General features: G+C 39.2%; 3 protein-coding genes across 5 annotated transcripts; all 3 read right to left on the bottom strand.

The window, feature by feature from the left end:
- Positions 1-618: 618 nt before the first annotated feature.
- On the bottom strand, positions 619-14,918 carry p2rx4a (purinergic receptor P2X, ligand-gated ion channel, 4a). 2 transcript variants are annotated; one of them, XM_058416038.1, is made up of 12 exons: positions 14,383-14,914; positions 12,021-12,168; positions 10,008-10,079; positions 6,913-6,985; positions 3,915-4,011; positions 3,139-3,219; positions 2,890-3,031; positions 2,497-2,630; positions 2,294-2,387; positions 2,149-2,214; positions 911-1,006; positions 619-755 (listed from the first exon to the last, which is right to left on the bottom strand). In XM_058416038.1, the coding sequence occupies exons 1-12, from the start codon at positions 14,508-14,510 to the stop codon at positions 738-740; spliced, it is 1,149 nt and encodes a 382-aa protein (XP_058272021.1). In that variant the 5' UTR covers positions 14,511-14,914; the 3' UTR covers positions 619-737. The 2 variants fall into 2 exon arrangements, with proteins under 2 accessions (XP_058272021.1, XP_058272022.1); XM_058416039.1 differs by lacking the exon at positions 10,008-10,079 and having other exon boundaries at positions 14,383-14,918.
- A 2,739-nt stretch (positions 14,919-17,657) lies between these two features.
- On the bottom strand, positions 17,658-24,528 carry gstt1b (glutathione S-transferase theta 1b). Its single transcript, XM_058416272.1, has 5 exons — positions 24,335-24,528; positions 21,845-21,932; positions 20,120-20,270; positions 19,822-19,998; positions 17,658-18,127 (listed from the first exon to the last, which is right to left on the bottom strand). Exons 1-5 carry the CDS (start codon positions 24,444-24,446, stop codon positions 17,930-17,932), a joined length of 726 nt encoding a protein of 241 aa, XP_058272255.1. The 5' UTR covers positions 24,447-24,528; the 3' UTR covers positions 17,658-17,929.
- Positions 24,529-26,919: 2,391 nt separating this feature from the next.
- Positions 26,920-33,714, bottom strand: ddt (D-dopachrome tautomerase). Of its 2 annotated transcripts, none has more exons than XM_058416193.1 (3): positions 33,510-33,714; positions 30,477-30,652; positions 26,920-28,373 (listed from the first exon to the last, which is right to left on the bottom strand). In XM_058416193.1, the coding sequence occupies exons 1-3, from the start codon at positions 33,615-33,617 to the stop codon at positions 28,301-28,303; spliced, it is 357 nt and encodes a 118-aa protein (XP_058272176.1). In that variant the 5' UTR covers positions 33,618-33,714; the 3' UTR covers positions 26,920-28,300. The 2 variants fall into 2 exon arrangements, with proteins under 2 accessions (XP_058272176.1, XP_058272177.1); XM_058416194.1 differs by lacking the exon at positions 26,920-28,373 and adding an exon at positions 28,431-29,411.
- Positions 33,715-56,807: the final 23,093 nt, after the last annotated feature.

Raw genomic sequence — 56,807 nt, 5'->3', positions numbered from 1 at the left:
ACGTTCTCATGTCTGAGCATCTCCGCTACATAAGCAATAGATTCAACACAACTTTCAGCAACAAGCAATCCATATGCTAGTTTATCTATCTGAATACGAAAGCATCATTTCATTGTTTTTGTTTCAGAGTATGTTTAAATGCACACTCGCCTATATTCTCCCCATTTTACGAGGACAAAAAATGGACAATTGAGTCATGGGGAAGTGCTGGAAATGTAATGAAAGTCCATGTACATGCTGTGGAGTGGCATATGTGCTCTTAAAATTGCAGTAACCAATTATAGATTTGTTGCTAGGTTAAATTGTGTAACTTTTAGAGCACTCTTGCCAAGGCAAACTGGAAATTTTAGTGAGCTTTTTCCATCCCCACAACTGACTGCCTACTCTATTAAAACAGCATGCTGTATACGGAATAAGAACACAGCAGTTTGGCTAATTTCAGGGTCAGAAAAATGTAAAGAGGAAATCAATTAAACAGTGATATTTTCGCAAGAGGACATTACAGGTTTGGAAACACAAAGATAACAAAACATGTAAACTGCGCTGAAATAGACAGTACACAAGATTTACACAATTTATCAATATTAATTATAAAAAAAGACAGTTATCTGAGTGAGCTGGTTTTCATTTAGTTTAATTGATGCATAAAAATAACAAATGTTCAGCACAGAAAAACAGCAATATTAACATTGGTCAAAAAGCGTCCAGCAGATCTTCATGTCACGGCAGTGTTACTTCTATGGATCATTGATTAACTAATAGACAAAGAAAGAAACACACTAAATGAGCATTTATACAGAGTAGGTTGATGGTTAAGTCCTCAGTGTAATGTAGATTTAACAATGTATTAATGTATTAATTATGACAGACGTGTGGGGATAAAAAAAATTAGGAATGAAAAAGTACTCACAATTTCAAAGTCATCGACATAAGTATATTTCTGTTCTCTGTAATAGTGTCTTTTATCCATACAAGTCAGAGAAATGCAGTCACACACCACATTCACCTGGAAAACAACAACTATCCAACTTACAGGATGAATTTCATAAATAGATGATTAAATATTGAGCTGCTATAAAAGGCAACAGTACATTACATTTACAGCATTTGGCAGAAGTTTTATATCCTTAACGACATACATTCATCACATTTTATACAACAGAGCAATCAAGGGTTAAGGGCCTTGCTCAAGGGCCCAACATTGGCAGTTTGGTGGACCTGGGATTCAAACTCACAGTTTACTGATCAATAGTTCAACGCCTTAACCACGGAGCTACAACATCCCCCTTTCTCTACATTGTTTATCCTACTGGATCATGGGGAACCTGGAGTCTTTCTTAGGATATTCTGTGCACAAGGCAGGGTACACCTTGGACAGGATGCCAGTCTATCACAGGGCACAATCATACACACGCTTATTCACACTACGGACAACTTAGAGATGCATGTCTTTGTAATGGGAGAGGAAACCAATGTAACTGGGGGAAACCTCTGAGCCACAGGGAGAACATGCAGACTCCCCACACATGACAGAGGGAGGAATCGAACCCCTAACCCTGGAGGTGTGCGGCAAACATGCTACCACAAAGTCTCTGCCCCACGACCCCACCACCAAAGTACATAATGTACACACAGAATCATACAGAAATGGCTTGGACTTCCATTCACTATTGGTTAGTAACCAAGAGGCCAAAGTAACTCTGAGGGAACTGTAGAGATTATTAGCTTAGGAGAAGAGGTTTACAGAGAAGGTGGTGAGCCTTATGAATTCCCAGAAGGCATGCTAGAAACTCTGTTAGAGAGCAAACATGAACAAAAAATATGTTCACTTGTAACGCAATACTGTGTTTGGCAGAAACCCAATCCTGCTCATCACCCTGATAACACCATCAACCCGCCTGGTGGTGGTAGCAACAGAGAGCCTGGACCCCTTGGTTAAGTCAGTGTCTAATTTCCTTCCTTTCTGATCACAAACTTTTTGGACTTTTGAAATGTTTATGCAAACCACTGTATTACTATGAAATTGTCCTACTCCCACTTTCACTGATGTTCCAAGATGAGTCAAAATTGTGACTTTCCCTATTTTTTTTTTTACTTCCTCTTCTAAGATTAGTTTTGTAATTTCCAAATCCATACATCAGCACTTACCAGACCAAGGAGTGCCAAGCCAGCCCCGATGTTCAGCAGTGTCGGGATGATGTTGAATTTCCCCGCCTGTATAAGCAAAACACATTAATCATTTTGAAATCATTAAAACGGTGTTCGTTTTAGTAGACCTGAGAGAAACACTCACAGTTCCAAAGACCATAACATCGAAGCGGATGCCGTAACCTTTGATTAACGTCCTGATCTCCTGGTCATTTGCATTTCTGAAATATTTTGCAAACCTGTCATTTTGGACAGGGATATTTAAAAGAGAAACAGAGCAGAAAATACAGTTAATGTGCAGTAAATTCCAGAGATACATTTCTGTAACTTTATGATTATATAGCAAACCTGAAGTTGTATCCGGGAGCAACGTTGTCTGGATCTTTATTATCTAATCTTCGGAATGCATATTGAGGGATACACGACTTTTCGGACAAGTCCAGATCACAGTCCCAGCGGATCTGCACTCCCATGACTCCCCCCTGTGGATGGAGTTTAATTCATACATTCATTCTTTATATTTTTTTCAATTTTAATAATGATTTATGGAAATGAATATATAAAGTTTTGACATGAATATGTCAAGTTTTACTTTTTAATATCTGAAAAGTTACCACAAGCAATTAATTAAAAATCATTGTGAAGTATGAAGAGGTTTTTTTTTTTAAGAATGCAGTTCACATTTTTATTTTCTTATATAATATTTACTATAACATAATTAGCCTGAATTAGCTCTTCTACCTGAACTGCCATGGTTTGGAAATCCTCATTAGCCTCAGCCACGATGTCCCCGAGTCTAAAGATTGGGCAGTCTGGATCTGTAATACGGTTAAACACACACTTTGACAAGTAGGTGCTGTTTACATGGGGTAGTATGTTTCGTCTGTAAAGAAAAAAAAAGAAGCCAGAATATTTGCTGAGAGCCTGAATTCAAATGACAGAATAATGTTAATGTTGAAATATTGAACTGCACATAAAGTATCAACTTACTTGTTGAAATTGAATTTGGGGTATCGAATGTTGTTTTTTATTAGGACAGTGAAGTTTTCTGCTTCTGCCAGCATTGCAGGTCTAAGAGACAAAAAAGGGGAGTGTGTGATGAAAATCTGTTAGTCACAAACATTCACTTCTATTGGTCATTAATCGAAAATCTTTGATAATACGAACCCAACAGTTGTGAACTCGCTCTAATCAGGCAATTGTTTGGGCTGTACTACCTGCTGTACCACCATCCTGCCCAATTTGATTTACATTTGTATCTAAATAAATAATTGAGATTACTGAGATTAAAAGATTCATTAAAGTGATCAACAGATTTTGGCACAAAGACCACTAAATGATTGGTCAGGATCATTCCAGAGATCTACATCTCCATTTTCTTTATGATAGGATTAGACCAGAGGTGTCCAGTCTTATCTGGAAAGGGCTGGTGTGGGTGCAGGTTTCCATTTCAACTAAGTGTGAGCCAAACCTGCTTCTATTAAATGTCTACTGATTAAACAGGTGAAATCAGATGTAGCTCCTGACTGATAGGAAAGACAAACCTTGCACCCACACCAACCCTTGGTGGAAAAGATAATGGATAATGGACAATAAAAATAGAAATTCATGCTCTGTTTGGCAAGATCATGTGAAATCGTGGCTTTTTGGATGAGGAAGAAATATGTGAAGAGAAAGCAATTACAGAACTGACATACAGAACTGAAAAATGAACTCTACAATGTATCAAGAAGAGAAAGAAGAAGAAGAATTGAATAAGAATTTACTTTGGAGGATTATTGTTTTTCTCCAGAGGACACCAAGCATACACCTCACACGTCTTCTCTGACTCTGAGAACTTCACACACCTGCCAGTCTGCACACCTACAATAACAAAATAAATAATTGTATAAACTGCAACAATACACATTTAGCTAAAAATAATAGTTAACTGAAAATAATATCATTCTACAATCATGCAGCAACACAACTTGTCTTACTGTAATAAAAAGTAATACAGATAAAACAGAAGGTTAGATCTGTAACCATTGCTCTGTGAGTGAAGGAGGTCAGGGTGGATTCCCAGGGTAGCACTAAAGTATTCTTGTTTGTTTGCTTTCTTGCAGAGAACTGATAGAATAGATCGTTATTAACACACCATATGGCCCTATATTCAGTTGCAGAACCCTGGTTGCATACTTATCTTTAAGTATGGTGAAGATCACTATGTCTCACATATACATTACAGCACAGTGAAATTCTTTCTTCGCATATACCATCCTTAGGGGTTGGTGTCAGAGTGCAGGGTCAGCCATGATGCAGCACCCCTGGAGCAGGATAGGTTAAGGGCATTGCTTAAGGACCCCATGGTGGCAGCTTGGCGGTGTTGGGGCTTGAACCCCGATCTTCCGGTCAAGGACCCAGAGCCTTAACCAATTGAGCTACCAACCGGCTTATGTTGCACTATGTTGCCAGTTTTCCTAGTGTGTCCAGGAGGTAGCCATAAATTGTGTCAAATAATATATATTGGATGAAGGCATTCACACTTTATTTACGAAAAGGGCTAGCTTGGCTTTAGGTTTGACTTGACTGGAGGCCGTTTATGGTGCTCCCCATAACTCACAGATCTGGTTAGTGATGTGCCAGCATACGGTCACTTCCACATGACACTTAAGAGCCTTCACTGGAAACATGTCTGGCTTGGGCACATTACAGTATGGGTTTAGCCAAAACAGTGCCTACTTTGTGTGCTGACCGATAATGCTTGTAATTCAAGGAGTCATCTGGCTGTAGTGATGGCCTTGAAAATCTGTATTTTTTCATGCTTCAACTGTTTACCACAAAATTTTCCAAATCCCACTGCTGGACCATTGTTTGGCAAAGAGGTCAGAGATTTACGACATCTAGTATATTTTTGCTCCCAGCAGCAGATTGTCAGCTAGTCCCTGGTGTGCAGACAATGCTGCCACATACACATTCATGGACACCAAGGAAAGAAATACACATTTAGGTGACTGTTAAGAAAACACTGTTCACAGTGGAAGAAAAGGTCCAGTGTTTCACACCACCGTGACCAGTTAGATGCAAATTGGACAACTGTGTATCTATACATTTCTGTTTGCCCTGTTCCAGCAACACTCTTATGCAGGTGATCTTTATTAGCCAAAACTACCTACCATTAAAGTTTCCAATTCCTGGGTACATGAGTGCTGCAAGACTGCATAGGGAACTAAGATAGAGGAAATGGATCTTACATGACTCATCTTTAGCAGATACCAGCCAGGCACTTCTCCTCCATCCATATATCATTTCAATTGGCTCCTTCTGTTGTACAGACTGTACTACAGTCAGTATAGCCAGTTGGCATGACTCTGGCACCTTTATGGGGGAGGCTTTCATGTTCGGTGGTGGTTGACAAGGAACTATGTAATTTTCAGAAAGCCCTCTGTACCTTCAGCACTGTGTCCTGTATAACTCCCATCCATTTGCTGCTGGAATGGCGCCTTTGTGTCTATCACTCACTTAGCTGAAAGAATCAGTATTGGCAACTGGCAAGCACTGAGTTCTCTGGCGTACTATGTGTGTTTGTTGCTAGAGAGCTAGAGATTTCCAGATATCTACTACATGCAATGTTGGGATATCCCTGGTGGACCAGCAGCAGGATTCTTCACCCGCACCGCTGCAGCCAGGTTCAATTCCTGGGCAGGGAACCAACCCAACCATTGAGGGACTAACTCTTGGTGCCAGTCCCAAGCCTGATAAAAATGGGAGGGTTGCATCAGGAAATGCATCCAGCATAAACCTGTGCCAAATCACAACCTGCAGATCGGATCCGCTATGGCGACTCTGAACAGGGAGCAACGAATCAGGCTATGCATTTGTAAACAGTGCAATCATTTAATTAAATGGACATAAGTGTTACTAAACTTAATTGTTTCAACTCTAATGATGGTGTACCTAAATATAACCTAAATGTCCTGTCATATTTTAAATAGAAGGAGATGATCTATAGTAGCATTGCCGGTATAGCTGTATTACTGTCAGATGATCAGAAAGCTCCAGACTGAGTGGGCTCATTATTCATGTTTAGGGAATGAGGAACTGCCACAGAGTCTGTCTCTGTATGTGAGGTGATTGTAGACTGTTAAGCTCCTCTGAATCCTGCACTTCATTTTAATGCACCTAACAGCTTTTGCATTTGTCTCATGCCCAAAGCCAACTCTTCATTCCAGCATAATAATGAAAAGGCACACTTTCTTGCCAACCAGCAGCCGAGCAACCAAGCCTTCTTTCCATTTCAGTTCCTGCTCCAACATGGTGATAAAGGAGCTTACTTTTTCTTTCTAATGGCTAAGGGCTACTCACCCAACAATGACCTGGCTGTCAGCAGTGAATATTGAGCTTTATGCATCTTCAAAGTCCATACTTAAGACTAGGCTCTCTAAATGCTCGTCACAGGTGCTGTAGTTGTTAAAAGTTAGTGCTTAGATCATTGTCCATCATCCAAGCAAGGCTTGGCAGAACAGCTTGCATTTCTGACTCAAAGTTAGGATCTTCAGCAATTATTTTGCTACAGTATGAAACAACAAACAAAAAAATCTGCAACAAAATCATGAAATAATTAAATAAACAAATGTATACAGCTTTGACACTGCAGATTTACAGGGATGTTTTTGTGATGTTAGCAGGGATGTTTTACAGGTTACCCCAAATGATCACAGTCATGAAAGGACATGAAGAAAAAGATGGAAAGAAAAATCTTTTAAGTGTCTCCCAGGACATTACCATTTCGGCGACTGTCATGAAGTCCTCTCTTACAGTCTTGATCAGAGACACATGATGTTTCAGGTCCAGGATTCTGTAAGACAATTTGTAGAATAATTTCATTTATTAAAATTACTTTTGCATCTGAGTTTCTTCTTGAACTTTCAGGGCTGCAGTTACAATGCTGAGTGCATTTAGTGTCACCCACGAAACTCCATAAAACATCAAGCGCACAGAGACATAAAGACACAAAATGGCTTCTGAATGGTGAAATAAAATGCCAGAAAGGCAAAAATGGTAACAACAATGGTAACAACACTTGAAATCAATTGTCTTGTCTATGCGCTGGAAGTACTACACAGCATTAACAGTAGATGTACTTTCAAATGGAATCAACTTTTAATTTGGCTCTAATTCTCTGATAAAATTCATATCATTGTCCTCATAAGCCTGACTTAAATCTTCGTATACTGAGGTATTTGTTTAAGTGCAGCACGTCCTCCAATTAATTGGTTGCCTTCTTTTGTTAGAATTGAATGACTAGTTTTATTTGTCTTAATTTAAGGGTCTCTGTTGGCTCACTTTCTTTACTTTTTATACATTATTTCAGTAATGCCAATAATATTAAATGTCCAGGTTTTACTAATTTTTTAGTGGTACTCTTGGTCCCTGACTAACTGTTTCTGATAGACCACACATCAAAAACCTACTTTAACATATCACTCTGGATAAGTGGATCTGCCAAACACTGTAAACCTGGGTGTCCAGTGGTTCTCAAGATCTTCTGACCACTGAGATACCACTGCCCATAAAGGTTTGTTTTTTCCAAAACTAAGGCACATTCATAAATACCAAATGTAATATTATATATATATATATATATATATATATATATATATATATATATATATATATATATATACACACACACACACACACACACACACACACACACACATACACACACACAGCTGTGCTCATAAGTTTACATACCCTGGCAGAATTTATGATTTCTTGGCCATTTTTCAGAGAATATGAATGATAACATAAAAACTTTTCTTTCACTCATGGTTAGTGGTTGGCTGAAGCCATTTATTGTCAGACAACTGTGTTTACTCTTTTTAAATCATAATGACCACAGAAACTACCCAAATGACCCTGATCAAAAGTTTACATACCCTGGTGATTTTGGCCTGATAACATGCACACAAGTTGACACAAACGGGTTTGAATGGCTATTAAAGGTAACCATCCTCATCTGTGATCTGTTTGCTTGTAATTAGTGTGTGTGTATAAAAGGTCAATGAGTTTCTGGACTCCTGACAGACCCTTGCATCTTTCATCCAGTGCTGCACTGACGTTTCTGGATTCTGAGTCACGGGGAAAGCAAAAGAATTGTCAAAGGATCAGCGGGAAAAGGTAGTTGAACTGTGTAAAACAGGAATGGGATATAAAAGATATCCAAGGAATTGAGAATGCCAATCAGCAGTGTTCAAACTCTAATAAAGAAGAGGAAAATGAGGGGTTCTGTTGAAACCAAACCACGGTCAGGTAGACCAACAAAAATTTCAGCCACAACTGCCAGGAAAATTGTTCAGGATGCAAAGAAAAACCCACAAATAACTTCAGGTGAAATACAGGACTCTCTGAAAACATGTGGTGTGGCTGTTTCAAGATGCACAATAACGAGGCACTTGAAGAAAGATGGGCTGCATGGTCGAGTTGCCAGAAGAAAGCCATTACTACGCAAATGCCACAAAGTATCCCGCTTACAATACGCCAAACAGCACAGAGACGAGCCTCAAACCTTCTGGCACAAAGTCATTTGGAGTGATGAGACCAAATTGAACTTTTTGGCCACAACCATAAACGCTACATTTGGAGAGGAGTCAACAAGGCCTATGATGAAAGGTACACCATTCCTACTGTGAAACACGGAGGTGGATCGCTGATGTTTTGGGGATGTGTGAGCTACAAAGGCACAGGAAATTTGGTCAAAATTGATGGCAAGATGAATGCAGTATGTTATCAAAAAATAATGGAGGAAAACTCATCAGCCCGCAAGCTGCGCATGGGACGTACTTGGACATTCCAACATGACAATGATCCAAAACACAAGGCCAAGTCGACCTGTCATTGGCTACAGCAGAATAAAGTGAAGGCCATCTCAGACTCCTGACCTCAATATCATTGAGCCACTCTGGGGAGATCTCAAACGTGCAGTTCATGCAAGACAGCCCAAGAATTTACAGGAACTGGAGGCTTTTTGCCAAGAAGAATGGGCAGCTTTACCATCTGAGAAGATAAAGAGCCTCATCCACAACTACCACAAAAGACTTCAAGCTGTCATTGATGTTAAAGGGGGCAATACACGGTATTAAGAACTGGGGTATGTAAACTTTTTATCAGGGTCATTTGGGTAGTTTCTGTTGTCATTGTGATTTAAAAAGAGTAAACACAGTTGATTGATAATAAATGGCTTCAGCCAACCACTAATCAAGAGTGAAAGAAAAGTTTTTGTGTTATCATTTATATTCTCTGAAAAATGGCCAAGAAATCATAAATTTTGCCAGGGTATGTAAACTTATGTATATATATGCACACTGGAGGCAGCAAGATGGACAAAAACAGATTTGTTACAGTTTTTGTACAGTAGGAGGAAACCAGAGGACCCCAGAGAGAAACTCCACACAAACATAAAACCAAATTCAGACTCAAACTGGGAACCATGGAGCTGTGAAGCAGCAACAACCACTGTGTCGCTACTTCACAGCATTCATATCCATAGATTTTCCCAAAGAACAGAGTTTACAGATAATCAAAGCTATTTAGAACTGTGTAAAATCAGTATGAGAGACTAGCATGCAAGCGGTCTCTGTACGCAATATCTCACTTCCTGTTTCACAAGAAATGAGGAGATAAGCCAAGTCAAACAGCATGCACAGCGTAGACTGTGTTTTACTCACCCTTTGCTACATCCTGCTAAATGACAAGAAGCAAACAGCATGTAGATATGCACAATCACAGAGTTAACTGGAGATTGTGGTATTATGTTAGATATTATTAGTACTGCATTATCACATGGTGTACTTCGATGATCAGGAGTAAAAACTCACCTCAGCACATTGTGACTGTGTCTGGTTTGGTGTGATGTTCAGGTTTGTCAACACAAAGAAGGAGTTCTCCTCCTGACACAGAAAACACACACACACAATTTACTCACACAGGCCACATCTAAATGAAAACTGGCTTTAATCTGCCTCTTTAAAGGAACAGAAATTGTCACTTTTTTGCAATCTCTGCATCATGGTCATGCTACACTGAACTGCAATCTCTGTCTCTGTGTATTCTGACACCTTTCTATCAGAACCAGCATTAACTTCTTGGATTGCACCACACGGGCCAGCCTTTGCTTCCCTCGTGCACCAATAAGCCTTGGCCGCCCATGACCCTTTCTTGGACAACTTTTGATAGATGCAGACCGGGAAAACCCCACGAGAGCTGCAGTTTTGGAGATGCTCTGATCCAGTCGTCTAACCATCACAATTTGGCCCTCGTCAAACTCGCTTAAATCCTTATGCTTGCCTCTCTGTTTCTCACACATCAACTTTGAGGTCAAAATGTGTTTTGCTCTGGCACAGAATCTCCTCCATACAAAGAAAGCTAAAGTTACCTAAACGTTAAAAAAAAAACATGAAGTTAAATATAACATAACATAGAAATGAAGTAAAACTAAGCTTGTGCACAACCACAACACTGCACCAACCAGTGGAGCCCATACTAAAAGTTCAGCAGTTCATGCAGATCTATTAGTTTTATGTCTATTAGTGCATGTGCTACCACACCCCTTTCTACAAAGGATGGGAAAAAGAATAGTTTCTTAGATGCGTCACAATTTTTCTCTTTCACTGATGCACAAAATTCCAGAATTCAACTTTACATTAATGACTTTCATTATTATTATTAACAACACTAAAAGTATATAAAAATACACTATGCCTAGTTCTTTTCATGATAGATAAAAATGATTAATATTACATATCAGAAGCCTAATAATAATAATAATAATAATAATAATAATAATAATAATTTGGAGTCACTGAAGAAATACTTAAAGAAATCAGGGACTCGTTTAACCACCGAGAATAATTTTGAAGCACCCTGAATCAAATTCATTCCCACTCCTTTATCCTGCATTCCAGTGCTGTTTTACACACCTTCTCCTCTTCAACTAGCCAGTGACAATCCTTTCACTGTCACTGTCATAAAGAGCTTACTGTCTGTGATGAAAAATATGTTTTATCACATTGTTAAATGATTGAAGGACAATAGAGCAGCAAGCTGTCAACAACAACATTTATCCAATGATCCAGTGACATATGCTTTCATATACTCTGACCAGGCATAACATTATGACCACCTGCCTAATATCAATATCAATGAGCCTTGGTTGCCCATGACGCTGTCGCCGGTCCACTGCTGTTCCTTCTTTGGACCACTTTTGATAGATACTGACCACTGAACACCCCACAAGAGCTGCAGTTTTGGAGATGTTCTGATCCAGTCTTCTAACCGTCACAATTTGGCCCTTGTCAAACTCACACAAATCCTTATGCTTGCTCATTTTTCCTGCTTCTAACACATCAACTTTGAGGACAAAATGTTCACTTGCTGCCTAATATATCCCACCCACTAAAAGGTGCCATGATGAGGAGATCATCAGTGTTATTCACTTCACCTCTCACTGCTCATAATGTTATGCCTGATTGGTATGCAGGATTTAAGATTAGCTTTCTCTGTAGAACAAAAGAATGATATAATTTAACTGAGTTTATTTAAATGTTGTTGTTGTTTTCTGTAATATCGGTTATTCTCTCTGCTTGGTGGTTCGCACATTAACTGCTTACCAAGCTGAAGAGGAAACTGAATATGTAAAACTACCAAGCTATCACTCTTCACTCTCACCTTATATTAAACTGCTTCCAACTACGTACTTCTCTTCTAAACTGGTTAGGGGAAGTTGACAGTGGAAGCTGAAAACAGTACTGGAACATAGGGCTTGTCTGACCACAATCCAGGTTTTGCTAGGTTATCTACAGTACCTTTTCTTTCTTAGAACAATGGACTACCTGAGGGGGCACAATGTAGTCAGCCTCATCCCAGATGCGCAGGCCCAGGTCCGTTGTGTTGGTCAGTGCTAGACCTTTGACCTTGGTAGTGACTGAGCTGATGACGGTGTCAGTGTCCTGGTAGCCTTTCTTCAGAACACACACATATCTGTGCAGATTCATTTTCGGAGACAGACATTAGAAATGAAATTACTACTAAGCGCATACACACACACACAGCTTTACATCACATTGCATTTTGTATAGACAGACAGAGAGACAGAGAGAAGCAAGCAAATACAAATGACATTACGGTTATGTTTAATTTTTGGGCCAATTTTGTCCTTTGGAATATTTTCCCCCCAATACAGAATGTGAAACCTCCACCTCCACCTGAGAATAGCTGTTTTCCCTGCATCACTTGTTTACCTGCATGCCAAACATCAAGCTGTAACAAATCTAATGGATAGAAAGCAGGAGTTTGGCTTCTGAATAAAAGAAAACCCTGCCCTCTATCATGTCCAATGCAAGGTTTCTGACCATAAAAAGGGATGAATATACAAACCGTAGTCTCACACCAACTTGAAAATAATAGGGGCCACTGTTAGGATTATGATATCTGATTTCTTCAGTGCTTTTAACACCTTCCTGCCTTTCTTACCCTGACCAGATTAATGTCTCCAGGATCAAAGACTGACCACCAGACCACAGTTTGTAAGACTCCAGAACTTTGTGTCTTCCTTACCGAAGTCTTCCTTTCTCTTCACTCACTATTTACTGGACATCTGGGAAGAAAAACTACTGCATAAATGATTACTCGTCCATTGTAGGGTGCATTGAATCAGAGTACAAGAGGATGGGGGAGAACATTTGTCTTGTGATGCTGGGAAAAGCACCTCCAGCTCAACAAGCATTACAGATTTCCATTATGATACCAGTCGCAATCCAGGGGAAGGATGTGGAGACAGTGCTTTCTGACCAGTATGTCAGGATCTACCCAAAAAAGGACTAGACTGAAATGACAATAGGATGCAGAAGAAATGCCAGAGCCAGAGATTTGCTTTTAGGAGTTTCAGGTCTTTCAGTCTATGGCCTGTAGAGTGTGTTCTCTTCTACTGTGGTCTGCTTTGGTGGCAGCATCACTGCAGGGGTCACCACGCTCCGCAGTAAAAAAAAAAAAGGATCATCACAGATTGGTTGTTCCCATCAACCAGTCACTGATCACCATTGTTCCCATCAGCCAAACATTTATTAAATGCTTGAAAATGTTTTGAAAAGTTTTGAGTTTCCTTCTTTAAGAAATAAATTATAATATATGCAATGTTTTCCATTCTAATAATACTGTATTCTATTTTATTCACACATACACCGATCAGGCATAACATTATGATCAGTGAGAGGTGAAGTAAATAACACTGATTATCTCCTCATCATGGCACCTGTTAGTCAATGGGATATATTAGGCAGCAAGTGAACATTTTGTCCTCAAAATAGATGTGTTAGAAGCAGGAAAAATGGGCAAGAGTTAAGAATTTGAGCGAGTTTGACGAAGGGCCAAATTGTGATGGCTAGACGACTGGATCAGAGCATCTCCAAAACTGCAGCTCTTGTGGGATGTTCCTGGTCTGCAGTGGTCAGTATCAATCAAAAGTGGTCCGAGGAAGGAACAGTGGTGAACTGGTGACAGGGTCATGGGCGGCCAAGTCTCACAAGGCTGGCCCGTGTGATCCGCTCCAACAGACGAGCTACTGTTGCTCAAATTGCTGAAGAAGTTAATGCTGGTTCTGATAGAAAGGTGTCAGAATACACAGTGTATGATGAGTCAGGGCTGTTTTGGCAGCAAATGGGAGACCAACATAATATTAGAGCAGTGGTCATAATGTTATGCCTGAGGGGATGACCCCTTCCTGTTCCAACATGACTGCACACCAGTGCACAAAGCAAGGTCCATATATACGTCGATAAACGAGTTTAGTGTGGAGGAACTTGACTGGCCTTCACAGAGTCCTGATAGACCTGAACCCTGATAGAACACCTCTGGGATGAATTAGAGCGGAGTTATTCTGATAGAAAGGTGTCACAATACATAGTGTATGATGAGCCAGGGCTGTAAAAGGGGGACCAACACAATATCAGAGCGGTGGTCATAATGATATGCCTGGTCGGTGTATATCCTTATTATATATGCGAATCATGATAAGCGAATAATTTCAATGAATCAATGAATATGCAAATTAGCCCGCGTGATGCCTGAGGAAATTCTTCCACTGCTTATGGCTGAATTCAGAGTTGGTGTATAAAACAAAATCATGCGAGATTAAGCGTCTTGTCTATTTGAAATACATGTAAATAATCAAAAATACTCGGAGAATAATACACTTACCCAACGATGTATGCTATTACCAGAGCCTGGGCCAGGCGGTTAACAGCTCCCACTTTCTTACTCCGGATCACTAAGATTTTGGGAGTGGAATAGTCGAAGAAACACTGAGTGACTGAAGAACACACCATGCTGTTTCTCTGAGAAACTTTCCCAGTTTTAATTAGCTGAATTATCGCCTTGTGACAAATACACAGTTTCGTCTCCTCGCCTTAGTGAAAAAGTCACATGTTTAGTGACTAACACAGAGAGCGCTAACTGGTCCCGCTGAGCTCTGAACTGCCAGACTGGGATAAACTTCCTTTAGCGTTAACTTTCGGTTTCGATGATGAGTCAAAAAAACGGATTTAAGGAGAACCTGTGATTCATACGAAATAAGACCTATTCGACTGTTATTGTTAGCACCTAAATTCCTCAGCACTTTCTAATCCCTAACAGTTAAAAGTTAGGTTCTTCAGCGAAGCCTGAGAAATGAATGGAGGCGCCATTTTGAAGAACTTTATCTCCAAAATATATTCACACCGTCCAGCATTTCGCTCTTTCTCTTGTTCGAATTTTCAGTTCACATTAAAACACTCCTGAAGTGTAGGCAAAATGTCGTCGGCAGATGGCGATATTTAGTGACTGGTACAAGCACTTCTCTATATAATCATACTCTATATTTTGCCAAAAGTTTTGGGACACCCCTCCAAATCATTGAATTCAGGTGTTGTTTTTCAGGGGTTGGGCTTGGCCCCTTAGTTCCAGTGAAAGGAACTCTTAATGCTTCAGCTTCATACCAAGACATTTTGGACAATTTCATGCTCCCAATTCTGTGGGAACAGTTTGGGGATGATCCCTTACTATTCCCACATGACCACACACCAGTGCACAAAGCAAGGTCCATAAAGACATGGATGAATGAGTTTGATGTGGAGGAATTTGGTGTGGAGGACTGACCTCAACGTGATAGAACACTTTTGGGATGAATTAGAGCGGAGACTGCGAGCCAGACCTTCTCGTCCAACATCAGTGCCTGACCTCACAAATGAGCTTCTAGAGGAATGGGCAAAAATTCCCATAAACACACTCCTAAACCTTGTGGAAAGCATTCTCAGAAGAGCTGAAGTTGTTATAGCCGCAAAGGGCGGGTCAACTCCATATTACATTCATGTGGATGTAAAGGCAGACGTGCCAGTTTTGGAATAGCTCAGAGTCTTCTATCGTGTTGAGGTCAGTACTCTGTGTAGGCCAGTCAAGTTCTCCACACCAAACTCACTCATCCGTGTCTTTATGGACTTTGCTTTGGGTACTGGTGTGCAGTCATGTTGGAACAGGAAGGGGTCATCCCCAAACTGTTCCCACAAAGTTGGGAGCATGAAATTGTCCAAAATATCTTGGTATGCTGAAGCATTAAGAGTTCCTTTCACTGGAAGTAAGGGGCCAAGCTCAACCCCTGAAAAACAACACCTGAATTCAATGATTTGGAGGGGTGTCCCAAAACCTTTGGCAATATAGTGCATCTGTTCCTATACTTTTGCTCACCTAATATTTCGGTGATCTCATTCAAAATGTTCTGTGTTTCGTGTTAACACATCTGTATTTATATATATTTTAGGAAAACAAAAATCCTAAATTTTCATCCTTTTGATCTCTGACTTGAACTGACTTGGCAATGTTGTTTCAATAGTTTTGGAGGAGATTGTATATTATATAGGACTGTCTCTTTCTCAATAAACCTGAGACAGATATTTGACACAGACCATTGTTGCGTAATTGTGAAGTACAAGAAAAAATTCCAGGAAACGCTGTGTACTCTAGCTTTGCACCACCAAGTATGCAATGGGTCATAGTCTTCTAAATATTTGCATTTGTTTCATATCCCAGTATTTAATTGTTAATGTGCATGCTAATGAAATATGGCATTAGTTTGTCATTTAAACCAATATGTGAGTCATAATTTATAAGTAACTTATGCACCTTTGACCTACCTTTTCGTTTCTTGTTTGCTAGACATTACACAGAATGATTCTCAAGTGAACAGTAGTTGTATATTTACAGGTGTTCCTGTTTATGTGCCCAGTTTGCCTTGAATGACAAAAATATGAATGTATAATTAAAGAACCTTGAACTACTAGCCATATTTTCGTCTTCTAACTCTAAGTATAATACTATAACTGATTATTCAAGTGATACTGAATAAAAGTTAATTTGCAGATCTCATGCATTTCAGTTATAGTGATAGTACTACTACTAGTTCTGATTTGTATTCAATGATAAACAACTGACTCCAAATCTAATCTTTCCATCTTTCTCTTGAGGTGACAGTCGTCGTTTGATTATCAGTGCATCATTCGCAGAAAGCTATAGTAAGGATATGCTTTAACCATAGATTGACAGTCAGTGTGAATAGTAAAGATCATCACATGACAAAATTCAGTGTTCAACAGAATCACTGCAGCAACGACATACTTTCGGAGGTTAATTGTATCTGTTTATCTATGCTTGCTGTTGTAATTGATGAATCTATCTCTATAAAAAGGCCAATGTTAGTGTTTACACCTGTCCTCAGTATTTGTAATTAGTGTGGGAAATTTGCAGAGTTCACATGAAGGTCTATCAGCCAATCATTATATAACAGTAACATGACCATTCATGTGGAAACTCCGGATGCAAAGATCAGTATCAAATTTGAACTTGACTTTACCCTAAACTATATCTGATGATAATGGTCACTCAGCCTCAATGCTTTGAGAAGAATTTACACTCCGTTATGTCTTTTCAAATGTTTCTGTAGTTTTTCATCCTCATACTAAAGACAAGCCAAGTCCCAAATGGTGCAGGAGTTCAAATGTTTTTTTAATGAAAGCCTGAACATTCAATATCGGAGTGCTGAGACTCTCTGGAAACTCTGGAAGTTTCTAGAAACTGACAAAGCATGCAATGCATCCAGATTGTGTTTTTTCTAACGTTTTTCGTAATGAGTACTTGCATAAAACGTTCCGTTGCTGTACAACCAAACTTTGGCATTTTAGGATGAATTATTAATACAAGAGGAAAGCCACAGCTGTTGTTTTTCCTTCTCCTGTACAGAAAACTGCATACAAGGCTGATTTAACACCAGCTTTCAGCTGCAGGAAACATGTTAAAATCACACTCACATTCCTCACCGCCCAGCTCTTTCCTCAAGAGTAATAAAGAATTTGCTGGAACAATACTCTAAAGACTCAGTTTGCTTCACGGTCAATAAGAGTATAAGAATTTGAAATTGGAGGAAATGAAATGGAGAAACTCTGGGGTACTGCAGATTTACAGGGTTTAATTAACAGTGTAATGCTAATACAAAAGCAAATGCATACAATCTATGCAAATGCATACATTGGAAAACAAATGGTTCAGGTTAATGGTCTAAAATTGTCTGCTCTGAACTCTCGAAATTTTTACAGACTTTTTTAAAGATCCTATCACTATTGATAACATCATTGCTTCTGAAATACAAAAATTTCACACCAATGGTGATGATGAGTTTGAAATGAGACAATGGTTGTCTATTGATTAAAATGTTATGTTCTTATAGGAATATTTTGAGGATCTTGGCTTTGAAATGCTGCAGTTTGCTGCCATCCATGTTATTTGCCATTTCCTGGGCTGCAAGGATTTCCCGATGAGCTTCGTCAAACAGTTCAGCGCCGATCGCAGCCCGAACTCTGTCCTTCCATGCGCTCAGTTTGGGACGCCCTTCAAAGACATCTAAACCAGCACCTACAGGCTGAGAGCCATAACAGAAAATGGTGGGTTACATGCTGAGAGGTTGAAATCCAGGGCAGTTTCCTTGCTGACTATCAACAACAGTATCATCAGTTTGTGATCATGACCTCATTTGTATGACCACACAATGACAGACAGCACTCAACTAATGCAAATTCCCCACTTTATTCAGACCGAGAATCACTCAGAGTGTTAGTCCTGTTCTTTATTAACAGATAAAAAGCTCTGTTCTATACTGCTCTATAAAGGATGAAAAATCGATCCCTTAAAGATACTTAATACTGTATTCAGTTGAGTGTAAGGATCACGCCACCTCACAGTACATGAAGCAACAATGTGAACCCCTGGTTGGCAAAACTAACCAAAAAGGAAGCATACACCCTGTAAATGTGAACGCTGTTAAATTGTATGTGAAAGCAGAACAATATGTGGCATTTCATCCATTTTTCTGATATTAACTTAAATAGTGTTTGATGTGCTTTTGAATTTTGAGTCAGTTACAACATGAAGAAAATGGAACACCAAGGTACAGCAAGGACCACCAGGGTCAATGGGTTGCTTTGGGTTCACTTGGTCTAAGCAAGAAATTTCCAGCTTTTTAGTATGTGCAATAGCAGTGTTGGTTGCATAATCAGGTTTACTTTTGGGCAAAAAGTGCAAGCAAACCAATCATTTAACCAAACAGAATCTGGTGACTAGATTTTTGAGGTAGAGGTAGATGAATTTTAACTTTAGTCACTTTATTAATAGTAGTAAAGGACATCTAAAGGAACATGATGACATTTTGAGGCAGCAAGTTTTGAACAGAAGGTTAATCTAGTGCCTCTCAAGCTCTGTATTAAAATGGAGGCAGATGGTGTAGTGTTTTTGTATCAGGTTTCCAGCAATAGCGTTGTAGCATGTCTTTTTTTTGGTGATCTACTGCACTGTACTGCCTGTAGGATTTCTGTACCATTATAATACTCTCTTTAAGGACCATAAGCATCTGTACCTGGTGTTTGGTGTTCCATATTCACTGTAGTGCTGTGTTTCACAAACCTTTGGGTCAGGTTCTTTATATTGCTTGTCACATAGATTGTTTGCAAAGGTTCACCACTTGTAAGACCAACAGTGTATGTAATGGTGGGATTATTTTAAACCTCTGATCAGTGGTGAAAATGTAAGAAAAGTAAAAAACAAATGCCATGCTACATTTATTTTTGTTCTTGCTGAATACTTGGGAAATATGTGGGTACAGGGATTCATTCAAATGAAGCAAAAGCCACACCTGAGTGTTTAAATTTATGGAATCAGGTGTAGATCCTGTTTGAGCAGAACGAAACCTAAATTTCCAATTGGGATGAATAAAGTATATATATATATATATATATATATATATATATATATATATATATATATATATATATATATATATATATATATATATATATATATATATATATATATATATATATATATGTATGTATGTATGTATGTATGTATCTATCTATCTATCTATCTATCTATCTCTCTCTCTCTCTCACACACACATACACACACCTACATAGTGATGATGCTCATGGTATATTATTCCAACTATCCATATACAATATGGTCTTCAGTTTAGCTCATGACCGTAAATATGTTTGCCTTGCATTCTTTTAATGACATGAAATTGTTCTTCTACACATTTACACAGAAAGTGTAAATTTGTACCTGCATGATTTCCACAATCGCGACCAGATCAGCCAGTGAGATCTCCTCTCCTGCAAAGAATGGTCTGTCTTGAAGGAACTTTTCCTCTATGAGCTTCAGTGAGCTATCGAGATCCTCTATAGCTGCATCCATCTTTTCTTTGGGAATCTCAACACCCATAACCTTAGGAATCATGAGCTGGAGACAAAAAATTTGCAATTAAATCACTGCCACTATTTTGAAACTAAACTACAATTAAACACCAGAGAAAATGCTTGTTTTGAGACCTTAGACTTCGATTAGCCCGGTGATCTCTCACCTTTAGCCAGAGTATCTTGGACCCATGGGGTCTCATAGCTGAATGCTGCCATGCCAGATACTCATTCACCCGCGCTCTCTTCTGCAAGTCAGCTGGGTACCAGTGATCCGGAGTGGCATATTTCTCCGCCAGGTACTGCATAATGGCAATACTGAAGGAAAGAGAGTATAGAGCTTTTTACTTTTCACCAGTCTTGCAAAGTACTTGGTAACATGACAGCAGATCTTTTCCTGCAAAAACATCAACAAATATTTATTATCTTCCTTACTCACCACTAACTGAAAAAAAGCCCTGATTTCAATCCTGATTCTACATCTTTCCCTGAAAAACTCACCGTGTCAGAATGCTAATTTTCTCCTAGAAAAGTGCAGAGATCCAGAGGGACAGTAGCCTTCAAGATTATGAAGCTTGTGACCAGAAAAAGTGTGCAAATCAGATATCAGATGCTACATTGCTTGTTGAAAGAGTGTGTCTAAAGCTGAGACAATCCAGCAAAAACAGTGATGCCCACAGTGATGTGCTAAAAGCTAACATACGATCTTCACCCTTCCTGCTATGTGTGAGAGGTCAGAGGAAAATGACCAGGCTGATTCAAGCTGACAGGAAGACTCAAATTAGCGCTCTTTACAACCGTGATGAGAAGAAAAGCAGCTTAAAACACTCAACCTGCTCGAGGCAAAGATTTACAACATAAACAGCACATTGCTTTGGCATGATGTAATCTAGCTGAGATTCCTTATCGGTTTCTTGCCTAATGCACAAAGGCAGGAAGTATACCTTGGCATGGGAGTGTTGAGTCTTAACATTTTAAACACGTTTAACATCAAGCAAAAAATACAAATGAAATGGAGCCATAGTCGTGATTTATTACGCAGGATGTGCATTTCAGTTTACACCAGACGCAATATTTACGCATCTATTCTAAGACTGTGTAAATCAACCAAATATCAATTTCAAATTCTACTTGTCACATACACAGTTGTACATAGTAAGACATGCAGTGAAAGTATTACAGAAACAAAAATAAATATAGTTAAAAATGGAATTTAAAAGTGAAATGAAATAAAACATGGAAATAAAATGTTTTAGCTCTACATGGAAAATTAAACAGACAAAAAATAGAAAAATGTAGCGGATCAATACAATACAATGGCTGATATAAATATTGGTTTGCTGTGTATGTAGAAAGTGCAAATGCGTGTGCAGGTTTAGGCAAACTGTCTGTACTCAGCCATCAGATTATAATATGCAATGTGTCACCACAAGTTTATTATTTCGAAGCTTAGCACAAACCTGTTTTTCACATGACGGTTTTAAATGCAATAGCAGTGCCTCTTCTAATGTTTCAATGAGCTTTTCATTACAGTATAACAGTGCTCCATCTCCTTGCGAGACAGACAACACAGCCTGTGTTATTCAGAACAACCAAAGCCTTTCATTTGCCATTAGGTTTTGTCCAGTAGGCAACCACAACAATCTTTATAAACTTGTGATCATCACCAGGGAATGTTTTTCTGTTAAGAATCTGTTGAGATTTTGAGCTGTGAAAAGAACCAAAAAATATCGACCTATAGCTTCTACAGGCAAATAACTAATATACTGTGTTTTCATTTCATTTCTTTGTGTGACCTTCTCATGCACTTATAAATAGCTTAAAAATTTACACATCTAGTTAATACTGCTTTATTTTTTTCAAATGACGGACATTTGTTGTAAAACACACACCTTTCCCCCATGCAAAAATCTCCATCTCGGATAGCAGGTACTTTTCTCATGATGTTGATCTTGCCAAAATCTTCCCCATAATGCTCACCTGGAAAACAAGACAGCTTTATTAAAAATAAACTGTTTTTTAAAAAAATACCAACACACACTCACACACAAATTATAGCCTGGCAAATCGCTTCAGCAATTCATGAGTAGAAACATACTGTATGAATGGTCAAATTACTGATTATTTTATTAGATAAAGACACATCTACATTTACATACATACACCGATCAGGCATAACATTATGAGCAGTGACGGGTGAAGTGAATAACACTGATTATCTCCATCATGGCACCTGTTAGTGGGTGGGATATATTAGGCAGCAAGTGAACATTTTGTCCTCAAAGTTGATGTGTTAGAAGCAGGAAAAATAGGCAAGCGTAAGGATTTGAGCGAGTTTGACAAGGACCAAATTGTGATGGCTAGATGACTGGATCAGAGCATCTCCAAAACTGCAGCTCTTGTGGGGTGTTCCCGGTCTGCAGAGGTCATCTATCAAAAGTGGTCCAAGGAAGGCACAATGGTGAACTGGTGACAGGGTCATGGGCGGCCAAGGCTCATTGATGCAGGTGGGGAGAGAAGGCTGGCCCGTGTGATCTGATCCAACAGATGAGATACTGTTGCTCAAATTGCCGAAGAAGTTAATGCTGGTTCTGATAGAAAGGTGTCAGAATACACAGTGCATGAAGGGTTATTTTGGCAGCAAAAGGGGGACCAACACAATATTAGGCAGATGGTCATAATCTCATGCCTGGGTGGTGTATGTGCCTTTAAAATCACCATGATTTGATTCCGTACAGCATGTTGTGACATATTTGCTCTGACACAGGAGTCCGAGTGATAGTGTGCTGAAGTGTTTGACTGATTAAAACAACAGCCAACAACATTCAAGCATCAAGCACGACCACACTGAGTCTAAACACACCTGACGGTAACTTGGTGAACTTGCCAAATGTAGAGAACAAAAAAGAGTTTTGAAAACTCTATGCTTTTTTTTCCCCCAACTCATTTTTAGTCATGCCTGTCCATTTTACTGTATCCCAAATGACAAGGTGATGAGTGTTTTTGGAGATATGCTTGTACATGTTTGAGCTGCGTTCGACTGTTATACAGTGCCAACGGTAACAAAGAGCTGTGGGACTGTCACTGGGAGGCACCTAATACAGGGGTGTCCAATCTCATCCAGAAAGGGCCGGTGTGGCTGCAGGTTTTCATTCCAACCAAGCAGAAGCTACACCTGATTCCAACTGGCTGATCAACAGATCTTTGCTCTCAGTAGGCTTCTGCTCAGTTGGAATGAAAGCCTGCACCCACACCGGCCCTTTGTGGATAAGATTGGACACCCCTGACCTAATAGATCTGAGTGATAAGCTTATAGCTAAAGAATTATTTTTATTTGTATATACTGTTGTCTAGCTCAGGGGTGTTCAATCTTATTCACAAAGGGGCAGGGCGGGTGCAGGATTTTGCTCCAATCCAGCAGGAACCACACATAATTCCACCTGTTCAATGAGTTGATCTTAGCTTTCGAAAAAACTAAGAATCGTAGCTTTTTGCTTGCCTGGAAGGAAAACTTGAACCCACCCTGGCCCTTTTGCAGACTGGAGAAGATTTGAACACCCCTGGTGGTTAGACAGCGTTTGGATATAACCACAACTGAGCTCTGTGTTCCAGATGTTCATCATGACATCATGTTCTTGATCGGTCTGAGGTAGTGGGGCATTCTGGCAAGTTGATAAAATATGTTTCTGTAGATGTCACATAACTTCAAACTTGACCAAAATCCTTCCTCTTTTAAGTGAGCTGAAAATAAATGACAAAAAAAGCAGCAGTAAAGGAGAAGAACCATGCCTTAAAAAGAAGAATCGCTGTTAAAAGAAAAAAGAAAAAAAGCAGGGGCAGGACATATACAGTCTAGAGAGCATTTCATTTGGTGGAAACATGACTAGTACATGATGTCTCCCTGGAATATCAAACATTTATCAAAAATATTTTTTTCTGTTGCATTTTTGAACACTATAAAAGTGGGTGTCCACAACACAGGCACAAAAACCTCCAAAACACATGTTAAGCTAAGGAATCTGGGTCTAAAGCCATGACTGTGCTGTATTGTTGCGAAGACATGTGTGAAATGTCACACACAGACAAGTTTTGCTTGAAAAGTAAAATAAAAAACAAACTCAAGGTTTTCTTAGGAATCATGTCAGCAACGCACGTGCAGATGTTAAAAACATCTGCATGACGTTAAAATCATACAAATTTGTATATTAAAATTCTACACACGTCCTGCAAATCACTGCATTTGTACGAAATAAGGATCAAACATGCAAAATTACGTTTATACAGCACATAGTAATGCACTATATAAGGCATAGTGTTAATAAGTAACACTATCATGTAGTTTAGGACGCAATCTGAAATCTGACGCAAACTCTGCAGCATACCTGCCATCAAAGACAGCTTCTTGTACTCAAACGGGATGTTGTTCTTTTTGGCGAAGATGTAAACCGAGCGACAAGGCTGAGAAATAAGGTCCAAATAAATTTCCAACACCATTTTTACTGGGTTTGTACTGATTCCCTTCACGTCTCTTGCAGCACGAGAAGCACTTTCGTAACTCGAACTTCTACCCCACACGACTCAAACATATAAACTAAAGAACACGCCCCTTTACAACCATTTGAGGAATCCTCTGTCAATCATAGATCCCCCCCGAGTAAGACCCACCCACCTAACAGCTTCATACACGTGTTACTACTTTCAACTATTCCGTTACTTTGTGTGTAATTTTATTGTTTCCTCAGCGGAAGCATCCATTTGGAACTCCGATAATTAAGGCTTTAACATTCATTTTTGATTTACAAACCCAAATCTTAAAAAAAACGTTTCTCAGACTGAAACAGTTCATTTCATTCATTCAGTGGATCTAGAGCCTATTCTGGGAACACTGGGCTCGAGGGAGAAGACTTCACCCAGATTACTATGTTTAGACACCTGATACACCCATCAGTCTTAACTTTATGACCACTGACAGGTGAAGTGAATAACACTGATTACTGTGACTTGACCAGTCAGGGTGTCCATGCTGACCCCATGTGCACTGCTGAAAGTGCCAACAATGGGCACGTGAGCATTAAGACTGGACCACGGAGCAATGGAAGAAGGTGTCCTGGTCTGATGAATCACGTTTTCTTTTACATCACGTGGATGGCCGAGTATGTGTGCGTTGCTTACCTGGGAACACATGGCACCAGGATGCACTATAGGAAGAAGGTAAGCCGGTGGAGGCAGTGTCATGTTTTGGGCAATGTTCTGCTGGGAAACCTTGGGTTCTGTCATCCATGTGGATGTTACTTTGACAAGTACCACCTACCTAAGCATTGTTGCAGACCATGTACATTCTTTCATGGAAACAGTATTCCCTGATGGTTGTGGCCTCTTTCAGCAGGATAATGCACCGTGCCACAAAGCAAAAATGGTTCAGAATGGTTTGAAGAGCACAACAACGAGTTTGAGGTGTTGACATGGCCTCTGAATTCCTCAGATCTCAATCCATGGGATGTGCTGAACAAACAAGTCTGATCCATGGAGGCCCCACCTCACAACTTACAGGATTGCTGCTAACATCTTGGTGCCAGATACCACAGCACACCCCTTCAGGGATCTATAGTCTTATAAAATATTTTAAAATATAAAAAATATAATAATAATAAAAAATATTTTCTTTTATTAAATAACTTTCCTAAAATTAACCTGTGTCCAGGACAGTAACCAGGATTTAATATATATGTCATGAGTCGCTTTAAAGGTTCACCTCCGTTATTTACACCCAGTAATGTCAAAAAGATCACAAATGACAGCAACACACTACAGGCTTTTGAGGTAAATGTATTAATCCCAATTATTAAATTTTTTATATATGTTAATATAAAAATATATTTATATATTTTTATATATTTTAATAGTTTTTATATGTACTCACAGATTAGGACTAGGAAGAAAACAGTCATCACGGTTGATGAATAACTTTCATTAAACATTTCAGAGAAGGATGTATTCCCTCAGTTTTTTTTAATTTGCCTACTGCATTGCTGTAGGGAAGCCATTCAATCTCATGCGCAACATACGCATATAGTCACTTGTTCAATCTATGATACTAACTGAGCTTTTTCTTTCTGGCTGCTTTGAGACCATAATCAAACACGCAAATGCCGATACTTCCGATTTTTCAATGAGGAATACAAGAGTGATGTTTGCTGAAAATGTGCTATGATTATTACCATATATCATTAACAATCAGCTGTTTCCAGCTTTAATATGCTTATACATCTATTACCTGTTTTCTTTTTTCAAAAACAAGGCAAATTGTGATTTGAAACCTTTGAACATTACTGTGTCTAACACTAACCTAAGCTTAGGTTCAAACCGGGAGGCTGCAGGAGGCTGTGAATCAATCGAGTCATGTATAAAGGAATCCAGGCTGTTGAAACTACTTGTGTGGTACTCTAGACCAACAGCAGTCATGTTTTACTTGTTTAATAATTACCTAGATGTTCAAACAGCCTCCCAATTTAAATTCCAGCAACCTCAGGTCTTCCGTGCACACATTATGCATGCTATACAATAACATCCTGTGTCTCTGAGTGTGTTTACATCTAATGAGGGATGTTCTCTTGTGTATTGTAGTTAGCATTTGGGTTGACCAGCATTCCTCATGATTAAGACCTTGACACACCAAAACAAGTGTTTTGTTCATTTAATGGCAATCCATGTCCGTTTCTAGAAACATGACCAAGCAGTTCACATCATCATATAGCTGAACTATTTTTATACATCACACACAATCAGAAACAATTTATTTGACTGAGCTATTTTTTCTAATTAGTCAGGCATTTAGTTTCAATCAAATTGTGTTATTTCTTTTTAGACTGTTGTTTTTTTTTTGTTTTTTTTGGATATAGGATTTTTCCTTCCCTTAGTTATTCAGTGTGGAATGGATGCGTGAATAATTCAAGAAGGATGAACCCAATTTCATTTCAGACATCATTTATTCAAAAGAAATGCTGCAGAATTTCAGTCAATTTAGAAAGATGAATGAAAAGGGAAACTAAACAATATGGGTAAAAAAATATATAATAAAAAACTATTAAAGAAAATACAGCATTTTCAAGCTAATAGTTTTCTGTGGCCATCTCTCTTTCTATCTCTATCTCTCTCTGTTAGATTTAGTCTTGAGTGGCAAAGCTGCTCTTCTTTTTCTCTCCTCAATTAATCAATTAATGAAAAATGATAACGAGTGAGCACTTGATCAGCTAGATCAGAAGTGAAATGAATTGGTCAAATTACATAATTTAAAACTGATGACAAAAGGCATCTATTGAAACAGTTACTGTTTTGAAATATTATAATTTCATCATTTGTCTCCATTTAAGGAAGTCTTGTTAGTCATTGCCATGCTGCCTTTTAAAATCCCTTAGAATAATTTGATAAATGACCTTAAATATATTCCAGCTTTTCTTCAATCTAATCCACCACAACTGTTTTTTCCATGACTGAGAAAATACCAGGAAGACAAAAGCACTACAGGACAATGCAAATTTATAAATTTTTCTATAATGGCACATCCTAAAGCTTTTTATTCCTCTTATACCATGAGATACATTTTGTTAATATTTTATTAATGAATAAGCATGCCAAGTTAACGTTGTGGACGGTCCATGACACAATGTTTCCCTCACCAGCCTCTCTTTTTCCCACACTTGAAATGAATAAGACAAAAAGCACAGCGTGTCATGTTCACAAGCAAGTGGAAAGCACAAAGCCCATTGTCCTGAAGACTCTCCCAGGACAGAAAAGTTACTGACCGTTACAAATCACTGACATTCTTACATAAAATTCTCTTGACGGAAAGCTTCACAGTGTAAAGGAGTAAACTCTTGTCTTTGTTAAATGGCATGTTTTGTGATATTATTACGCATTGACTAACCAAGTTACTGCGTATTAGTTGTTGCTATTGATGTGATAACACATTAGAATGAGTGCATTTATATAAGCCTGCTGTTTTATCAACAACGTCTGATGATCAGATGTAGAAATTCAGCAGAGCTGTGGTGTAAAGAATATTGACAAAGTATCCCGGATTAGCACCGAATGGCTGTTTTTCTTTTCTCGGTACATAGAAACATGTGGACCTTTTTTGTTTGTGGGAATCACACATACGGTATGTAACACAGGCAGATGACACGGTTAAAAAACGTTACAGTATTCTTTTGGAATGGGAAAAGAAAGAAAAGATAGTACCATTCTCATGATTTCAAGCTAAAGATCAAGTTTTTCTCACACATTGTGCAGTAAAACATTTTTCCCTTACAGAGAACTACAGCATGATGGTAGATGTAAAGTAGGTTTCTTTACAGGAAGCTCATCACTGTGCCCTTCTTCCCCACCTGCCAAGGCTCCAGTGGGTAGAACCTGATCACGATGCTACACAGACACAAGAAACAAAACAAAACACTGATGATGTGAATACACATTTCCATGAAAAACACACTGCTACACATGCAGCCTGCATACATATGTCTGACCCATAGAGTCATAGAGTGAATAAATATCTGCTAATAACTTTCTTAATGAGGGAAGTCAGAACATATATTTATTTTTCTTATCTGTTTTTATGCTTTGGGAAACAAAATGTCACTTGAGATTATTTGGTTAGAGTTGGCGAGCTCAATGAGGATTATATAATTGTTATTTAGACCCTGAACAATATGTGAAGGAAGTTGTACTTCTTTCATGAATGCGTGTGGCTTTTTTCACCGTTTCTGATTTCTACAGCTGTGTATTGCTCAGCAATCATGTACCAACAGCTCTGAATCAGGAACCTGTTAGTTATCTGCTTTATAATCAGATACATGCACATGGAGTCTCAGCACATGTTGGTACAAAAACATGTAGCTAATGGGAACCTATTGAGCTACACTAACCAGGTGGACACAACACCTAGAATCTCTTTAGAGTTTAGAAAAAACACATGCATACAGTGCCTTGCAAAAGCATTCAGACCCCTAGCCAGTTCTCTTATATTACATAATTACAATTGGTACATTGAAATTTCTTTTTCAAACACTGAAACTCAACATCAATTAATTGTCAGGTGACGCTGGATTTATGGAGACTTGTGGGAGAAGCCACTTTGAAGGAGAGTTCAGTGTAGTGATAGTGGGAGTGGTGTAGTGGCGCATCAGTCAACCGTATCAAGAGCACTGGCTTATGTGGGGGGTGGCAAGAAAGAAGCCACACATCTGGAGTATTACTGTGACCCAGCTGCGATGTGAGAAAAGAATTTGTGGTTAGATGAGACCAAGATAGTGCTTTTTGTCCAAAGCTCAAAGCACTGTGTGTGGCACAAGCCTGAAACTTCCCTTGCCTTAAGAGCCTCCATCCCTGCAGTGAAGTTCGGTGGTGGCAGCCTCATGCAGTGGAGATGCTTCTCATCAGCAGGAAGCAGGCATCTCATTAGAACTGGAGGAAGAATGAATGGAGCAAAAAAAAATAAAAAATGTAGGGAAATCCTCCAAATGAACCTGTTTCAGTCTGCTAAAAACCTGAAACCTTGGGATTAAATTCAATAAACCCAAGCACAAAGCAACACAGGAGCTGCTCAAGAACAAAAAGGTAAATGTCCTTCAATATCCTCCAGCTCTGATCTCAATCCCATTGAGAATCTCCAGCACTGTTCGAATATTGCAGTACACCAGCATCACCTAACCAACCTAACACAAATCTGCCAAGAAGAATGGGCCAAGATCATTCTAACACTGCGTGCAAAGCTGGTACATACACATCCAAAGAGCAAAAGGTGGCTTTAACCACTATAAATATGTGCTTTTTTAAATAAAATTTTTAATGAAAATATTTAATCCAGACATAAATCATGTCTTAGTTTGCAATAACTGATTTTGAGTTTTCAGTGTTTTAGGATAAAATATCAAACACATGAAATTTCAGTGTACCATTTGTAATTTACTAATATGAGAAAATAGGTCAGGGGTGTGAATACTTTTGCAAAGCACTGTATACACATGCATAGTTATACATTCAGACATTTTCAATATATCCACTGCATGTAGGCCTGCTTTATATTATAGACTTGATCTAGAGAGCCAAACAGTGTAATCCCTAGACTACAGTTGCTATTGGATCCATTTGGCAAATGCGAGTACAAATATGAAATACAATGCTTATTATTTTTAAAAACAGACCCAGGAATGAAAGTAGGGCTGCTGTTTATCCTAAAGATCTGATGTAGCTCAGCTAATGGAAGATGTTTTTCTGACAGAGTTTTAAACTCTGGATTAAAGAACATTGGGAAAGCTGGCTCACTGTGTTTTAAAAGATATTTTTAAAAAAATGTTCTTCTGGCACACAACTAGTGTGTGGAGGTAAGAGTGCACAGACTAAAGTCCTGCTACATAAATACTTCATAGATTGACTGAATGTGATCAGGGTCAGACCAAATCTTGTCTTGAAAGTTTTCTGCAAAAACTAGCTCAATCTGAGTAAACAGGTGTTATATCTCTTACTGACCGGTCCTGGCTGAGTCCCAGCTCCTGGGTGAGAAACTGGAAGAGTTTGGCACTGTGCTCCTTGTTCTTCTCTGCAGTGTCAGTCACAGCAATGGCAGAAACCGTGAGAGACACGGCAGGGGAACATGAGCCGGCAATAAGCAGGGGCAGATCAGGCTTCACCACCAGATTCATCCTCTGAGGGGAAGAAAACACCACCACCAAAGAGTCAGGTTAAATCCAGGTTACCCTGTGTAACTGTTCCCAAAGCTCTATGATGACACCTTGTGGCCTGCCTGTACAGGAGCAAGTATAATCCTGCACAATTTAGTGTTTTCCCTGCTCCTAATCAGCCTGGTCAAGTTGAAGTTTGTGTGGTAGAGTTGGGAAAACAGTAAACTGTGCAGGACAGGGGTTACTCCAGGACAAGAGTTGGAAACCTCATAGATGCTAATTAATCAGTAACTGATATGGCTCTATCCACCTTTACTTGCAGCACAATTTAGTTAATGTACTAGCTGTATTTTTCCAACTCTTGATTTTCTCGTCTCTCTCTCTCTCTCTCCGGTCATGTACTGATGACTAAATTTGAGATAAACATGATAAATTTCTTTTTATTATGGAGAAGGGTTATATAGAGGTATTTGGGACAGTGCCCAAAGTGACGGTTGCAAAACAATAAAGGAGGAAATCTACAGCGCAGCCGATGTCTGTTTAATCAGTGTAGTGGGGACATGATCTATTCATTGTGCTTATGGCAAGGAGTCTCACACAAAATACTAGGGATGGTATACATTAGTCATTTGGGGTGAATTTAGGAGGAATGGTCAATGTATTCAATAAAAAATAATAATAATGAATGAACGGCCAACAATTTTTCATGCATGTTGTCCACATTCATGTGGGTCAAAGTGCAGTCAGGACAATTTACCATGTAATTATGACAGGTTTCCAGAATTTCTCCTAATCTTGCCTCTTAATTCCAGTGAAGGAAAGCTGTAATTCTACATCATACAAAGACATCCTATACAAAGGAGTGCTTCCAACTTGTGGCAACAGTTTAAGGAAGGCCCACAAATTGGTGTCAGTCAGGTATCCAGGTACTTTTGGTCATATAGTATAAGACACCTTCATTTGTCATGTATACATTACAGCACAATAAATTTAATTTTTTTCACATATCCCAGCTTAGGAAGTTGGGGGTCAAAGCACAGGGTAAAAGAGGGTAAGAGCCTTGCTTAACAGTGTCAGCTTGGCAGTGCTGGGGCTTGAACGCTGACCTTCTGATCAACAACCCAAAGCCTTAACTGTTTGAACCATGTTCGTAATAGTAAATGGAATTAGAGCATCACAAACAATAAATAACAAGTGTTCAGAATAACCCTGATGCCATACTACATTCAGCAAAAATCTGGACAGAGTGGACAGCTCACACGTCGGTCCTGACAGCATACCTGGTCAGGAGCGCAGGCAACATGCTTGATTGCACATGCTTGATCAACATCTTCCTGAGACAATCCACTGGCTATGGACTATGACTCAATACCACAGCATACCTGCGCTTTACAAATCTGCATTAGAAACTTTCACTTGATGAGACTTTTTTTTTTTACTGCTAATAACATTATTAATGCCTTCTCAGAGGTCAGGTGAGCTCTTTTGTGGACCCCCTCCAGTTACCAGAGCAGGCAGGTGCGAACGATGCAGTCATCTATTTACAACAAAACAGACCACTCCCATCTTTATGTAGTCTTGTGTACTGTACTGTTATGTGTTGCACCATGGTCGTGGAGAACTTTGTTGTAGTGTATACCTGCTACACTATACTGCCAAATGTTTTGGGACATCCCTCCAAATCATTGAATTCAGGGGTTGGGCTTGGCCCCTGAGTTCCAGTGAAAGGAACTCTTAATGCTTCGGTATACCAAGACATTTTGGATAATTTCATGCTCTGAACTGTGTGGGAACACTGGGGATGACCCCTTCCTGTGTGGAGGAACTTGACTGGCCTACACAGTCCTGACCTCAGCCTGATAGAACCTTTGGGATGAATTAGAGCAGAGACTCTGAACCATTCCAAAACTGGGATGTCTGCCTTTACAGGCACATGAATGTAATATGGAGTTGGCCCGCCCTTCACAGCTATAACAGCTTCTTCTGAGAAGCCTTTCCACAAGGTTTAGGAGTGTGTTTATGGTAATCTTTGACCATTCCTCTATAAGCGCATTTGTAAGATCAGGCACTGATGTTGGATGAGAAGGCCTGGCTCACAGTCTCCGCTCTAATTCATCCCAAAGGTGTTCTGTCAGGGTGAGGACAGGACACTGAAGTTCCTCCACACCAAACTTTCTCATCCATGTCTTTATGGACCTTGCTTTGTGCACTGGTGCACAGTCATGTTGGAACAGGAAGGGGTCATCCCCAAACTGTTCCCACAAAGTTGGGAGCATGAAATTGTCCAAAATGTCTTGGTATGCTGAAGCATTAAGAGTTCCTTTCACTGGAACTAAGGGGCTAAAGCCCAACCCCGGAATTCAATGATTTGGAGGGTGTCCCAAAACTTTTGGCAATATAGTGTATATAGAGGAACGGCAATAAAAACCCACGTGACTTGCCGAGTCTTGACTTGACTAAATCCTATAATTCCAGTGGTATCAAGGGGGCGGGGTTTGAGATGGAAAGTTAACCGATAAAGCGGTTTTCAGTTCAGTAAAATGTGATCAAGTCTTTTGTGTTGCTATTGTTTGAGCAATATCCCTGACACAATACCGCTGACATTAGACATAATGTCCTAGGTCGCAGTTCTCGGTTCATCGCATAAAACACATTAACAGTGGTGTTCTCAGGAAAAATGACACACTTGAATGATCAATAAATAAAGCAGTCGATTGACGATTATTGATCTTAACTGTAAATGTTATCATTACTGTAAATGTAAACATTACTAAATTAACTGTAAATGTAAACATTACTAAGAGGTCAGGTTTAATCCAGACTCCGTGCTATGACCTTAGAGCAACTTTAGCTAGCTGCTTTAGCTGGACACAGTACTCACATCCTCTGGTTTTCCCAGAGCAGCCGCTGCGGTGGAACATAGCTTTTTTAGAAAATCTTCAGAAAATTTACTTGCGGGCAAATTTGTCTCCAAATCGATAAACGGCATTATTTATTTATTTATTTACTTTCCGTTTGAAAGAATAGCTGAATTTATATTCGGAACAGGATACCCTCCCTGAAAAATCTGGAAGTCCCGCCCACACAACATGCGATTGGTTGTAACGGAGAGACGCCTGCTTGTTTTCATCAGTGATTGGTTTAACTCGAGATCCAGTAGATTGTGGTATCTGTGTACACAGAAAAAATAGGAGATTTTACGAATATTTCATGTAAAAGTTCACGTTTATACGTCTCTTTTTAAGCAGACCCGGATAGCAAAAATCATCTGGTCCAGATCTGACCCAGACCCTTCAGAAGTTCAGCGCAACTGACTTGGACCGGTGTCTTTTGGCACAAACGGGCCAATACCGGCACAGATCCGATTTTACTTATCCGGACCAGCACTGAGCACTTTATGATGATTTGGCCCAAATGTGGACCAGATGTGGTCCAGCTCTGTTCTGGATCGGGTCCCGTAGCGCGCCAGATCTGGAATAGATGTGGGCTAGATCTGGGCCAACACTATGTTCCTGTCTGTCTTGAATTTCAAGCATTTTCTGTTTTCTAATATACATGATTAAATATCTTATTGTCTTATGCTACTGATTTTTTTTGTCTAATTCTAACCAAGTACTGATTTATACATATAAACAACTACTGCACTGAATAAAATGCCTTCTGATAATCTAATGTTAGCGCTAAAACAGCAGCCACTACTTCACTGTAAACATACAAAAAAAAATGACAGAGCATATTTGACCCTACTTTCTACTTAACACTCAATTTTCTACTTACTGTGCTTACATAATATTCACCAAGCTTAAATTAGTGCTACACAGTAAGAACCACCCTAATTATTACCACATGGAGACTGTAATGCAACAGTTCTTCACATTTCAAAAATCTAAATAAGCCAAGTGAGATCCAATTTCATTAACTAGTTAGTCACAGACATTATTTACCAATATTTTCTCCATGTTCTGAGCCTTGTTATGCTTTTACTAACAAGGACGATAGGGAATAACATCCAATAAATCCAATAAATGACCTGGGTCAGTTGTACACTAGCAGTTCTTGGTCTATTGTTTAAGCACTGTTTCAGAGAAAAGTAAATTGTCAGTATATTTCATACTAATGAAAAAAAAAACCCCCACTGATTTTTACAACACTGTTTCCAAAAAAAAAGTTGTTGTGTGAAGTGTAAATAAAAAAACAAATGAAACTTTTTGTACAAGAACAACATAAGTCATTTCATTTATTTATTTAATCTTTTTTTTTTTTTAACTGTGCAACTACAGGAGTTGGTCACCTCACTCCAAACAATGTGGTCTTGAACAGAAAAAAGCAGAGGAATTAAAATACTAATAACAAATTTATCCAATGAACTGTTAAAACAAACAAGTTGATAGGGCAGTTACACAGTTTGATTCCCATGGGGCATCTGCAAAAAAACACCAATAAGAAAGCTGTTATTTTTCCACTGAAGCAGTGTTATGAGACAGACTATGGATAAACTGCAAATGAACGTATATGGGCTAAGTTATTTTACAAAAATGACACTTTATTAAATTATTTATTTATTAATCTGTGAATCAATCTATGGCCATTTACAACCACACTATGGTGGCAGAACATCACTGGCAGTGCTATGCAAAAAATAAAAACAAATAAATAAAATAAAAATCGCACAAAAGTGGTTTGAATGATTTCAAAATCAAATGATTACATTTTTAAGTGAATAACACAACAATTTATAATAAATTTACTATTATTCTAATAAATCCTTCTAGTTTATTGTTCCTATTGTCCTCATTTGTAAGTGGCTTTGGATAAAAGCATCTGTTAATGACCAAATGTAAATGAAAGCTTATAGTTTTTACAATGTCAGATTCACTGAGCACATAAAAAGTTACATTAACTGCATCAGTTCCATAAAAGTAACTTGACTTAATATATATCTGTTTAGTTGTAACATTAATATAACAGCATTAAAAAACAAAACAAAAAACAAAGCTTACAAAATGATTCAACAGAAATACAAGAATATACCAGGGAAACAAGAAGATTCAGTCTGCCTTGGGTCTAGCAGTAGTCTAGGAGTAGTCTGGCAAGCTTCATTAGATGAAATGTCAGGAGTAGGTGGAAGAATAGGTGGCACTGGACAAGGGAAGAGATTGTGGTATCTCCTCTTTATAGCCCCCTCTGGCTCACTGTCAAAATCTGTATCGTCTGTATGGTACATAGTCATAGTGGTCTCAGAATATGAAACCTTGACTTAATTTTTCTCTTCCATGCACGCAAATTACGCTGTAATTGGAAGCCTTTAACAGTCTTCAGACAGAGCGTGAACACAAGCACAGGACCCTTTGAGAGCAGCTGACTTTCATCGTACACCGGATTGAGTTGAAATAGTCTTGGATATCGAACCTGCAACGTGCATGTGCCTGTCGCCCATCCGACCCGCACCCGATACATAAATATTATTCCACCTGTTACATCAGATATTAGCTGTTCATTCTCATTTTCGGTGAAAACAATGGTGGGTTTCCTCCAGGTGCTCTGGTTTCCTCCCACAGTCCAAAGACATGCTTCTAGGCTGATTGGAGACTCTAAATTGCCCGTAGTGTGTGATTGCGTGAGTGAATGAGTGTGTGTGTGCCCTGCGATGGGTTGGCACTCCGTCCAGGGTTTATCCTGCCCTGATGCCTGATAACGCCTGAGATAGGCACAGTGACCTGAGTATAGATCGGGAAAAAAAACAACCTTTATTTCACAGAGATTGTGTGTTTCATAACACAAATAATTTTAATTTTATTTCTAAAGCAGATTCTTACCTGTTCTTGAAAGGACTTGAACATCATATTTTTCCCAGTCTGCTCCTGGCTCTTCACATTTTTGCTCTGTTTATGCGTTCATCACTTCTATACTGTAGTATACCAAGTGACACCATCTTCAAGCCATGATTCAGATATAATGTTGACAGTCTTTGTTTCCATAAATTCCACAACCAAAAACATCTGAAAATGACATTGTTGCAGAAATTGTTACAAAAGATGATCCATAAGATATACAACATTTGAAACACTCCTTTACCATTTTCCTTTCATCACCAGCATAGCTTGCCTTTTCCCTCAAACGATTCAAATTTACACAACACACAAGCACAGGTAACAACATATACATGTAATCAAATGTTACTTTCAAACAGTGTTTCATACAATTTATTATTAAGCCATCAGTCATTTACCACTTACCCCAAATTACCTGTGCCCCCTTTTTTTTCTTGTGTTAGTTGCTGTTTTTCTTTTAGTTTTATTAATATGTAAATAAGATATCTGACTCAATTTTGCTATATTACACTGACATAATTTGTTATTTCTCAATAAACAAATGATGTGTTTAAATAATATTCATTTCATAATTAGAAATTTACCAAAGTAGAGTAAAAGCAAAAGAGAATTTACAAAGTAAACCTCATCAGAACTACCGTGCTCAGGGAGTAGGAAGCAGTGAACACTGTGTAGAGATCATGTCAATCAGAACGCAGTTTATGCGTGGAGCTCTCTTCTAACGAGCTGATGATCTGAATCAGGTATGTTAAATAAGAGAGACATGCCAAATATGCAGAGCGGTGGTAAGTGAGGACTGGAATTGAGAACCGCTGATCTAAATGTTCTGTTGAGCACATTTCATTTTTGGGTGAACTATCCCACTGGAAAAAGTTGTCTCAAATAGGCTACAGCAAGTAGTTTTGGCAGCAGTTCTATTATTATTTATTGGGAATACTCACATTTTCAAAATCCAGTATCCAGAAACCTTTGTGGTATAAAGCAGCCCTTCATCAATTCTTGTGTCAAGTCACTTTTTTTTTGTTTTGTCTCCCATTACTCTGTTCCTAAACCCTCCCCTTCCACAACCCCACCCCTATCCTGGAACTAATAGAGTTGTGTACTATAACTGTGGGTATGCAAGAGGAGCATGACAACAAATTGTGAGGAAGGAGCACACACTTGTGAGAGATCTGTGATGATTTAGCTACCCTAAACGTAGCTATCCTGTTGCCTGAGACACAATAAATACTCTGAGAAAATCCGAGCTCATTGGAAAGTTGAAAAAATTTACAATTTCTGTAAAAACTCTAAACACAACGTAAATTTCCTTTACAGACTGAACAATGTTATGGATAACACAAATGTCTTTGCCTATAGCAAAAACATTATCTCCTGTAGAAACTTTCAGTGACCAATGTTCAGTCCTCAGCTCCCTGTACTGTGCTGTTGCTTGAAGGCCATCAGGAACAGGTCCAACATTATGTTGCATTCTTAAAGCTTTACAGGGCAACTCAGCACTACTAATTTTTTTCAACCTCTGATAACCTTCTTATTATCTGCGCAAGAGGAAATTCTGGCTTTCTCACAAACTTCCTCAGGGTACGGAGGTAATTTGATATGGAAAAGCTGAGATAGTGTCTAAAGAACCATGTAGTTTGGCATCAACTGACAGGTGGACCAAGACATGCACATTATACACTAAGGCATCTTTTCCATAAAGCTCCCCAACATGTTTTACAAATGTTTTGAGTAGCATGTTTGCATAATTGTTAAACAAAGAACACAGCTGAGGACTGACAAGGATGCAAATACCTGTATAAAATAACAAAGTTATTATATAAATTATGATCTAAATACGGTGCCAGAGCAACAGAACCAGTATACAACAGAAACTGCCTTAGTTCAGTAGTTTTCCAACGGTCTAGTTCTCTCAGATATCTTGGCTTTCTTACAAATTCAACTGGTATGTACGAACGCATCTGAGTCAGAGTTTGAGAAATGCGATCAACACAACTGGAGGACAAGCGAAATTTCAAAGGGCCTCGCAGCCAAACATTTAACAATTTACATGTGACACCTAAACATGCAAAGTATAGGAAATCTAGTCACCATGCCCACATCTAGACCAAAAAAATCCTTGTGGTCCATCATGATGATGGTCCTCGTCAACTTGATGAATCAGTCCGTAACACAAAATCATTCTGGGGATGTGTCATTCTGTGGTTAACATAAACACCTGGCTGGAAACACTTGTCACATCCATGATATCCATTGTGAGCCTTTGTGTTTTTTACAAAAGCTCTAGCAGGGGTATCACATACAACAGAATCCAGTTCAAAGAAAACCTTTTTTTCTTTCAAATAGACTCCTTCCTGCAGCTGCTTTAACTCGTGGGTAAAGTCTCTCAAAAATTCATAAGGGGTATTTGGTTTTTTTGTACCACAGAAAAGCCTGATAGCAATTTCTTTCATTTGGGCATTTAACGAAAGTCCTAAAATGGGCCATAACTGTAAAGTTGAACCCTTAAACAAAAGCAATCCATCAATGTTTATTTGCAATTTAAAAGTAAAACCATTTGCAACCTTTTCAATTAGTTGGGTTAGGGTGTTACTCTATAATGACACCGACCCCCACATTTTTGTTGGATCTTATATTCAGTTTTTGTTTTAAGGATGGGTCGAGCATCCTTTGGAAGTTCTGGGTGGTACACTCTCAACAAACTAAGGAGGGCTGAGAAGGCAACTAAAGAAACACCAAACTGTACAGACCAGTTGGATAAACTTTCAACAAAGCTGACTGGCTCATCTGCAACCTCTGATTCTGATTCAGAGTCAGGCTCTGAAACACACTGTGTTTCAGTCAATCCTCCAAAATCGTCTGTGCAAATAGAATCTAAATCCACGTCTGTCTGAGAGAGTCTTGAGTCATTGTCATTGGTGGTGGAATATGCATCAGCTTTGTAAGCTTGAGCTGGTTCTGGTAGTAAATCTTCTGCAATGTCATGCAGTCGTTTTTCAAGTGAAACACGAGCCCTCCATCTGACTCCAGAGCTTGTTAAAGGTGGTTCCCTCCTTTTCGTTGTCTCTAAAAAAGATTAAGTGTGAACAAAAAAAATCTTTAGTGTTTGATGTTTTGTTATTATTAGCTTCTTTCACACACATATGGTCTTTACTGGTAAATTGCCAGTTAATTACTGTTAAGAGATCATGTGTGAACAGGACCTTTTAAAAAAATACCGGTACGTTCTTTCCGGCAATTTATCAGTATGAAAAGTTGTAACATTACCAGTAAATTACCATTAACCTTCTCTGTGAAAGCAGAACGAGATTAATAGTATGAACATGCACAAGTTCGGAATGGGCTGACGAGAGAGGTCTACTCTAGGTCAATCATAACATTCTGACACAGATGTATTTACTCTGTGCTGTGTAATTCAGTTTGAAGCTGTCTATTATGATGTCTCTCAGCCAAAAGCACTGCATGAATGTGAATTTGACAAAAAAATGGAAACAGCAACAAAAACACTGACCACAAATATCCCTCCATGTTTACAAACACAATATAAATGCAATAGCAAAAACTGAAATCTGATGGCTGAGTGACAAATTCTCCCAAATCCTCTCATCTTTGAAGGATCTCATCTTCTCAAAAGCACAGTTTTTTTCCCATGGGTGTCTTAGTAAAACAAAGCAGTGGCAGATCATATACATCCATTTTCATGACTTTGAAACTGCAGTGCATGGGCTTAGAATAAGCACAGTTATAGTTCACTGGTGTGACACAAATATAGTTTTCCTTATGCTTATAGCTATCCTTATATAGGTGTCCTCAGCAAGCTTTTGTTATCGGGGATGCTGTCATCCTCTCCACCATAGAGATCATGTATACTTTCCATGACACATCAGTCATACACATTACCTTTAATCAGTGGCTTGAGGTGATCAATTGTTTGTGCCTAAATGATACAGCTGTAATATTATCAGACACTCAATATTATCAATAGTTAACTATACAAAGAGGGATTCAAATAGCTTGAATTACTTTACTGAATACTAAAAACAACAAAAAAAAGAGACTTACCCTACTGTTTACAGTCCTTGTTCTCTGATTGAAAACTGAAATGGAGACACAATGTCATTGTTGTATACTGTCGACCTGACCATGCTGAATTTCACTCTCAATACATAATATACAGTTTTATGCAAAGGTTTGGGCACCCCTCTATGGCTTTATAATAATGTGTTCTTTCTCTACAAAAAAGATTGTAGTGATATGCCATTATTATTTTTATTTTTTTTAGAGAAGGCTGGATAATGTGATGTTTTTCAGACAGAAATTCTCAATGTAGCAGTACTGTGTTGTGTAAAATAAAATTCAAAGTGAAAAATAGGCTGTGCAAAAGTCTGGCCACCCTCTCATTGGTGTGGATTTGAATACATGTAGTCACTTAATACTTAATACTAATTGATTGCAATAGAAAGGAAAAAAAGAAACAGGTAAAACCAATCATGAAAAAAGATATTTAAGGCAGCTGATTGGTAGTTGTGCTTTTCCTTCATCTCTATGGAAAGGTAGCAAGATGGGAACCTCAAAAGAACTCTCTAATGACCTAAAAACTTGGATAATTCATCAACATAAATTTAAAGGATAAAGGATACAAAAAGTTGTCACAAAGGTCTAAAGTCTCCGTCTCCACAGTTAGAAATATAGTTAGGAAATGGAAGGCCGCAGGAACAGTCCTTGTGAAAGAAAGATGTGGCAGACCAAGAAAGATATCTGAAAGGCAAAGTCGAAGAATGGTTAGAATGGTCTCGGTCAAACCACAAACCACTTCCAAAGAGCTCCAAGAACATCTTGCTGCTGACAATGTCATTGTACATCGTTCTACAGTCCAGTGAACTTTGCACAAGGAACAGCTGAATGGAAGGGTGATGTGGAAAAAGCCTTTTCTGCGCACTGCTAACAAGCAGAGTCGTTTAAGGTATGCAAAGGCTCATCTGGACAAGCCAGAATTGTTTTGGAAATAATGTCCTCTGGACAGATGAAACCACAAGTTATTTGGTCACAACCAGAGGGGCTTTGCATGGTGGAGGGTCCATCATGCTGTGGGGCTGTGTGGCAAGCACAGGTACTGGAAACCTTGTCAAAGTTGAGGGTCACATGGATTCCACCCAGTATCAGCAGATTCTCAAGAACAATGTTCAAGAATCAGTCAAGAAGTTACGCCGGGGTTGGTTGTTTCAGCAGGACAATGACCCAAAGCACTGTTCCAAATCCACCAAGGAATTCATGCACAGACACAGATACAATGTTCTAGAATGGCCATCCCAGTCCCCAGACTTGAACATCATCAGAAATCTATGGATTAATTTGATAAGGGCTGTTCATGCTCTCCAGCCATCAAACCTGACTGAACTGGAGAAATTTTGCAAAGAAGAATGGTCCAAAATACCTGCAGGCAGAATTCAAGGACTTATCACTTGCTATAAGAAGCGTCTACAGGCTGTTATTTCAGCAAAAGGTGGCTCAACTAAATATTGATGTCATTATTTCATTGGGGTGCCCAAATTTTTGCACCTGTCTGTTTTTGTTATGATTTACATTGCATTGTATCTGTTGATTAAATAAATGTTATTTCAGATCTGAAATGTTGCTGTTTCCATAAGCTATAAATTATATCCAAATGAAGTTGCTACTTTGAAAACCAAGCAGATTATAAATTGAAATTATGATCATTTTCAGGGGTGCCCAAACTTTTGCATAAAACTGTATACAGTACTTGACAAGTTTCTTCTAAATTTCTAAATGTTTTTAAGGAAGTCACATATACTTAACAGGGCTAACATTATGCACTCAAAATACTTTTATACTTTTATGTTAATACAAAATACTTTTATGTTTTTTATGTTACGGGGAAATTGGGTGCAGGTGGAGTGATTAGAAGTCTGGTGATTGGGAGCGTGGAAGTGTGGCTGAGGCCGGTATGCCAGTGACAGTAATTATTTATTAATTTATTTTTTAATAAAAAAAAAATTACTATTCCTTCAATACGTTCTAGGTCATTTGACCCTGTGACCCCAACCTAGTACCAAAACAATTTACTTGGTGATCCCCACAAGGTACATCTTTTGCTATCCCAAAATATGTCTTCAGTGATTTTTATTTATTTGTTTATTTTCTTCATTTGTTTAATTCCTTTCTTATTTATATGTAATCATTTTTTTCTCACGATTTAACAGGTTTTTTAGTGTGTGTGTGTGTGTTTCACTAACTCATTTGTTTTGGGTTTTCTGTTTGTTATTGGATTAGTTATCACAGTATGCATGTTGGACTGGTATTGTTTGAAATGTGCTGGATTTAAAGTGTAGTTGGGCTGGAAATCTTCAGTCCAATCTGCACAGTGTTGCCAGGGTCACGGTTTTCCGCACAATTGGGCTATTTTGAAAATCCAGTTGCGGGAAAAATTATGGAGCCACGGGTTGCATTTTTTGGGATGCTTTTATAATGTATCATGGCCGCGCAAAAACGTTTGTCTGTTGTGAATAATAAAGATAAATGTTTCCTAATGTGGATTAACCCAATACAGAATACCTGGCAAGCCAAGGACCGCTGCAGCGTCAGCTAGTCCGGAAGAAACTTGATTGGAAGGGTGCGTTTGGAGTTTAATGTCACATCACAATCTAGAAATGACCATACGTCATGGGCATTGCTAGGCCATTTTTCTAACATTCTAACATTTCTACTCAGCCCCCCTAAAAATTCTGCGATTCTCCATAAACTCTACACAAATTGGTGATCGCCTCAGTCCCCTTTAAATTTCATATGAAAACGGCGGCAGACTTCGGCTCTTCCCATCTTTCAGCACATTCTTCAATCCTAGACCGTGGCATCCCAGAGCGAAGATCAGAGTACAAGTGTGTGTGTGATCAGGAAGACTCGTATTTGGCTTGTTCAGTACTCAAATGTTATACACATCTATACAATACAGTGGAATGCTGCAATAAGTTTACCATCCTACCCTGTTAATCAAACCTTTATTTTATTTATTTATTTAATTTTTACTATTATACCCTCATTGGGGGCTGAGCCCAGGGTCCCTGCCATACGTTAATTAAACCGCGAATGTTGAGTGGTGGTGAAGGCCGCGGATGTAATGGCAAGTAAATGGGGAAAATATGGTAAAAAAATATCGCAAAGAATGGGAGACGGAAAAAGGTTTATTGGAAGGGATCCGTAGTGTTCCAAATGATGTTAAAAAAGAGCCTCCTGCAAATATTGCAAAAGTGAAATTAGAGCTCACCACAGTGATCTGGTAGCACACGGTGCTACTGAAAAGCACAGAAAAAATGCAGCTCCTTTTTCAAATGCCAGAACATTATTTGACACAGGCAGATCCTTTCTAAGAACAAATGTTCTTGTTTCATATTTGTTGTTTATACTTACATATTAGATTACAAAGAATTTATCATGCAAAGTGCTTCCAAATTTCTGAATCAAAAATATTTGTTAATATGTAGCATGTGCAGTATTATTACATACTACACTCTGCACATACTGTACTACAAAAAAAGCATACAGGCTAAAATCATCAAATGAAATGAATATAAAGTGCATTAAAGCAATAGTAAACGTTTATTAAGTCTTGATTGAAATCCTGCAGATATCGGACAAAAGAAAAAATTGGGCTAGTTTTCATTCCCTTTGGCTGGATTTTAGGTTTATATTGAGCAGGAATTTTTTATTGGACCTGGCAACCCTGAATCTGCAACACTGCACAGAACTGCGTCCTCGTCATTTTAGTCAGGATCATACGTTGCATGTTAGGTCATATTTTCAGGAGAATAAAGCTGATTATACACCAAAAGCAATTCAGCCTGCTGGCTTCAGGACATGGAGGAGCTTCTTAAGAGGAGACTGAATTCCAGACTGAATGATGACCAATACATTATTATTATTACTATTATTATTATAACTTCAATATATCCGATGGTGTGTTTTCTTAAGGATACAGCTGGAAATAAACAGTGAATAATGCGTAAAGCACATGTATGTTGCAAAAAATGTCGTCAAAAAAGCGTTTTATGTTGTGAAGTCCAGTTTTTTATATATATATATATATATATATATATATATATATATATATATATATACACACACTATATTGCCAAAAGTATTCGCTCACCCATCCAAATAATCAGAATCAGGTGTTCCAATCACTTCCATGACCACAGGTGTACAAAAGCACCTAGGCATGCAGACTGTTTTTACAAACATTTGTGAAAGAATGGGTCGCTCTCAGGAGCTCAGTGAATTCCAGCGTGGAACTGTGATAGGATGCCACCTGTGCAACAAATCCAGTCGTGAAATTTCCTCGCTCCTAAATATTCCACAGTCAACTGTAAGCTGTATTATAAGAACGTGGAAGAGTTTGGGAATGACAGTAACTCAGCCACGAAGTGGTAGGCCACATAAACTGACGGAGCGGGGTCAGCGGATGCTGAGGCGCATAGTGCAAAGAGGTCGCCAACTTTCTGCAGAGTCAATCGCTATAGACCTCCAAACTTCATGTGGCCTTCAGATTAGCTCAAGAACAGTGCGCAGAGAGCTTCATGGAATGGGTTTCCATGGCCGAGCAGCTGCATCCAAGCCATACATCACCAAGTGCAATGCAAAGCGTCGGATGCAGTGGTGTAAAGCACGCCGCCACTGGACTCTAGAGCAGTGGAGACACGTTCTCTGGAGTGACGAATCCTCGCTTCTCCATCTGGCAATCTGATGGACGAGTCTGGGTTTGGCGGTTGCCAGGAGAACGGTACTTGTCTGACTGCATTGTGCCAAGTGTAAAGTTTGGTGGAGGGGGGATTATGGTGTGGGGTTGTTTTTCAGGAGCTGGGCTTGGCCCCTTAGTTCCAGTGAAAGGAACTCTGAATGCTTCAGCATACCAAGACATTTTGGACAATTCCATGCTCCCAACTTTGTGGGAACAGTTTGGAGCTGGCCCCTTCCTCTTCCAACATGACTGTGCACCAGTGCACAAAGCAAGGTCCATAAAGACATGGATGACAGAGTCTGGTGTGGATGAACTTGAGTGGCCTGCACAGAGTCCTGACCTCAACCCGATAGAACACCTTTGGGATGAATTAGAGCGGAGACTGAGAGCCAGGCCTTCTCGTCCAACATCAGTGTGTGACCTCACAAACGCGCTTCTGGAAGAATGGTCAAAAATTCCCATAAACACACTCCTAAACCTTGTGGACAGCCTTCTCAGAAGAGTCGAAACTGTTATAGCTTCAAAGGGTGGACCGACGTCATATTGAACCCTATGGATTAGGAATGGGATGTCACTTAAGTTCATATGCGAGTCAAGGCAGGTGAGCGAATACTTTTGGCAATATAGTGTGTGTATATATATATATATATATATATATATATATATATATATATATATATATATATATATATATTTTTACCATTTTTATTATTGGTTAGTTATTATTTAATTAAATATTAATTATTATTAAATATTATCTTAATCAAATCAGAGACTCAAGCTCACGTGGGGTCGGGAGCCCCGGTTGGAGAACCTGTGCGCGTGCTTGTTCTTCAAATTGTTTGTGTTACCTGTCTCCATGGTGATGAAGCGTTGCAGTGGACGATTTTAAATTAAAACAACTCATTGAGACTCTGACTGGCAACGGATCAACATCGTCTATCAGCTCTACGGAAAGCGTCTCGAGAGAAAAAACACGATGGATTTACGGAGCCTTGTAGCGGCAGTGAAGAACTGGAATGTGCGCGAGATCGCCTGTGCTACGGGGCTACTCGTTGTGTCTGCAGGGGCAGGTTACCGCGTTTACCACTACCTGTGGAGAGAAAGCACTCCTCCTGATCACCCTCAGCCTCAACAAGGTAGGAGGATGTGACTTTAATCTCCAACTGATTTTACAAGAAATCATGTTGAGGTTACACAGTGTTACAATCTAATGTTATCTACTTCATTAGAGAGATCCTCTTTTGTCAAGAATTAGCCTAATGCTAGTTAGTGACCTAGCCTACAGCTTTAAATTACACACCAAAATACTTCACCGATTTGATGAGCTTGACTTTATTTTATTTTTACACTGAAATACTTACATTATTAGTAGTAATAATTACATTATTACTAGTAACAAACATAACTAAATCATGCTAAGCTTAGTGATTATCCAGCTCTCACACTACGGTCTTTTTGGTACAAATATGTTTAGCATGTAGCTAATCCCAAGATAAAGATTGTATTGAGTAGAGTAAAACTTTAAAATGAGTCAATTTTCCAGTGAATACCTGAAGTAGTATGATATCATTTAATATTTACCGTTCTTTAATAGTACCATTCCAGTTATAACATATTGCCCACTGGTATGTATTGTCCTGCTGTAAAGAAACATTTGTTTTCTCCCAAACTTTTCCCTGTTGCATGTGTACTCCAGTGAGGTCTACTTCATATTTATCAGCTCTGGAGCGTATTTTAGAAAACCGTATAGCTACTATTCTCATAGTGAATACTTGAGGATTGGTGTTAATATGGTTGTTTCGGATTGGGACTGTTATCGGAAAAGTCTCTCTAATAGACGGTAAAGCATAAACTAAGGTACATCTCCCATTAATATTAGCTGGTAGCTCATTGTAAAGAGAAGTACCACACAACTGATTTACAGCCAAATGTTTAAACCATGCACATTTGTCTGCCTAATACATGTTTCTACCCTAGATTCACCTTGCAATGGTAGGGGTGATTTGGCTGACTTAAGTGGGATACCCATTTCATACACAAAATCACATGCTGTATATGGAATTTCTCCTAATGGGGTGAGAGTACAGAGGAAGATTCAACACACCACCAAAATGTTGTTGGCAGAATTAGATCAGTCATAATGGATATGGCATATGTCAGATTGCAGAAATCTGAGCCTGGCATACAACACTGCACAACTGGTGGAATTGTGATATTGTGACATGTATTACTATTGAACTGTCTAATGGTAGTATGCAACAAGGCACAAGTGTCACAGTCAGAAATTGGGTGAGCTACCCATGGAATACCTGCCCCTACACTCGGGACATGTGGCATGCATATGTCTTTCCCTGAGAACAATGCATTCCTGGACATTCATTAAAGAGATAAACAAATTGGCTTTGGACTCCAAACCCTCAGTCAACCTTATAGTGATCATTAGCAGGGTAATTGTATACATTATGTAAGTCATTAGTCCAAGCAAACTTTAATCTCTATGTGGCAGATTTTTCAACTTTCGGTGTGCTAAAGTGTCAGATGTCTTCGGTGGCTGCAGATTCCCCTTAAAAGGTTTTCTTCCTCTGTTTATGGTGGCCCTCTATAGATGTATGCGGTGAACTTCGCTTGCAGGTGTAGCAGTGATGAGTTCTGGAATGAATACCTGCAAATACAAAATGAAAAACAAAAGGAGAAGAAACACGAGAAAAAGTCCAAAACACAAACAGACCAACACAAAAACAAAAAAAACAAACAAATAAATAAAAATAATTAAGAACACAAACCCAAAAACTATATACATAGTGTTTTTACATCTAAGATGTTTTGCTGCCTTTGATAGTATAGCAGATTGTGTCTGTAAGAGTAGTTCCTTGCCCTAATCTCCAAATATACCTTGACACCTATGGACCAGTCAAGGTGGGGAATAATCTAAAAAGGGAAAACCTATTAGGGAATCTTCGCCTTTGGGTAACCCCCGAAGCCTATTGCACATCAGTTCTTTCCTCCGGCTCCTTTCTGGTCCGTGTGTCCTAGTCTGTCCCTACAGGTAGTTGAACTACCTTACAGTGGGAAATGTGAGTCTATGTTTTTTTTCCATGACACAATACTGCTGCAGCCGTTACTAATAACACTTGAAATGGTCTCTGCCATTTAGGTTCCAGTGGCTTGCTCTTAAATGACTTGTCCTTTTTTGTTACTCTCAGATCTTTTTTTCCTTCTGGACTGGGTTTATTTATAGAGGCTTCTGCAATTTTTACCTTGGCTTTCACATCTGAATCTTTTTCCCAAGTAGCCAGTCTTTCCAGGTTTGTCCTTATGCGTGCAGTGGACCATGTGAGGTCAAGGAAAGGCAGTGCATTCTTGTACCCTGCTAAAACCATATACGGACTAATGGACCTCTGTCCTCTAACACTATATCAGGGGTATCAGCAATACTGCTGTAAGCAGCAGCTGCTTGGCAAAACCTTTCTGTATATTCATAGATTCATCTTTTTTCTGCACACAACTACTCACTCGTGACCAGTCTACTTTTGGACCAATGACCTCTTTCAACACAGTCAGAACTCCCTCCCGAAGTTCCTCTTTACTAGCACTTCGGAACTCATGAGAATCAACAGATTTTCAAAACTGCGAAACTCAGACTCGGTCAAAATCTGACATCAGTTGAGTAATTTCAATCAGAGACATGTCATATAGACGCATCTTCCTTGACAATGCTCTCCTGAACTCAGAAAAGTTAACCCGTGCTAATGGTAAACTCTGGGCTAATCTCTCAATTATCTCAGGTCCTACTGGTTTGATAATTGTTTGGACCTGAACTATGGAAGGTGCAGAGGGATCACTTTCAACTTCACTGAATCAACATTGACCCTTTTTCCATGCTCCACATACTTCAACTCCACTAGCTACTTTTCCTGTACATGCATTACCATCACCATACACACCATTCTCCTCACTGTTAAACAAAGACTGCAGATCAGGATAAAGAGTATCTGCAGGCATAGGCTTTAAATCATTTTGTGCCAAGATTTTTTTGTCTTAATTTCTTAGTTAATGAGGACACACATGCCTGCAATTCATTATTTTGCAGCTTCAATTCTCTAATTTTCTGAATATGGCTTTGTGCTGTAGCCGCACAAAACTCACAATGGATGTTAATGTTAAAGGATAGCTTTAACATTATTTTCCTTATGGGTGCAGCAAGTACCTTTTTACACTCTTCGATCGACCACACTTTGTCTGGATGTATGGCATATTTTCGTCCCCTCCTGCTGTTTGACTTTTTGACAATGGAGTCCATATGCTCCTCTAAGAGAGTTTTAAATTCACTATCCTCCCACAAAGGAGTAGCTAATCCACCTTTCTCAGTGGTAGGGATAAGTCTAGCATTCCTTTTAACCATTTTTGCCATTTTATTACTCTTCCCTAATAAAACAACAAAAAAAAATTAAATAAACCAACAGTAGTTAATCTTCCATTACAGAAGATGTACAGAGGCTAAACAATTTGTTACCACACAACAGTAGTTAATCTTCCATTACAGAAGATGTACAGAGGCTAAACAATTTGTTACCACACAACAGTAGTTAACCTTCCCTGTAACAGAGGATGTACAGAAGCTTCCCTGACTTTTCAGAGGATAACTGGATTACTCAAATACTGGTCTTTAGGGTTCGTTTCATAGAGTGACACTAACCAAATCTGAGAGTTGAGTTGCAGAAGTTCAGTCTGGACTAGTTTCAGGTGATCAGTCTGGAACAAGCAGCATCACTGGTGTAGGCTCAGCTCTGGATCAGTTAGCTCTCTCAGATTCACTGCACCAACTGATGTGAATTCTGGCATCGGATCCTCGTGTCAACTTTTATCCGGGTCACGGCACCAACTGTTGTAAATTAACCGAAGACCAGTAGAAGAGCAATCGAGGAGACTTGGAAGCATGTTGCAGTTCTGTGGTCATCAAGATCTCCACCAAACAGACAAGAAACCTCTGGTATTTATACAGATTTTGGTAGGCTGTCCTTCAGGCTGTGTTAATGTAGATCCCACATTTCCCGTACCCCATTAGAGACTATGTTTACCCAACAAGATCTGAAACCCATTTGGTTGTGAGAAAGAATGTTTACGACCTTTCCCAAATAGGTTAGTGATCTTTCCTCTGCAAGAACACTAGGAAATTTGTTTTCCCACAATGGATATCCATTTTAAGATCTCAACACAACATAATATTTCTCCTCATTTGACCTGCTAACTAATAAACTCGGTTATTGGTGTTAAATGTACGATAGAAAATGTAAAAAAAAATCAAAATTGTGTCACATAAAAAGTCATTTATTATAGAGTCTGTGGATGTGCTGAGAGAGTCACCAGATCCTCCCTCTGCCCTCCAGGTATGCGTCAGTAAAATAGTCATATTTTAACTCCATTTGAATCATGTAGGCTGCTTTTAATTGTGTGTATGTGTGTGTTAAGTTCATTGAGCTGAAAGTGCAGCTGCTGCCCACCAAACCTCTCCACAACAGTTCATCTGTCGTTCTGCTGACCAAACCTGTAATTTATTCACTAAAGATGATCTCTGGATTTTCCAAGTGACAGTATTAGACATGTTGGTGTGAAACTGCTATGATAAAAAGCACTTGTGATCTTTTTGCTTTTTACACAGCCTCCCAGTGCTGGTGAGCTGAACAGAGCCTTGACTGATGTTCAGCTTCTGTCTACAGTCTCCTTCAGCTCCCAGTCTGAGGTATTATACAGTGCTTCAGTTGAGACACACACCCTTCTGTACAAGTTCTAATGTTTAGTTTTGTTTCTCCGTTTCTAGTCAGTGGACGTTAACCAAGATGTCCTTGGGATGGTCAGTGGTCCAGAGAGTCAGCTCTGGTGCTTGGAGACCACAGAGAGCCAGTGCTTGAATCTGGAGGTAATCACAGTCTTTATTACTCTGATGGAGAAAATTGACATCACTGATTATTATACGAACACTTTTGAAATAGATCTTGAGTTTGATCTAATTATTTGCAGGAATCCTCTCATGTTCCTGACACTGTGGAGCGTCTCCCTGACATTCAGGTAAGGGATTATTCATTGTGGAGTTACATGTTAAGTGCAAACGACTCATTGTGTTAGTGTGCATTAAGGTTGATGAGCCATCCCTTCTGTTGGCTTTGAATACATCTCGCTGGAGAGCTGGACAGCGCCTGGCATAATATTCAGTTTCTCTCTTCTGAGTTCCCCAGCTCCCAGTCTGGGGTATTAATCAACACTGCAACTGAGATACAAACACACACACACCCTTCTGTACAAGTTCTAATGTTTAGATTTGTTTCTCTGTTTCTAGTAAGTGGACATCCGGAGATACTTCCTCTGGATGAGAAGGGGTCCGGAGAGACGCGTCTGCTGGCTCAGCACCACTGAGACGCACTACTTGAATCACCTGGTAATTAGAAATTTAATTACTCTGAAGAAGAGAACTAACATGAATAATTATTAGATGAGCGTTTTTGTGAAATAGATCTTGAGTTTAAGTCGATTTTCTTTAGCAGGGATTCCCTTATGACATCAGAATCGAGGACTGCTTCACTGGCATTCAGGTAAGGGATTATTGGTTGTGGCATCACGATACTTTTAATTGCAACGACTAATTGTGTTCACTTTAAATTGTTCTCTTAAGAGCGTATCTGGGTGGGTTACGGAAATCGTTTCCTGTAACCGTGTGGAGGCGTCAGTCATCGTGGCACTTGACGGTTACATGGTAAATTTATTACACTGACATGAATTTGTGGAATTTTACTTTTCTGCAGTGTCAATGTATTTATTTATTTGTTTGTTTCTGTTTATTTAGCAGCAAACCTTTAAGGTGACCTGCACATACCTTCACATTGCCACAGATGGTCAGCTGGACACCTGCACTTGGGAGAAGAAATATATCGAGTCGCCCCACAGTGAGCCAGACTCAGAGGTAATTCTGCCTTTCAGAAGTGATGTGTATCTACATATGCTGCTGTTCCCCTGAATGGGAGGCTATAAAATGTACTGTGTGACTTTTAATGATTTGTTACTCATTTGGCTTGCAGGAGAGTGAGGAGACCCCTGAGGAGGTGGAGGTGCCCGTTATTAGGTACAATCCTCTTCACAGTTTAAAACTGTAATGGTGTTATTCATGTTTAACATGCACTAAGCTTTTCCCTTTTTCTTAGCTGCCATCGTAGAGAAAGAGGGGTGACTGAGATCGGCATGAAGCTGCCTGCTCTGCCAGGCATTTGCCGTGAGTAAAACCTCTGTGTAGCCACTGTTATTGCGCAGGTAATGTCCACTTCACTTTCATTTATATTGTGCGTTTTCTTCTATTCAGACTCTGCTGGCCAGCATCCACAATCAAAACTTCTTGTTTGTGGCTGGAAAAAAGATTGTGATGCGACTGACAGCAGCTAGCACGCAGGTGACTTTTTTTGTGCAAAATACTTTTACAGATCTCCAGAATGTTGTAATGGTTACATTAACCATGAGGTAATGAAGGCTTTTTTTTTTTCTGTTTTCTAACAACCACAGCCTGTTTAGAATTAAGGCCATTCTTAGAATAAATATTAAAATAAAATGTACATGGTGAAGACATGATATGCAACAGCTGGAAATGTGGATCATGTATTACATCATATAAGTATCTTTAATGGAGAACTGGACATGCTTAGGCTTACATACTACTACTTGTTTGGGTTTAAACTGATTAGCCATATTGAACACCATGGCCAAAGTGAATTCTAGAGATGTGTTGTTTAACAGGAGGCAGTTCGTGTGCAGCTGGCCTACGAGGATCTCATCAGATTCCTGAGGACGCCATCTAACCAGGGATCCATTGCAGCTGGGCTGTCCTAGGAAAATGTAAGCTTGCAGATGCCTCTGCAAAATAACATGTTTAAATGTACATTTGAATTCCATAGAAATCAGGATTACAATACGTAAGTAATATAAATTTATTTTTAAAATTTTCTCTCCTATGTGCAGCTCCACCATTACAACTTTGTGGATGCGTTTTATGAGCTCGTCTTCCGATGCTTTACCAGCGGCTTAGTACCTGAGACAGTAAGTGTCTCATCAGGAGATTTTTAAGGATGCTTGAAAGTTTTCCCATATTGTTGACCCTGATAAGATGTGGCATTAATGTAGCTTGTTGTCTTTCTTTTCTAGAAGTTTGTGGGAGGATTTTTGGAGCGACTGATGGCACTCATCAGAACGTGGGAGCCTGCAACGCAGCTTCATTTCAACAAGCTTATCGTAAGTGTAGAGTATCTTCTGATGCCACGATACATAAATTCTCAGCATTGTATTTTTACGTCAGTGACAATTTTTTGGATTTGTGCGTTTGATTTATTTGTCAATAGGTTCAGCTGACAGATCTTTGTGAAGTTCTATTTTCTCAACCCCTGGAGCTGTTCTACTACCCAGCAGCCTTAGCCCATGCAGTTTGTCGCCTTCTCATGCAGCATGTCCAGCCGATGATGGACAATTTGGAGAAGCTTTGAGCTATGCGTTTCCCTTCAATTTACACTTCCCCTTTCCCTGTCACCCCTCACTACACACACCCCCCCCCAATTTAGTGATGATTACACTTCTTTAATGTAGTTGTAAATGCCACAACATACATTTAATTTTTTATATGCTCACTAAAACATCTATACACCCGCTCAATTATGCATTCCTTTAAATCAGCCAATCATGTGGCAGCAGCACAATACTTAATATCTTGCAGATACAGGTCAAGAGTTTCAGTTAATGATTAGATCAAACATCAATATGGAAAATAGTGATTTCTGTGACTTTGTAATCTGGTAAAGATCTTGTAAAAGATATAGAATGTTGATTGAAAGTAATGTTTCTCTCACAAGACATTAAATGTTTCTCCACATTGCTCAAGCTCTCCACAGGTAAGTATGAATATATTGTTATATTTCAATGAACACTGTATATAAATCTCTCTTCTTTAACAGGTCTGCAGTTTAGATCCAGAATTTTCATCCCCTCATCCCTCTATGTAGCTGATCTGTAAATAGTTTGATCTTTTAGTGCAAGTGTGTATAGAGTTCATTTTTAACTATTTAATTCAATAAAATATTTCATTTATCTATTGAAGCCTCATTCTGATCATTTCAAGATTCAAAGAACTTTTTTAATCCCAGAGGGAAATTCCTTTGCCATGTTACAGTTGCTCTAATAAAAACCAAAATATAAGAGAAAGATAGAAGATAGAAGAAAGAAATATATACACTGTTATTTGAACTGTAAAATAGAATAAATACAGATATTGTACAAACACTGTACAAATAGTGTAGAGCTGTAATATTGCACACAAGGATTGTAAATTGGTGCTAATTTTAACAGGTGATAATGGTAAAGTTGTATTGTACATGATAGGAAATGGTGAAATTGTAATGTGCATGAAAGGTCTATAATTACTATAGCACCCATTATTAATTATTGCACATGAAAATGTCCCAACACTGAAAGGGACAAATTGTTCAGTTTTACTGCCACAGAGATGAAAGATTTCCTAAAGCGCTCAATGCTACACTTGGCAGTGATCAGTCTCTGGCTGAAGGTGTTCTTTTGATCAACCAGCACACACTGTAGTGGATGAGAAGGGTTGTCCAGGATTGAATGGAGTTTTGACAGCATTCTTCTCTCAACAACGTGAACTGGCTCCAGCTCCATGCCAAGTACAAAGCCAGCCCTCCTGATTAGTTTATATAATATATCTGTGGCTATACCATTTGCAGAGACGATATGCCCCATGTATTTCACCTGGGACTGACAGAATTGACATTTGTTTAGAGACAGCTTTAGACCTGCTTCCTCAAGCCTGTCTAGTACTAGGAGTCGTTGTTGGTGCTCCTCCAATGACTTCCCAAAGACCATCAAGTCATCTAAATAAACTAGCACCTCGAGAAGGCTCATGTCGCCAACAGTCTTTGAAAGGTTGCCGGGGCTCCTGTAATTCCTTGCAGCATTCTCTCAAACTGATAAAACCCCAATGGGCAGATAAAGGCAGATTTCTCCTTATCTACTTCAGACATTGGAATCTGATAATAGCCACTTCTTAAGTCTAATAGAAAGAACCACCGGCTACCTGACAGTCAAGCGCATTGTCAATGCGAGGCGTAGTATATTGATCAGGTATAGTCCGATCAAAGTGCAGTAATCCACACATCCTGATGCAGCCATTCTTCGTACGGACCACAATTACAGGAGAAGCATAAGGACTACGAGACTCCCTAATGATGCCAGCTGCCAACAAGTCTTGTAAATGTTTTCGAACATCTTCAATATTGGCTGGCGCTAATCGCCTGGACCTCTCTCTGTGGATGTATGCTCTACACCTTTGGCCATTCCAACATCCCACTCATGTAGAGAAAACACACTGGGTCGCTTAGACAGTTGTTGTCGAAGTCTGACTTTCCATTGCTGAGGTATAGGCGTGTCACCAAAATCAGTGAGGCTAGAATCAAACACTGTCAATGCTGCCTCAGTTCTTGTCTCCATCATTAGCATTAGAGCATGCATTAGTGGCTCTGCAATGCACAACTGACCCATCACTGTTCCTACTGGAAGAACTACGCTGCAAATAGACTGTGTGTGTCACAGAAAAATGTTTCAACTCTCATAGCTCGGGACTACCATTGTCGTTAGTAGCACTCCAGCTGGTAGGGGAAACTTGGAGGAAGCTTCCAGCATCAGCACCTTTTTGTCTAAAGGCTGGCTCAAATCTATACTACATACAACACAGCAACCACTACTAGACGGTAGTGTCAGTGAACCTGGCCCTTTCAACTTCACCCATCCTACAGCATCATCCCCTTCACAAACCACCGTAGCGCTACTCTGTACTAGTCCATCAATTCTGATGCCCAGTGTCTGAGCAATATCCACTCCGGCAGTCTCTTGGCACAGCTTGGCCAGTCGCTTAAAAAGGTTAGCATTGGTGCCTAAAATAACTGGAGTCTGATCTGGAGTTCTGGGACTAGGACATCTCAGTGCTAGGACAGATTCTCTGGCACCCATAACACTCTCAGGAAACTCTATGTCTACTACCACATAACCACAATAGGGGTAGCTACTCTCACTTAGTCCCCAGATGGCTAATCCTGAGACTGGGTGAATTGGGACATCTGGCAAATACTTCTGATACCAGGTCTCAAAGATTATTGTGACCTGTGAACCACTATCCAACAGATCACCACGTGTGTCCATTAAGATGGACCAATCAGCCCTTTCGGAATGTGCTTACCTCCCACCGAGGTTACCTCACTTCTCTTTACTGAACATATAGTATCAGGAAGTTTATCATCTAATCCCGATGATTGATCTCCTCTTTCTTGAGAGCAAATGAGCTTTTGAATTACTTTGCCCTGGTTTTCTCTAAAGAATTTGGTTGGCTTTGGGCCATTTTGAGCAGGTCTGGGTGGCTCTGCTCTCCATGCCTTACCAATTGTACACACATTATCATCCACCCTGTTGGCCACTTTACACTGCAATCTCTTGACTGGTTTCTTCAAGGCTGCTATCTCTGCATTCTCTGTAGTTATAAGAGCATTAGACTGACCTA

The sequence above is a fragment of the Hemibagrus wyckioides genome, linkage group LG18 (genome assembly GCF_019097595.1).
Source record: "Hemibagrus wyckioides isolate EC202008001 linkage group LG18, SWU_Hwy_1.0, whole genome shotgun sequence".
Taxonomy (NCBI): Eukaryota; Metazoa; Chordata; class Actinopteri; order Siluriformes; family Bagridae; genus Hemibagrus; species Hemibagrus wyckioides.
This window is presented reverse-complemented; position numbering and strand designations above follow the sequence as displayed.

What these genes read in the sequence shown, in the direction of transcription:
- p2rx4a (XM_058416038.1), bottom strand. Translation starts at nt 14,510, where the DNA reads ATGGTGTGTTCTTCAGTCACTCAGTGTTTCTTCGACTATTCCACTCCC. An exon ending in GTAATAGCATACATCGTTGG is followed by an intron (nt 12,169 to 14,382) that starts GTAAGTGTATTA and finishes GAATCTGCACAG; the next exon opens with ATATGTGTGTGTTCTGAAGA. An exon ending in CCCAAATTCAATTTCAACAA is followed by an intron (nt 3,032 to 3,138) that starts GTAAGTTGATAC and finishes TTTTCTTTACAG; the next exon opens with ACGAAACATACTACCCCATG.
- gstt1b (XM_058416272.1), bottom strand. Translation starts at nt 24,446, where the DNA reads ATGGTGTTGGAAATTTATTTGGACCTTATTTCTCAGCCTTGTCGCTCG. An exon ending in GAAGCTGTCTTTGATGGCAG is followed by an intron (nt 21,933 to 24,334) that starts GTATGCTGCAGA and finishes CTTGTTTTCCAG; the next exon opens with GTGAGCATTATGGGGAAGAT. An exon ending in CGATTGTGGAAATCATGCAG is followed by an intron (nt 18,128 to 19,821) that starts GTACAAATTTAC and finishes TATGGCTCTCAG; the next exon opens with CCTGTAGGTGCTGGTTTAGA.
- ddt (XM_058416193.1), bottom strand. Translation starts at nt 33,617, where the DNA reads ATGCCGTTTATCGATTTGGAGACAAATTTGCCCGCAAGTAAATTTTCT. An exon ending in CTCTGGGAAAACCAGAGGAT is followed by an intron (nt 30,653 to 33,509) that starts GTGAGTACTGTG and finishes TCTTCCCCTCAG; the next exon opens with AGGATGAATCTGGTGGTGAA. An exon ending in CTGGGACTCAGCCAGGACCG is followed by an intron (nt 28,374 to 30,476) that starts GTCAGTAAGAGA and finishes GTGTCTGTGTAG; the next exon opens with CATCGTGATCAGGTTCTACC.